This window comes from Rhinoraja longicauda, chromosome 7, assembly GCF_053455715.1.
Source record: "Rhinoraja longicauda isolate Sanriku21f chromosome 7, sRhiLon1.1, whole genome shotgun sequence".
In the NCBI taxonomy this organism is placed as follows: domain Eukaryota; kingdom Metazoa; phylum Chordata; class Chondrichthyes; order Rajiformes; family Arhynchobatidae; genus Rhinoraja; species Rhinoraja longicauda.
The window spans coordinates 15,444,582-15,516,670 of record NC_135959.1 but is presented as its reverse complement, the minus strand read 5'-3'; the positions used below and the strand labels follow the sequence as shown (position 1 = coordinate 15,516,670).

The window sequence follows — 72,089 nt, the reverse complement described above, 5'->3', positions numbered from 1 at the left end:
CTTTATGGGCAAAAGAGATTCACAAGGTCATCAGTGATAGGAGTAGAATTTGGCCATTCAGCCCATTAGATGTGTTCTTTGAATAAGAGTTTTCCCAAAAATGGAAGCAGAGTAGAAAAGTCTTTCCTGTTAGAGCAATCACAGCAGTGGGGAGGAGCAAATCGAACATGCTGAAGTGGGGATATACTGAAGATGGGGCAGACTGCGAGTGCAGATGGGGCTTCCAGGCTATGGAACATCTCCTGAGCTGTGACATGCTGCATGACACGTGCACTGTAAAGGATCTTGCAGAGGCCAACGACGTGGCACTAAAATTTGCTCGTTATTGGCAAACACTTGTGTGATGATGATGACACGAATAAATAAAAACCGCAGTGGCATGAGAGGTAAATGATTGCAGATGGTGTACGCTAACAAGGTTTTTTGTGTTTAACTTGGTGCTTTGATTGTATCTACAAGAAATGTATACAGTGAATAAATAAAAGCTACAACTTTAATTGCCTGATTTGCACCCTGGGTTTCTGAAAAGACCTGTTGCAACAGAAGGTGAACATTGTGGTTGCATGTTAGTTCAAGGACTTGATGACTGTGAGTTTAATCAATATTTTCCATCTTTAACTCCTCTCACGGCTCGCTCTGCACTGCCTGTTAGCTATGATTTAGCACATTTTTATGTATTTTCTCTCAAAGTTGTCTATAATCCTGCTGCACATTTTGTTTGAATTTGGATTAGGAGGTTCTACTTCCTAATTATGTCCATTCACATCCACGTAATACAATGTTAGTCTCTGTGAATAATGTTTTGAGCTGGGTGTCAGGCAAACGCCTCTGCCGTCATGCTGTGAAAACAAAGAGGATGAGACGGAGTTTCTTCCCACAAGCCATCAGGACTGTTAACTCTCATATCACCAGGGTCTAATTTAATTTACCGTATTAAAAAAAAATTTGTGTTAAATTTTTTTTTCTATTCTGTTTTGTAGTTTAGCACAATCCGCAGGTGTTGCCACTTTCATTTCACTGCACATCTTGTATATGTATGTGACAAATAAACTTGACTTGACTTAAACAAGTTTTCAATTTATCACATAAGAACCACACACAGTGAACGTGACAAAAGAGAGAGGAGTAAGAACGGGGAAAATGTGACGCTGAAAAAAACGTAAAATCTTTCCAATTACTTCAGCTGGGGATCGGATGAAAACGCTGAAGATGCCTAAAAATGACCATTAGAGGTGTCCTGTCAAATTGCAGAAGTCTGCTCAACAGACAGGACAACCACCGAGAACTAATGAGCACACTATTACAGCAACTGATAAATCATTCATAAAAACAATACATCATTGATGTGCACACAATACATCATTGATATAAATACAAATTTCAGTGAAACAGCAAACAATACCGTCACATATAAAATATAACAACAGGAAAGTTGTGGCAATGACAAAGCAGTAATTCTCCATCATGCAGCACGCAATGCAAAAGCCAGTGAGGCAAAACAGCAAAGATTATTTTGACTTACTTAAGTTGACTAATATTGATCACAGTCATGGATTCCTTAATGTTCTCAGAAAAGGCAGAACAGCTGATCATCTGTGCACCCACAGAGCAGATTTAAAATCTAAGTAGGAAGACTCCGTGGAGCACATTTATATCACCCAAAATGTTTGCACATTAAGTCAGTGGCAATGCCTCCCACATGCTTTTTCTTCTTCTTGTGTAATACAGTCACAGAAGCTTTATTGTTTTGAAATAAAGAGCAAATTTAATGCGTCTATGTGCCTGGCTCAGAAGCTTCCTCAAACAGACCCTGGATGAAAGAATAATATTGGTGTTCAAGTCAGTGTGCTTGGCAATGTGGCATTTCTAATTCTCCAAGAGTTAAAGTTATTGCTTGGAAAATCAACAGTGATATCAGAACTCGGTACCCAAAATTGAGGCTGACACATCATGCAGTACCAAGAGTCATGCTGTGTCAAAGGTCCCATCTTTGAATGCAATGTTAAATCAAAGCCCCATCCCTTCTCTACGGAATCTGCAGAAAAATACCGAGAACCATTTTGAGGAATGATAGAACTCACACTGTGCATTTGATGACATTTATCTTTCAACTTGAAACTGATGACCACGCTGCTGCTGTGAAGCATTGCTGTTTGCAAAATCCCTGCCAGGTTGTGAAAGATAATATATTGTCACATTTATAAAAATGCAAGTTCTTCCCAGTATCTTTTAGATCTCCAGTCTGAAGTCTAGTCAAATGGACCTTAAGTAATTTTGTCAAATTCACCCCATATCTCTTGCATGCACATGTTTAAATATCATCTGAGCAACCACTTGTGGACCATATATAACGGTCCGGGAGGAAACTCTGCGACTTGACATTTAGCATAGAGATAAAATAGAACATACAACAGTACTGTACGAGAACAGGCCATTTGGTCCACCATGTCTGTGCGGAACATTATGTCTTCATGATGGCTTCGAAAATCACTTCAGAATTTCGCTAAGCATTGTGCAAAATTAAAAATCAATTTTATAATTTACTGTCCCTTGCTTTAATTGTCATTCCCCACCTTCATAATATACAAAAATATTCTTAAAGTATTCTGGCTGTAATTTGTACATGGTATGATAGGGTTTTTTTTTAAATGGTTTAGTATTTCTTTTCACTTGCAAAAGTGTTTCTTAAATATCCAAAATCATCTCTATCATTAGTTTGGTCCTTGATTAGGGTCCTAGGGAAAATATTATTTTTTTCATAAATGCTATTCAGTCTTCTTAGTCAGCACTTAACATTAACCCAAACTCTCACAGATGAGTGACTGAGTCACACACCCAAGAAGGTCCAATGTTTCATTTCAGTTTTGTGTTGAATTAAGTAGTTTGTGCCACACAGAGTCAGTCTCGACAATTGTTCTCAGCAGCCCTGGGTCAAGAAGGTTAAAATCAGATAGAGAAACATGCAAGGAGAATGTTGGTGTGTGGCGTGATAGAATTGTGTGCTTGGAATAAGAAAGAGAGGCACGACAGAGTAGTTTCACGATTGTTTGGTGAAGGATGCAATTGAAGGGGAAGTGAAAATTGAGAGAGATTTTTAGTGGACAGCTGATTTTAATGTTGTACGTTTTACGATCAACTCAACAAAAATGGTCTTAATTCACTTTCTCATCTGACATCTGGCAAATAATTGATTACTGTTTATGATTAGATTAAAATCCAAGAAGTGTAGATGCTGGAAATCGAAAATAAAGCAGCAACATTGAAAACACTCAGCAGGGCAGGCAGTGGAAACTGTCCCAAGGTTCTTTGACCTGAAACATTACCTCTGTTTCTCTTTCCATAAATGCCGCCCGACCTGCTGAGTGTTTCCAAGATTTTTAAATTCTATTAGATTGTCATATGCAATTCTGGGGTAGATTTCAAAGATAGTTGGGTACAAACCGGAGTGCGAAATGCACCTTGTGTGAATACATTCACACTGAACACTGAACACCTATTCTGAAATTCTGCTCCATTCAAGTCAGCATTACTTAATTTATACATTACTTCATCACATTTTGAGTTTGAGTTTGAGTTTAATTTATCGTTCAGTGTACCGAGGTACAGTGATGAGCTTTTGTTGCTTGCTAACCAGTCAGCAGAAAGACAATCCATGATTACAATCAAGCCATCCACAGTGTACAGATGCACGCTAAAGGGAATAAGGTTTAGTGAAGAAATATTGCTGTCAGAGTAGAGATTTAAAAGGCTGGACCGATTGTAATTGTGATTGCAGATCCACTTATGTGACAAGCACACAAAGGTTCGTCTGGGTTGGACGCCATCTATAAACCAGAAGATACAATTCTATCCAAACTAATTTCACCATTATTGATCTATCATTTCCATACATATGTGTGGTCTTCTTCGTCCCTCGAGATCAAGGATGACTTACTTCTGCTCTGTTTTTGAAGTTACTGATGAAGCCAACATGTGAAGCACAGACTCTTCCATAGATGGGTAGGAGGTAGCTGATGGGGTGAGTGTGTGGATAGTTTTAGAGGAGATCTGCTTCTTCTACTTCTTACTCAAGACTTCTGTGTGTTCCTGATGTGTGGAGTCAAGGTTTTCAATGCCACCCTAACTCTTCCTGCTCCACTTGTGTGGCCATGGGTCAGAGATTCCCAAGAACATGTGAGCATGTTGCATTTCCTTCAGGAGACTTTGAAACATTTGGATTTTTTGCTCTGTCCACCTGAATATCTCTTCCCATGACAGAGCTCAGAGTACAGGTAAGTGCTTAGGAGTCTAGTCTGACGGGATGCACGCACTAACTTCAGTCAGATCTTCTCCATGCAACCAATTTTATTGCATCTTTAAAATTTAACTCAGGCATAACTCAAGCATAACATAAACCACAACCACACCTGGAGTATTGCGTACAGTTTTGGTCTCCTAATCTGAGGAAAGACATTCTTGCCATAGAGAGAGTACAGAGAAGGTTCACCAGATTGATTCCTGGGATTGCAGGACTTTCATATGAAGAAAGACTGGATAGACTCGGCTTGTACTCGCTGGAATTTAGAAGATTGAGGGGGGATCTTATAGAAACTTACAAAATTCTTAAGGGGTTGGACAGGCTAGATGCAGGAAGATTGTTCCCGATGTTGGGGAAGTCCAGAACAAGGGATCACAGTTTAAGGATAAGGGGGAAGTCTTTTAGGACCGAGATGAGAAAGTTTTTTTTCACACAGAGAGTGGTGAATCCGTGGAATTCTTTGCCACAGAGGGTAGTTGAGGCCAGTTCATTGGCTATATTTAAGAGGGAGTTAGATGTGGCCCTTGTGGCTAAAGGGATCAGGGGGTATGGAGAGAAGGCAGGTACAGGAGTTGGATGATCAGCCATGATCATATTGAATGGCGGTGCAGGCTCGAAGGGCCGAATGGCCTACTCCTGCACCTTTTTTCTATGTTTCTATGTCATTCATCACTAGATTAATATTCTTTCTCCATCAAATTTAGGAAGTTTAGTACAAGCCTGGAGGGGATTAGAAGGAAGCAAAAGTTACTTTGAGGACAAACATCAATAGCATTGATAGTTGAAATATTCCATTAGTAGAAAGTGAATCACAGAGTCAGAGCATGATTTCTTTCTGCACAGGTGCTGCCGACCTATTGAATATTTCCAACATTTCATGTCTTTATTTTGGATTTAGGGGCAGAATTGGGCTGTTGGGACCATTGATCATGGCTGATCTATTTTTTCCCTCTCAAACCCCATTCTCCTGCCTTCTCCCCATAACCGTTGATGCCAATCCATCCAGGATTTCACCGCATCTACTACGTTTTATTTTGAATCACAGAATGATAAGAATACCTTCAATCTGAGAGTCTGCGCTATCTCACTGCAAGATAAATGCAACTGATTCCACATTCATGCCGTTACCATTTGACCCTGAAATGCTTTTTTCTCCTTGCATATCCTGATCCAATTTCCTTTGGAGAGCCATGGTTGAAATCTGCTTCCACCACCCTGTCATGCAATGACTTTTATATTCCAATCATGCTTTGTAAAGACATGCCTTCAACTATTGATTAGTACAAGTGTCAGAGGTTATGGGGAGAAGGCAGGAGAATGGGGTTAGGAGGAAGAGATAGATCAGCCATGATTGAATGGTGGAATAGACGAGGGGTCAAACGGACTAATTCTGCTCCTATTCCTGATGATCTTACACCGATCAGCCAAAACATTATGACCACTGACAGGCGAAGTGAATAACATTGATTATCTTGTTACAATGGCACCTGTCAAGGGGGGGGGATATATTAGGCAGCAAGTGAATAGTCAGTTCTTGAAGTTGATGTGTTGTATGCAGGAGAAATGGGCAGAAGTAATGACCTGAGCGACTTTGACAAGGGCCAAATTGTTATGGCCAGACGACTGGGTCAGAGGATCTCAGAAAAGGCAAGGCTTGTGGGGTGCTCCCGGTCAGCAGTACCTACTGACAGTGGTCCAAGGAGGGACAAACCACAAACCGGCGACAGGGTGTTGGGTGCCCAAGGCTCATCGATGCGCGAGGGCAACGAAGGCTATCCCGTCTGGTCCGAACTGACAGAAGGTCTACTGTGGTACAAGTCACAGAATTTTTTTATGGTGGTCACGGGAGGAATGTGTCACAATACACAGTGCATCGCACCCTGCTGCGTATGGGGCTGCACACGGAGGACCAACAGCATATTAGGCAGGTGGTCATAATGTTTTGGCTCATCAGATCATAATGTTTTGGCTGATCGGTGTATGAACTTATGACAAGAATAGCCCCAAAGGAGGGCAGCCTACTTGCCAAGTATTTTTACTATTAGTTGAGTGATTTGTCATTGGTAGTTAAGCCTGTTGTACCTCTAGCATTTATAAAGCAAATGTCTCTTCTAACCACAGTTACAGGAGACAGCCTGATGTGCAGAGTCTCTCGATAAGGAGTCAACCATCCAGGATTAGGAGGAGGAAAAAATACTCAATGAAAAGCATGATACATCTTTGAAATTCCCTAGCTCAGGGGGCTGTAAAGATGCAGATTTTGAATATATATTAAAAGCTGGGGTATGAATTCCCAGGAGACGGTAAATGGAGGCAACAATACACTAGATCACCCATATTTTCACTAATAGACGAACAAGCTCAAGAAACAAAATGGTTTGCTGTGACTTCTAACTCTTATGTCTTACATCTAGTTCTTAAGACCTTATGTTCCTTTAAGAACACGGGTCTGAATCCTGATTTGCCTTATTTATTTCTGTGGCAGTGATTATCCCTGAAAGTGAAAAGTGCGATACCATTTACTATCTGGGATCTATCTCCAGCTCCTGCAGTGGGATGAATGAACACAATTATCTTTATCTGATATAACCCTCAGAGTAGAAATTGACAAAAGGTACGCTAAAATCAGTTTTCCAGCAAAGGTAAGTTATCTTATCCAATTCCATTTTTTGCTGCCACATATTTTTTCCGCAGTTGATCAATCCTTGCAGCATTAACCTTTTGATGACTAATTAATTCCCACACGGTTACCTGAAAATAACCAATCTCCAGCTAGCCAAATGGAATATGGGAAATATGAAGGCAAAGTTGGACAAGATTTTACCTGTTTCATTATTGGACCTAATTTATCATTTTAGAGCAGCTAAATTTCAAAAAGGTTATGTTCCCCCCTTCCCCCAAATCCACTCGCACCCTTTCAAAGGATCCCCTGATTTTAGCAAAATACTAAAGGGCCTGTCCACTTAGGCGATTTTTTAGGCGACTACAGGCGACTAGGCTGTTGCCACACGGTCGCCGGGGTGTCGCCTGTATGGTCGTGAGTAGTCTCTAAAGAGTCGTGGCATCTTTCTGGTCGCCTCTTACAAGTTATTTATCTGCAAAATTCTCACTTTTTGGACAAAAGAACATGCTTCCGAACAATATGAATAGAGGCTACGAATAGAGTGGATGTGGAGAAGCTATTTCCACTAGTGGGAGAGTCTCGGACCGGAAGGCACAGCCTCAGGATAAATGGACGTACCTTTAGAACGGAGATGATCAGGAATTTCTTTAGTCAAAGGGTAGTGAATCTGTGAAAGTCAATGGATAGTTTTAAGGCGGAGATTGATAGAGTCTTGATTAGTACAGGCGTCAGGGATTATGGGGAGAAGGCAGGAGAATGGGGTTGAGAGGGAAGGAGAGGGGCGGCACGGTGGCGCAGCGGTAGAGTTGCTGCCTTACAGCGAATGCAGCGCCGGAGACTCAGGTTCGATCCTGACTACGGGCGCCGTCTGTACGGAGTTTGTACGTTCTCCCCGTGACCTGCGTGGGTTTTCTCCGAGATCTTCGGTTTCCTCCCACACTCCAAAGACGTACAGGTATGTAGGTTAATTGACTGGGTAAATGTAAACATTGTCCCTAGTGTGAGCAGGATAATGTTAATGTGCGGGGATCGCTGGGCGGCGCGGACTCGGTGGGCCGAAGGGCCTGTTTCCGCGCCGTATCTCTAAATGATAAAAAAATGAAAAATGATCAGCCAGAATGGTGAACATTTTTCGGCGACAGTGGGTTTGATCCCTATGAGCATAGCTTGATGTCTCCTGACGTAGGTGCTATCGTAGTTGTCGCCAGGTGACATAGGTTGTCGCTGGTGCTGACCGGTGAATTCCATTGGCGACTACCTACGTCAACCTTCGTCAATCGGCGACAGGTACCGGCGTCAAGAGAAGTCAAGTTGCGACAGGCATTGGGAAAACCCAAATCCACAGAAGTCCACAGAAGTCAAGCTACAACAGCCAGTCACGATGCTGATGAATGAAGTCCATGTATGCCTATATTGGCGACAAACTACGACAATGTACGACCATACCGACGACAAGGTACGACCATACTGGCGACAAGCTACGACCATACTGGCGACAACTACGACAACCTACGGCAACCTACGACAGCTGGCTACCATCAGCGACAGTTGACGTGACTAGCTAGGCCAGGCTACATTAGTGGCGCCTACGTAGGTGAACGCCCGTCGTCATGGGACTAGGGCGTAAAGGAAATTCTTAACATATTGACGGAAAATTGATGTATGAAGTTATTGTATTTCAGAGTAGTTTCTCATGGCATCATTTTCAAATGGTCATGATGCAGAATGATTGGAAACCCTTTTTGGAGAAACTGGGTGATTCCATTGTTTTGGAGGCCAGAATGACTTGAATTGTCTCCAGTTGTCTTCAGTCTTCAAGGTCGTAACTTGTCGTAGCTTGTCGCGGGTGAACGTAGGTTGACTTCGGTTGTCGTAGGTTGTCGCCTGTGCGGTCGTGGGTTGTCATAGGTGTCGTCGTAGGTTGTCATAGGTGTAGTTGTAGGTGAACATCCTAGTCACGACGATTGTGTTGCCGGTTGTCGGTAGCTTGCCTTCGACAAGGTGGTAGGTTGTTGTAGCTTGTCGTAGACATTGTCGTAGTGGGGTCCAGTCGCTGGTTTTTCGGCGACCTGCTACGACTATTACAGTCGCCGGCAGTCGCCTAAAAAATTGCCTGTGGGACAGAGCCTTAAAGATAGACACAAAATGCTGGAGTAACAGCGGGGCAGGCAGCATCTCGATAAAAGGAATGGGTGACGTTTCGTGTCAAGACCCTTCTTCGGACAGCAAAATACTCCTCTATTTCTTAAATGAAAATAAGGAATGCAATCATCATCATCACATTTTTCAGTCACCATTGAAAGATTAAATAAAAGCACAACTTTTTCCATATTGTAGAGTGACAGGCAGAAAGGGAGATCCAGATCTCAGAAAATATGGTCACAGAGGGTGAAGCAACAGCATCAAAGTCTTGTTTCAAATCAGCTGCCCCCTTCAACAACTTGCCATGGTATATTCCAGTTGACACCATTCTAATTGCAACGTTTAGGTTCAGTTAGGTTAGGTTAGAGATACAGCGCGGAAACAGGCCCTTCGGCCCACCGAGTCCGCGCCAACCAGCGATCCCCACACATTAACACTATCCTACACACACTAGTGACAATTTACACATACACCAAGCCAATTAACCTACATACCTATACGTCTTAGGAGTGTGGGAGGAAACCGAAGACCTCGGAGAAAACCCACGCGGTCACGGGAAGAACATACAAACTCTGCACAGACAGCACCCATAGTCAGGATCGAACCTGGGTCTCTGGCGCTGCAAGCGCTGTAAGGCAGTAACTCTACTGCTGCGCCACTGTGCCGCCCAAAAGCCCTCTAATTTAAAGCACTCTAACTAAGATCCTCTATCCTCCTGTTTGGAATAAATGCATTTATACCTCTGCTAGAAATGCATGCAGATGAACATCCAGGAATCTTAAGCATAAATGTAGAAACAGCACCAGGTGCAAAAAATATACAGCTTGTAAAATTGTTCTGATGACAATATATTTCTCCAAAATTATGGCTGGACTTTCACTCAGTGAGTTTATCTGAATCCATACTGGCTGAAAGCACATTGTGTTATATTCAGTACGTTTAAAAGCTATTACTTATCCTGAAACTTTAAATGTGGAAACCAGGAAATTCCTATCTGAGTTAGCCTGCTCCTCTGGATGTCTTCTCATTCCAGTATCCTATTGAAGGTCTGCAATGAAACATTGGCACAGGATAAAGGTGATATAATTATCTGATATCTAACCATTAAACTCACCAGGATATTCAAAATCTAATATCTGCAGGTACTCAATTGCCCTTTCTTGCTGGAAGCCTTGATGCAGCAAAAAGTTAGCAAATATCTCTTGCATATTTAAAATTTTCACTGCGACTTAGCACTTTTCTTAATTACCATCCTCCTTTCAGAGTATTGGAAAATATTTTGGCATTTTGACATCCAATTTTGCATTGTTACCATAAGAAAATAACTGCAGATGCTGGTACAAATCGATTTATTCACAAAATGCTGGAGTAACTCAGCAGGTCAGGCAGCATCTCGGGAGAGAAGGAATGGGTGACGTTTCGGGTCGAGACCCTTCTTCAGACTGATGTCAGGGGGGCGGGACAAAGGAAGGATATAGGTGGAGACAGGAAGATAGAGGGAGATCTGGGAAGGAGGAGGGGAAGGGATGGACAGAGGAACTATCTAAAGTTGGAGAAGTCGATGTTCATACCACTGGGCTGCAAACTGCCCAGGCGAAATATGAGGTGCTGTTCCTCCAATTTCCGGTGGGCCTCACTATGGCACTGGAGGAGGCCCATGACAGAAAGGTCAGACTGGGAATGGGAGGGGGAGTTGAAGTGCTCGGCCACAGGGAGATCAGTTTGGTTATTGCATTGTTACCAATTCCCTTTCTATCTTGCTCTTAATATCGTAAGCAATCATCATATCATTTCATGCAGAATAGGATAAACATTACATATCAGTAGATTCATCATGTCTTCAGTGTAGCTTTGAAATTGAAACCACTTTTGAATGCATTTGTGTCGACTAGGGAATAGGACTTGTACAACTCATGGATTCATTTTCATCAATGTTCATTTATGCGTTAGAATTTTAAACTTTAAACCTAATTTAAAAGTTATTAACTGGGAACATTGGCTGTTTGGTGCCAATGGTGACAACTGGTTGCCAATTTTGTTTGTGCGTTGCAGACAGACGTTTGTGCCCAGTTTCCACTGCTTGGCAAAGTGGGTAGTACGGTTCCACTTGTGTACCGCATGAATAACAGAAGAACTGCTGACTAAACAGCTGCTGTTGGCAATCCTTGTGCAACAATAATTCAAACAGCAGGCCTGTGAACGAGTTACAATGATCTAGTTGACACCATGTGTTAATTGCACTTGGAGAAATTGAAAGAGGAGAGTTGAAGGTTCATAGAGTCATAGAGTCATACAGTTTGGAGACAGGCCATTCAGCCCAATTTGCCCCATCTGCACTAGTCTCACCAGCATTTGGCCCATATCCTTCTAAACCTATCCTATCGATGTACATGTCTAAATGTTTCTTAAATGTCGTGATAGTCCCTGCCTCAACTACCTCCTCCGGCAGCTCGTTCCATACATCCACCCCCCTCTGTGAGAAAAAGTTATCCCTCACATTCCTATTAAATCTTTTCTCCTTCAGCTTAAACCTATGTCCTCTGGTCCTTGATTCCCTTACTCAGGGCAAGAGGCTGTGTGCATCTACCCGATCTATTCCTCTCATGATTTTATACACCTCTATAAGGTCACTCCTCATCCTCCTGCGCTCCAAGGAATGGAGTCCCAGCATATGTCTGTACTGATTGAGAATGATCAGCCATGATCACATTGAATGGCGGTGCTGGCTCGAAGAGCCGAATGGCCTACTCCTGCACCTATTGTCTATTGTTAACCTCTCCCTATAGCTCAGACCCTCGAGTCCTGGCAACATCCTCATAAATCTTCTCTGAACCCTTTCCAGTATCACAACATCGCTCCTATAACACGGTGCCCAGAACTGACCACAATACTCTAAATGCGGCCTCACCAATGTCTTATATAACTGCAGCATGACCTCCCAACTTCTATACTCAATACTCTGACTGATGAAGGCCAATGTGCCAAAAGCCTTTTTGACCACCCGATCTACCTGCGACTCCAGCTTCAAGGAATTATCTACCAGCACTCCTAGATCCTAGAGGTGTTGTACTTTGGGAAGTCAAATGTAAGGGGAACGTATACAGTTAATTGCAAGACCCTTAATATGATCCCTTGAAGTACAGAAGGATCATGGTGTCCAAATCCATTGCTCACTGAAAGGTACAACGCAGCTAGATAGGGTGATAAAGAAGGAGTAAGGTAGGGTCTGAAAAAGGTTCCCAGCCTAAAACATCACCTATCCATGTTCTCCAGAGATGTTGCCTGACCCACTGAGTTACTCCAGCACTTTGTGGCCTTTTAGGAGTGTAGTATACTTGCCTTTATCAGTTAAGGCCTTGAGTATGAGAGTCAGGATGTCATGTTGCAGCTTTATAGGACTTTGGTTAGGCCACATTTGGAATATTCTGTGCAGTTCTGGTTGACCCGTTCAGGAAGGATGTCGTGGCTTTGGAGAGTATGCATAAAAGGTTTACCAGAATGCTGCATATATTAGGGGGTCTTAGTTACAAGGAAAAATTAGACAAAGAGGGGATCTTATCGAAACGTATAAGATTATTAAGGGGTTGGACACGTTAGAGGCAGGAAACATGTTCCCAATGTTGGGGGAGTCCAGAACAAGGGGCCACAGTTTAAGAATAAGGGGTAGGCCATTTAGAACGGAGATGAGGAAAAACTTTTTCAGTCAGAGAGTTGTGAATCTGTGGAATTCTCTGCCTCAGAAGGCAGTGGAGGCCAATTCTCTGAATGCATTCAAGAGAGAGCTGGATAGAGCTCTTAAGGATAGCGGAGTCAGGGGGTATGGGGAGAAGGCAGGAACGGGGTACTGATTGAGAATGATCAGCCATGATCACATTGAATGGCGGTGCTGGCTCGAAGGGCCGAATGGCCTACTCCTGCACCTATTGTCTATTGTCTATAAACTTGGATTGTTTTCTCTGGGCCATCGGAGGCTGAGGGGAGACCTGGTAGATCTGGTGAAAGTATATAATATTATGAGAGGCATAGAAATGGTAGACAATTAAAACCCTTTTCCCCAGAGTGGAAATGGCAAAGACTAGAGGGCATAGCTTTAAGGTTAAAGGAGATATGCTAATCGAGTTTTTCTTTACACGGAGTGGTGGGTGCCTGGAACATGCTGACAGGGTTGGTGGTGAAGGCATGTACGATAGTGTCATTTATGAGGCTTTTAGATAGGCACACAGATATACAGGAAATCGAGGATCATGTGCAGGCGGAAGTGATTAGTTTCCACTTGGCATCATGTTCTTCACAGACATTGTGGGCTGAAGAGACTGTTCTTGTGCTGCACTGTTCTATGTTCTATGTCTACATGCATCTGAAGGCTAGGGTGACCACTCTTTCCAGTATCCCGCCATGTTTCCACAGAATGCAATGAATGTCTTCTACCATCGGCTGGAAGCAATGAGAATCACCCTTTGAGAGGTAGAACGTCGCTTCAATCTGTGCAGACCCCACCTTCAATTGGTGATAGCCACAGATGAGATGGGATATTGTGAATATTTGCACAAGCCAATAAACAATAGCTTGCACCAGAAACCTGCATTGATCAGAACAAGGAGAAGCGAACATGAAAATTATGTGCGTTCCTGGTTAAATGGAAGCTTGTTCATCGCGTAACACACTTGCGGTTTTTCCAGCAAAGTCTAATTCAGCCACCTTAATATTTCCAAAATCTCTTTCCAACGGTGATATATAGCAGGGTTACATCTATAGTTGTTGTACTAGAAAACCCTTTATTGAAATCTATGCTTTAAAGCTTCAAGGAGACTGAGTCCTCGAAGCCACTGGGAAATTCGGGACATGTATCATCAATCAAAGCATTGACAATAGTGCCGAGTTTTCCCCTGGAATTTTTCAAAGTGGAACTTATGCATTCAATGTTCATGTTGCTAAGATACCAGAGCCTTAATACAATCAGTGCTTTGATCATGCTGCTAATGCTATTTAAAAGAATCATATTTTAATTCACGGTCTATTAACAACGTGCTGCAAGAAGAAGACACGGATTAATGTGGCATAGGTAACAACATCAATGTAATTTTTACTGTTTTGTTTAACACTTCTCTGAGTATGGCTGACAATGTCACCTTGAAATAGCAGCTCAGAGACTACATTCTGGCTAAGTCATTTGGGAAAGATTCTCGTGGCATTTTCTTTCTCAGCTCTCCTGTGCGAACAACCATTTGAAACGGATGATGCTCTTTACAACAAAAAACTGTGTGCTGGAAAGTGTACCTTTAGGAAAGGACCTGCAAGAGGCTTGGAGCTAAGAACTACTGACTGGAGTAAAAGCTTTCTGGAAAAGCATTTTATGTACCTGAGAGGACTGGGAATGGACTAAATGGAGAAATGCTCATGTCTTTAAAAATGCACTTTTAAAACATGCTTGTGAGAGATAAAACAGAAAAGTGTAAATTGTCCCTAGCATGTGTAGGCTTGTGTTAATGTACGGGAATCGCTGGTTGGTACAGACTCAGTGAGCCGAAGGGCCAGTTTCCACATTGTATCTCTAAACTAATCTAAACTAAACTAGACTAAACTAAAATAAGAAAACGATATGCAAATTCAAAGTTGAAAAAAATGCTGGAAAAGTCCAGCAAAATAGGTCGCAAGTGGAGAGGGAGAAATTGAGTTAGCTGTTCAAGTCGATGACCTTTCATCAAAACTCGTATGTTCACTTAGCTTAATTCCCACTGCTTCAGGGAATGGATGCCTGACATGATCTGACATCGGAAATGGGAAATCCATGCCACAGAGATCATTAGATCCTTACGGACACCCTTCTGTAAAGACCATCTCACAGATTGGAATGTCTAGGCCAATGTGTGACACACATGCAATATTCTGCAATCCATTCTTTTTTGTAAGGTGATGCTAATAATCAAAGTTAAATTTTGGGGCCAACTGCACAATTATAACAGCTTTCAAAAGATTTCCTAGTTTGATATATCACTATGAATAGTTTTTCTTCCTGTTCCACTTTCTTTAGTCTTTCACACAGAGACCTTTTGCCAGTTGTATATATTTCAGTCATTTATTATTGCTTACAAGTTCCGATGCTTTTGTCATCGCCAGCTCATTCCCATTAATGGAGCTATTGATAGATGAATCGGTTAGCATTTTAGTGACAAATAAATTGTTAGCTGTTACAGACCTACTTATGTCTTGAGGTTTGGATGTAAGCACATTAATAATGCAGTGGAAATTAATTACGTGTTTATCTAAATGTGCGAGACAGCTCAATGCTCCCAAGCTTCACCACCAACTAAATTCCACCTGACCTAAATTCATTGCCCATATCCTATCCTGAAAGCAATCTTGCTGACTTCCACATCAGATATTTCTCATATGCTCTTGTCATATTGTTTGTTGAAATCTCAAATAAAAAAGAAACACTGATCTTTGGTACACTCTCCCTTCCCATCCTTCAAGTCCTTGTTATACTTTTCCTCACACCATATCCTTGTAAAAAAACCTTTCTTCTGCAACTGGGTGTCACTCCCCTTGCGTGGTCCCCCTTTACCTGTAGAGCTGTTGGCACTCTTATAAAAGGATCAATTTCTGCCTTCACGCCCCTGATGTCTCCCAAGGATTTACCTTTGACCACCTTCTGCTTCTCATCCACATATCTGGTGAAATAATTTTAATATTATGAGGCTCAGAACTACCAGTATCGCCTTATCTAACAAATAGTAGTCCTGGAAAGACACAAAATGGTGGAGTAACTCAGCAGGTCAGGCAGCATCCCTGGAGAACATGGATAGGTGAATGTTTGGATCGTGACTCTTCCTTAGACTGAAGAAGGGTCCCAACCCAAAACGTCACCTATCCATGTTCTGATCCATGCTGCCTGACCTGCTGAGTTACTTTCCTTGGTAAACCTACATCTGCAGTTTCTTGTTTCTACTTCTTAATAATTGTCCTCCATATTTATTTTACTACAGTCTCAGATAAGCTTCAGTTTTCCATAAGCATCACCGTCATCCCCTGGCACATACTCCATCTCACTCTCCCACAGGTTGAACTGTACTGTTATCAAGATTAGTAATACCAATAGTCAATAAGATGCCAACATTCAATGCATCTGATCAATGGGTGATGCGGTTATCAAGCTTGGAGAAATCGTCAACCTATAATTTCCAGTTGGAGATCGTTTAACAATTTTAGATTTTCTTTCCACTCACTATCTGGTGCAGCACACATCAGTAAGGCCCCTTGCTGAGAGTTGTAGTTTTATGCCTGTGCTAATGTGTGATCATTCAAGAGAACTACATATGATGAGCATATGAAGGCACTGGGCCTGTACTCACTGGAGTTTAGAAGGATGAGGGGGGACCTCATTGAAACTTACCGAATAGCAAAATAGTGGTCAGAGTGAATGTGGAGAGGATGTTTCCACTCGTGGGAGAGTCTAGATTCAGAGGCCATAGCCTCAGAATAAAAGTATGTGCCTTTATAAAGGAGACGAGAAGGATGGTGGTGAATCTGTGGAGGCTGTCAATGGATATTTCTAAGGCTGAGATTGACAGATTTTTGATTAGTAAGGATGTTGTGGGACGAAGGCAGAAGAATGGGGTTGAGAGGGAAAGATAGACCAGCCGTGATTGAATAGAGTGGACTTGATGCGCCGAATGGCCTTATTCCGCCCCTAGAACTAATGAACTTATGAACTCCCAGCATGCGTCTCACAAGTATAATTAAGAGCACTTTCAACATATATCCAGCAAAAGAAGTTTGTGGAGTCCAGACACCCTCTGTCAAACTTATCAGCTTCTTTAGGTTTCAAAAATGTAACCCACCTAATAAAGAGTAAAATGTTCTATAACTCCATTTTACTCTGTGGTGATTACAATCGCACTTTGCATATTGTGGGATATTTTGCGTTAACATGCAATCATAACTGAAGTTGCATTAAACATCTTCAAGATATCAGGAATTGTAGATGTTGGTTTAGAAAAAAAAAAGACACAAAATGCTGGAGTAACATAGTAGGTCAGGCAGCATCTCTGGAAGAAGTGCCCGACCCGAAACGTCACCTATACACGTCCTCCAGAGATGCCGCCTGAGCTACTGAGTTACTGCAGCAATTTTTCTTTAAACAACATAAATAAATCTTTTAAACTGCCCACCTTTCTTACATATAAGAGTTGGGGCTTATCAGAAAGCGCCTGGTTGCAAAAGATGAACCTTTTGAAGTTAAAAGCCCATTCCAACCTAATTTCTAAATTAAATGACATAATAATTTACAATGCATAAATTATTAATTCATTGCTTATATTTGAGGCAACTTTGGGCATTAGCTCCTCTGAAAAACCTGCCAAGGAATAATACAAAATGCAAACTTGCTTTTGTTTTGGTAAGGGCGCCAGAAACAAATTAGAACTGATTTCTGTATAATATTGTGTGTGCGAATCTGCGAGGTAAAAAACATCCTCGACCTGCTTTCTAGAAGCTTCTTGCCTTCAGTAGTTGGATCAACCGGTGATGACAAATCCTAATCCGGTCATTAGGAATGGGATTAAGAGAAGAGGCCGCGTTTCCCTGACGCGTCGAAGGTAAATTGTTTCAGTGTGAGTGCGGGAAGGAAGACGAACGTGGCCTGAACCAGGCGAGTGCCTGAGGAACTGTCCTGGATCCCACTTGACTGGATGCCCGGCCCTTAGTGCCCGAAGATATTTGTTCCTTCATGGCTCTGGTGAAGAGTGGCTGGCTGTGGAGACGAAGTCAGTGCTTTTATTTCATCACTGCGTTTATGAAAGGGACACCTTAATTTTTTTTTTAGCTATATTCAAATGCCATCACGTATCTATAACAAGTATTTATTTCAATTTATTTTATTATTACTTTCTGAGGAAAACACTATATGATGTGAATCTCTTTGATTTTTAAAGGGCAGGAATCCCTTTATTTGTCTATTGATTAAAAATTGTTTTTAACAATGTTAAAGTCATAGGTAACTTCCTTAATTGTACATTAACACGGGTTGTCTATGAACATAAGTAATGTTGTGCATTGTAGGCTCAGTTCTTCGGCGATGGAAGAGGAACTGGTTTGATTTATGGCTGGACGGTAGCCTTTATTATTATCATGATGACAATCGCAATCAACTGGAAGACAGAATCCATCTAAAAATAAATTGCTTGAGCGTTAAAGCAGGATATGAATGCACAGGTAAATATTTTCTGTCACTTTGTAAGTTTAACATTATTTTGTTTTGGTGAACAAATTGCTGAACAGACTGGCTACTCTTTCTCTTGAGAAAAGGAAGGTTGCTGGTGACCTTACGGAGGATTTTTTAAAATTAAATATTTTGACAGAGTGGATAGAAAGAGAATGTTACCACTTGATGAAAAGCGTAATCAGAGGCCTTCCTTGTTAGGCCATCACCAAGAAAGTCAAATAGAGAATTCAGAAATGAGTTCTGCATTGAAAGAGTGGTGAAAATATACAAAAAGATTAGAAACAAGGAACTACAGTTCAGTTATAGACAATAGACAATAGACAATAGGTGCAGGAGTAGGCCATTCGGCCCTTCGAGCCAGCACACCCATTCAATGTGATCATGGCTGATCAGTACCCCGTTCCTGTCTTCTCCCCATACCCCCTGACTCCGCTATCCTTAAGATCTCTATCTAGCTCTCTCGTGAATGCATTCAGAGGTTTGGCCTCCACTGCCTTCTGAGGCAGTGAATTCCACAGATTTACAACTCTCTGACTGAAAAAGTTTAGTTTCGTTAATTGTCACGTGCACCGAGGTACAATGAAAACCTTTTGTTGCGTGCTAACCAGTCAGCAGAAAGGCTATACATGATTATAACCGATCCATTTACAGTGTATAGATACATGATAAGGGAATAACGTTTAGTGCAAAGTAAAGCCAGAAAAGACTAGTCAAGGATAGTCCAAGGGACATCAAAGAGGTAGATAGTAGTTCAGCATTGCTCTCTGGTTGTGGTAGGATGATTCAGTTGCCTGATAACAGCTGGGAAAAAATTGTTCCTGAATCAATGCCTATTGCCTTATGGGAGAGGGGAGAAGAAGGAGTGGCCAGGGTGTGACTCATCCTTGATTCTGCTGCTGGCCTTGCCAAGGCAGCGTGAGGTATAAGTGGAATCAATAGAAGGGAGGTTGGTTTGTGTGATGGACTGGGCTGCGTCCACAATTCGTTGCTATTTCTTACGGTCCTGATTGGTGCTGTTCCCAAACCAACCTGTGATGCATCCTGATAAAATGCTTTCTATGGTGCATCTAAAGAAGCTGGTGATAGTTGTAGGGGACATGACAAACGTCCTAAGCCTTCTAAGGAAGTGGAAGCGTTGATGTGTAAATGTTGGTGTAGAAAAAAAGACATGAAGTGCTGGAGTAACTCAGCTGGTCAGGCAGCATCTCTGGAGAACATGGATAGGTGACGTTTCAGCTTGGGACCCTTCTTCAGAATCTAACCATGTTCTCCAGAGATGCTGCCTGAACCATTAAGTTACTCCAGAACTTTTAGTCTTTTTTTGTGAAGAATATGTAAGGTGCCTCCACTGAGAATGGTTGAGATGAATGTGCAGTTATTTAACTGCAGGTTGGACAAGCGTATGATAGAGAAGGGAATAAAGCTTTACGCCAATAGAATTAGTTGGGGAAAAATCGAAGAAGGCTTGGATAGTGGATTAATAGATGGAGAGGCCAGTTTCCATACTGTCTGACCTATATAATCCTGTATAGTTGTGTAATGGTTTATGGATTTAGGACATTGATTTGAATTCATTCCATATTGTTGATGGAATGTCTCATTTATGAAGTTTGGGGCTAATAATGAATGTTGGGGGAGTACATAAGGAACCATATTTCAATGCAAATTGGTTCTCTTGTGTCATTAGAATCGGCGGCACGAGAAATGATGCAGTAATGGTGACTTGTAAAGATAAATACGAGTTAGACTTCTTGATGCACAGGTAGATAAGATTGTGATGAAGGCTTGCATTCATGGGTTGAAGCATTGAATATAGAAGTAGGATGTTATTATAGAAATTTCTCAAAACACTGATTAGCCCACAATTGGCATATTATGCACTATGGGAAGGATGTAGTCATGCTGGAGAGAGTGCAGAGGAAGTTCACCAAGATATTGCTTGGGTTGGAAGGCTTTAATCTTGAGAAGAGATTGGATAGGCAGGCGTTGTTTTTTTCTCGTAATGATGAAGACTGAAGGCTGAACTGACAGTTATATAAAATTATAAGTTGCATCGATAGAGTAGATGGTCAGAATCAAAAACACGAAAGCATAGGTTTACAATGATAGGAAGGAGTTTTAAAGGGGATTTACAGGGAAGAACATTTTACACAGAGGGTGATTGATATATGGATTGAGCTGCCAGAGAAGGTGGTGGAATCAGATACAATCACAATGTTACGACAAGATATGATACGATACGATAGAACTTTATTTATCCCAGGAGGGAAATTGATCTGCCAACAGTCATAAAACACAAGGTACATGAAACATTAAATTAAAGTGATGAGTGGAAAGGATTAGGGATGTGCAAAGATTGGGGGAGGGGAGTGGAGTCAGTCTACCCCACGACAGAAGGGGGTGGAGTTGTACAGTTTGATAGCCACAGGGAAAAAGGATCTCCTTTTACTGTACTGTACTGCATCTTGGTGGAACCAGTCTGGTGCTGAAGGTACTCCTTCAAAAACATTTAGACAGGCACTTATGTAGACAAGGTACATATATATAAAGATACAGACCTAATGCAGGCAATGGGATGACTCCAGATGGGAAAATAGGTTGAAACAGGCCTGATGAAGAGCCCATTTCCGTGCTGCGCGGTTCTACGACACTCAGGAAGGGAAGGGAACTATTGACCAATGGCTAGATAGTGGAAAGGGAGGGAATGGTGGAACATATTGTGAACAGGTCATTTTGAAAATCATTATAATTAGGCTGGTTAGTAGTTCTATTAATAAGAATAATGTTTGACAAATCTGTTAGTTTTTGTGCATATATTAAGTAGGGTAGAAACAGTCATTGTGGTATATTTTTGTAAAGCATCCTCAAAAATTTAGATTAGTGTAGTTTAGTTAGTTTAGAGATACAGCGCGGAAACAGGCCCTTCAGCCCACCGAGTCCACGCTGACCAGCGATCCCCATGCACTAGCACCATCCCACACACAAGGGACAATTTACAACTTTTACCGAAGTCAATTGACCTACAAACCTGTATGTCTTTGGAGTATGTGAGGAAACCGGTGATCCCGGAGAAAATCCACATGGTCACGGGGAGAACATACAAACTCCAAGCAGACAGCACCTTTAGTCAGAATTGAACTCGGCTCTCTGGGGCTGTAAGGCAGCAAATCTACCGCTGCACCACCGTGCCGCAAAAGTGCTATACAATAGGTTGTCCCACAATATTTTTGCATAGGAATAATATATTCACATAGATTGAAGATTGATTAATGGACAGAAGACAGAATGTAAATAAATCAGCCATTTTCTACAATGAAAATCAGCACGTGGCTCATGTCTATTTGCAACCGACGTTCTGACTTAGAAGTGAAATGAGAATGTAAATAGAGAAAAGAATGTTAGAAAGGCTGCAAAGGTAATCAAACTAGTTCAATAATGGACAAAACATACCAGATAGAGTATAATATGGGGAAGTGGGAAATCAACTCTTTGTGCGAAAAATAGAAAAACTGAATATTCTTTACCAGAAAAGAGGTTGGAAAAGGAGGAGCTTCAGAGTGATATGTGTATTCGGATCATAAGAAATTAACACATTGGTATAATCGCATAATTAAGAAGGGAAATGGTAAGTTCATCTTTATTCCAATTATCCAGGGTTATGGTGAAACTATACATGGAAGTCTGTACACAGTGCTTATCTCCCTAATGAAGCAAGGATGTGTTACGTTGAGGGGTGCAACAAATGTTTGCTAGGTTGACCTCTGCTTTGAAAGGTACTGCAATAGGAGGGATAGGATGGCGTGGGCATACATTCTCAGGATACAAGAGAAATGAAAGGTGATCTCATTAAAAAGTAATCGCCTTAAGCATTAAAGTTCTGTCAGTACAGGAACTGTATTAGCAATAAAACTACAACAAATATTAGTCCATTTGCAGAATGACATTGTATAGTAAATTGAAGCAAAATACCTTTGCTCGTGTGGTGAGCAATGAAATGATACATGGAATTTCCAGTGAAATTTTACTATTAGAAGTTTCTTCCATTTTCATTGTTCATTGTGACACAGGAAAAGTACAGCCAGAAATGAAAAACAAATACAAGTTGCAACAGGTAACATTGAATGTGTTGAAATGGCAAGTAAACCCAATAGAAATCAAATCATTGATTTGTGAATGTGAACTTATTTTAAGCAATTAATATCTCAGAACAATTTGCATTAAGAGCACTATCCACGATCACTTTGCAAAAGACTGTTGTGGATTATATATATATATATATATATATAAAAAATCAATTTTAATTACCTTGTCATTCTTTAACATAATGTTTCTTTCTCTTTCATTGTGTAATATGTTGCATTGAATCACTAATTTAGTTTAGTTTAGTTTAATTCAGAGATACAGCGCGGAAACAGGCCCTTCAGCCCACCGAGTCCGCACTGACCAGCGATCCCCACACATTAACACTATCCTACACACTCGAGGGACAATTTACACCAAGCCAATTAACCTACATACCTTTGGAGTGTGGGAGGAAACTGAAGATCTCAGAGAAAACCCACGTGGCCACGGGGAGAATGTACAAACTCCGTACAGACAGTACCCATAGTCGGGATCGAACCCGGGTCTCCGGCACTGCAAGCGCTGTAAGGCAGCAACTCTACCGCTGCGCCACAGTGGCCGCCCTTATTCTAGCAGGTGCATCCAGATTTGAGGCAATGTACTGTAATTCTTTAGTCTATTTGGTTGAACGCTTGCCTGTTCACAGTGGCCCCAGATCCCCGAATCCTGCACCAAATATGACTATCTGTAATTTTATGATCCAAAATAATGCCCAAGACAAGATCATGTATAAGGAATGGCCAGCACTGTTTGGTTACCTCTCTCTATAAAATCAGGGTTACTGTGGAAGTAGGATTTTCCACTGTTGATGGGGGAGTGGGGGAGGAGGGGGGTGGTGGGAGGGGAGTTTTGAAAGGTGGGGGTGGAAGTCAGTGGTCATTGCTGGTTCTAGATGCTTCTTCAGCTGTACAAGCTTAATGAAGAGCAATGGCTAGAGAGGAACTCTATGTTGCATGCTGACTGACGTAATGTTTAGCCTGTTCTACATAACTCCCAGAGTTAGTATCACCAAACTTGGGCCTTTCAAAATGATGACTAACTCAGCAAGTATTTCAGAGTGTGCCCTTTTGGAACTAATTCAATGTGTAGCACTAATAAAAGCCTGATGCCCTTAAGCTTTTAATTTGTGCATTCTCATTATATCTGTGTGATTTCATGAGAATATGAATAATTATAATTGTGAAATACTTATGAGACATCGATTATAGGTACAGTTTTCAAAGGTTTTGTTCCTACATTTCACTCTAGAAACACATTCAAATCTAAAGACTTTTCTTTCCCTCAGATGTTATCTCTGTTTTATAACACAGCTCAAGTCTGGGGGCAGCATCTCAGTGGTGAAATGACCGCTCAGCATTAGGGATGTTGCTGGAGGTTAACTGCATCAGTTGCACTTTGCCGACATGTTTATGTTACATCCAATTTCATGTTAAGCAAGGTGTGCATGGAACATAAAAAGAGTTTAAAACAGGATAATTGTCACCACAATATTGAAATAATGCAAGATCGGGATAATATTTTTGAAATATTTAGGGCGGCACAGTGGCACAACGGGTAGAGCTGCTGCCTCATGCCTCACAGTGCCACAGACCCAGGTTCGATCCCGACCTCGGGTGCTGTCTGTGTGGAGTTTGCACCTCCCTGTGACAGCGTGGGTGTCCTCTGGGTGCTCTGGTTTCCTCCCACATCTCATAGAGGTGCAGATTTATAGGTTAATTGGCCACTATACATTGTTTGTAGTGTGTGGGGAGTGGATGGGAAAGTGGGATAACATAGAACTAATGGGTGAAGAAGGGCCTTAACCCAAAGCGTCACCCATTCCTTCTCTCCAGAGACGCTGCCTGTCCCGCTGTTACTCTAGCATTTTGTGTCTATCTTCCGTGAATGGGTGATCGATGGTCGGCATGGATTCCCTGGGCCGAAGGGCCTGATTCCATGCTGCATCTCTAAACTAAAAACTAAAATGAAATGCCTATTTTTACATACAGTCCTCGATGGAAACACCTGAAGGCCGACAGAATCTCTCTCTTTAACCTATATATTTTTTCTAAATTAATTGAACTTTTTTTTTACTGCTGCAGGTGGATTGCCACCAGAAGAAACCGGCAGGGAATGTATGCTGATGCTTCACCTGAAAGATGGGTCAAAACTGACACTTAGTGCAGACAGTGCTGATGACGCCTTGTAAGTCTATCAGTCTTGTTCCCTTTCATGTGTATCTTATCTAATAAAATAATTTACCAGTGAGTGTGAAGCAGGAACAGGGTACTGATTTTGGATGATCAGCCATGATCATATTCATTGGCGGTGCTGGCTCGAAGCACCGAATGGCCTACTCCTGCACCTAGTTTCTATGTTTCTATGTTTCCATGTGTTGTGCAGAGTGCTATAAACAAGTAGCCAATCTATCGAGCAGAGACTGCAGGGAAACTGAGGAAAGAATGTTGATTTATACCTGTACAGATTAGACACTTGTTTTAGTTTTTGGAGATACAGCGCGGAAACAGGCCCTTCAGCTCACCGAGTCCGCGCCGACCAGCGATTCCTGCACATTCACACTAACCTATACTCTAGGGACAATTTACACTTTTACCAAGCAAATTAGCCTAAAAACCTGCACGTCCTTGGAGTCTGGGAGGAAACCGGAGCTCCAAGAGAAAACCCCCGCAGGTCACGGGGAGGGGGTACAAACGCCATACAGACAGTCAGGATTGAACCTGGGTCTCAGGCACTGTAAGGCAGCAACTCTACTGGTGCACAACTGTGCTGCCACGATATAGTCATCCAGTGCTGAAGCATGCCCATCATGTGCATGCCATCCATCGCAAACCTATGTACAGTCCTCCTCTGTTGAGTTCAAAATTTCTCCCAGTCCTCTGGTTTGCTGCTTCCTCTGGCCAATTTATATGCCTCGTCATTGGATGGATTTAACACTATCCTTGATTTCCCTCGTCAGCCACGGTTGAGCTGCCTTCCCCGTTTTATTTTTTCGCCAGACAGGGATGAACAATTTTTGGAGTTCATCCATGCGGTCTTTAAATCTTTGCCATTACATCTCCCCTGTCAACCCTTTAAGTATAATTTGCCAGTCTATCCTAGCCAGTTCCCGTCTCATACCTTCAAAGTCTCCTTTCTTTAAGTTCAGGACCCTAGTCTCTGAATTAACCGTGTCACTCTCCATCCTAATGTACAATTCCACCTTATTATGGTCACTGGTGCACAAGGGGCTTTGCACAACAAGATCGCTAACTAATCCTTCCTCATTACACAATACCCAGTCTAGGATGGCCTGCCCTCTAGTTGGTTCCTCCATACATTGGGTTAAAAAAACGTCCCATATACATTCCAGGAAATCCTCCTCCTCAGCGCTGTTACTATCCCAAGCCTCCCTACTGCTGTTTGGTGGTCTGTATACAATTCCAACAAATGTTTTCTGCCCGTGGCTATTTCCAGTTCTACCCATACCGATTCTACAGCATCCAAGCTAATGTCTCACCTTGCTATTGCATTAATCTCCTCTTTAACCAGCAATGCCACCCCACTTCCTCTTCCTTTCTGTCTATCCTTCCTGAATATTGAATACCCCTGCATGTTTAGCTCCCAGCCTTGGTCACCCTGGAGCCATGTCTCCGTAATTCCAACTATATCATATCCCTTAACCACCAACTGCACATTCAATGCTTCCACGTTACTACAAATGCTATGTCCTCTAGTCCTCGATTCACCTACTCCGGGCAAGAGACTCTGTGCATCTACCCGATCTATTCCTCCCATGATTTTATACACCTCTATAAAATCAAGCACTTTATGCTCTACACAGGATTCCAGCGACTCCAGTCCTTTGTGCCTCTGTGTCCATTCATGCTCTTTTTCCTCAATAGAGATTGCTCCTGTGTGGATGTTATGTGAATGCTGTATTGAACTTGGCCGGAATACTTAACGCAGCTAATACCCCCTTATAATCTATGTTCGTGCATGAAGATTGGGCACTTGGACAAGTCATTTGTAGGTACATGAACAGTGGTTCCGTCTTTAATTAATGATAAAGAAAATAAGCAAATGGATATCAAACAAATAAAAATAAACAAATGGAGACTAAGGGCCAATATGGGCTCCACCCTTCCTTGGTCATCTGGTGCCGGCCCTGATTTGTTCTGCCATTTTCCTACCTCCAGTCCCCCCTCCCCCCCCCCCCCCCCCCCCCCCCTCCCTTCCCCCCTCTATTTTCAGTCTGAAGAAGAGTTCCAACTCGAACCATCACATATTCCTTTCCTCCGGAGATGCTGCCTGACCCGCTCAGTTACTCCAGCATTTGGTGTCTATCTTTGGTATAAATCAGCACCTGCAGTCCCTTCCTACACAAATGGAGATTTTTGTTTTGGTTTATAAAAAAGCATAATTTTTTTGGAATGCTGCAAATTTATTTATTTCTCTTCCTTTATTGGCGTAAAGTCCTCTACCTTTCCTGAATGATTATAATTGTCAAATATGAGGCCATCGTCATGGCCTAATTCTACACAAAGCTGAAACATGTTGATGCACATTTCCAACAGCAGTCGTCGTTTAGATTTCAGCTGTAGCGCCATGCCTAAGGTTCTTTCCCTTACCCGACAGGCACTGATGTTACCTGCAGAATCCCTACTGATTAGAGTTCAGTTAACCCATCAAGCAAGGACTCACTGGTTTAAATTGCTGAGACATCAGAGCCCCTATTGTTTTATTTTCTGAACCTTTTGTTAGGAAATAAAGAGCAAAAATTAAGATCACATCAGTAGCAACTGAATATTTTAGCGGTTAATTCAGCAGCATTTGGGTGTTATGGTTTCTTAGATTTGTAAAGGCTTTAAAAATGTTGAGCCTAGAGGACACTTGCTGTTCAAGGCTTATCAAGGTTACAAATTTTGTCCATATCGGTGCTCTTGATTAATGTAGTTGGATTATCTGAAAATTGCCTCAATCACTCAATGCCTGTTCAAGTGAATGCTTCGAGTGAGGGTTGTAAAAATTATTTTATTTTCCCACCCCCCCCTTGCCCATTCTTCCTTTGCCTCCCCACCCCTACACCCCATTCAGTTGATGCCCCCATTGTAACAGCCCTGCCTGCCCTTCATTTGGCGATACAACCTTTCACTTGACTGCCAGAGGCTAACTGATCAATGAGGCTCTCCTGGCCTGAAGCATTTTTCTCTCTTTTAAAAAATATATTTCAATGTCAAGGGCAGCCAACAGCCCTTTGAAAGTTGCTGGTGCCTGATTCAACAATCCCAGTCCCCTTCCATTGATGCTTCCACCAAATCACTTTCAAAGCACAAGGGAGACTTTATATGCTGCAGTGTCACTGTTGCCTACATCCCAAGAACAATGGAAATAAAAGGCACAGAATCTTGTGGGATTCTGTGTCGATTTGCACAAATTAATTCCTGGTAGACACTATCAGCCTTGAACGCACTGTACCAGGAATCCAAATTCATTACATCTATCATGTTACTGCCTTCCCTGCAAATGTTACTACCTCGCAATTTAACTATTCAAATCAAATTTACAATGAGAATGCTAACTTTCTTTTATGTTCAGAGGGCTTCACTGAATAATAAACCCAACAAACAACAAGATTTGAGCTCTAGCATGCATTTGCAATGTTCACATTTAAATATCATTGTGCTATTAGGAAATCAGTATAATAGTCTGTTTAAACAAGGGCTGTTTGACATTTCAGCAGTCTTTGTCCCAGTGCAATCTCTCGACAAGTTGAAAACTGCATGCTTCAGAAAAATCTATAAGAGAACTGAGTATAATTGCAATGGATGGTGTAAATCAACTGATATTATCTTAATTGAAAGATAATCTTCTGTGCGGTGGAAGGATTAATAAAACGAGTCACGGCTTCAGCAATTTCACTGAATTTATTTACATTCCTAACAAGATTATTGAACCGAGAAATAAGGAACTGCAGATGCTGGGTTTACCAAAAAAGACACAAAGTGCTGGAGTAACTCAGCGGGTCAGGCGGCATCTATGGAGAACATGGATAGGTGATGTTTCGGGTCGGGTGTTTTCTTCAAATTCATTGTGGTGGGGGGAGAAAGCAGGATGAGAGGAGGGGAAGAACAGAGCCCACCAAGTCATAGGTAGGTACAGGTGAGGGGGGTTATGATAGGCAAATGATTGGACATAGGCCAGAAATGAAAAGACAAAAGGTGTGAGATCAGGATAGAAGTGCAGATTATGCAGCAAGAGGAAGGAATATAGGTGGGAGGGAAGGAGAAGGGTTATGTATTCAGGGAAGAGTGGGGAGGAGGGGGAGTTGGGGGAAGAGTTTGTAGGTTAGTTATTTAAAATTGGAGAATTAAATGTTCATACAGTTAGGAATAGGAAATGGAATAGTTCCAATTGCCAGCGCGCCATCAACCATCTTGACTTCTCCGCTCCTCTTACCCACTCCAATCTCACCCCCTCTGAATGCACAGCACCCTCTGCTCACTAAACAACAATCCCAAAATTGTTATTAAACCCGCTGACAGGAGAGGTGCTGTTGTAGTCTGGTAGGCTGACCTCTGCCATGCTGAGGCCAGGTGCCGCCTCTCGGATATCTCCTCATACCTAACATTGACCATGACCACACAGATGGACATCAGGCCATCATCTCCCAGACTGTTACCGATCTCCTCACCTCTGGCAATCCCTCTTCCACAGCCTCCAACCGTATACTTCCCCACCCCGCACTGCCCGCTTCAATCTCCATCCCAAACTCCACAAACAGGATTGCCCCAGCAGACCCATTGTTTCCGCCTGTTCCTGCCTCCCACAACTCATCTCCAAATATGGAGGCACGGTGGCATTGCGGTAGAGTTGTTGCCTTGCAGCGCTTGCATAAGTGTAAATTGTAAGTGTAAATTGTTATAAGTGTAAATTGTCCCAAGTGTGTAGGATGGTGTTAATATGTGGAGATCGCTGGTTGCTGTGGACTCAGTTGACCGAAGGGCCTGCTTCCGCGCTGGATCTCTAAAGGGCCTGTCCCACTTTAGGCGATTTTAAGGCAACTACCGGCGACTAGGCTGTCGCCGACAGTTCACCGGGGTGTCACGGGCATGATCGTGAGGAGTCTTCCAAGAATCGTAGTGGATCTCAGCGCGTCGCTGAGAAATCATCCGGAGTGAAATTTCTCGGCGACAGCTGGCTTGTCGCCAGGTATCGTTGCTTATTGCGGGCTCTGTCTCCTGCTGTCCCCAGGTTTGCTAGGTTCCCTTAGATGTATTTAGAAGCACATTATATTAAAATAAGTAAAGTCATTTAAAAATACCATAAAATGCTTGTGTTTAACCAATTTATTTACCGTCAGGACATTTGACAGGTAGATTGGAGGCGACAGTTTGACAGTCAGGTAAGCGTAGGAATTTTGCGATGTTTATGGCCATCAGCCATTACATTTAAAGTGGGCTCCCAACCCAGATATGCAACCCAGAAATCAGATATGCATCTCCCGTACATTTTCAAAGAATGCCCACACACTTTTCATAAAAATCCACTTAACCACTTTAAAAAATTTTTTTTTTTTAATACAGCTATTAGTAAACTGGAAGTAAACCCAGTTTATGCCTTGTCACCGTGAAGCTTAGTTTTTAAGTAGCCCATACAAGATGTTATATTTCAAAACTCTCAAGTACTTACTGACTTGTCAGTGATTTCAGCGAAAATTTGGACGCCGGAGAAGCATTGACAGCTTGGGAATTTCGCGATGTTTCCGAAGACGGTGTAATCTTGACCTTACTCGGCATTGTCGTGGTCATTGTCGTCGGGTAAAAGAAAAGTTCGGCGATCTGCTGCGACTTTGACAATCGCCGGCAGTCGCCTTAAAATCGCCTAAAGTGGGATAGGCCCTTAAACTAAATATCTTGATTCCATCCCATCCCCCCTTGTCCAGTCCCTTCCCACCTACATCTGAGACACCTCGCATGCCTTTCAACTCTTCAATAACTTTTAATTTCTAGGCTCCCGTTGCCTCATCTTTACCTTTGATGTCCAGTCCCTTTACATCTCCATACCCAAGGAAGGTCTCAAGGCCGTTCGGTTCTTCCTTGAACAGAGACCTAGTTTCCGTCAATTTCAATTTCTCCGTCCCCATTGTATCTACTCTCAAGGTGAGGCATTCCATTTTAGGACATCTTCCAGCTTTCTCCCTTCCCCACCCACCCCTCTCCCAAAACCACAATCTGTCTGAAGACGGGTCCCGACCCCATACATCACCTATCCATGTTCTCCTGACAGAGGTGCTGCCTGACCCGCTGAGTTACTCCAACAGATTGTGTCTTTCTTTAAGGTTATTGAATACCTGGTTAATGTCTGGTTACTTACCAGTCAATCATATCCATATAACCAGTCTGCAATACTGCTCCATCTTTGTATCTTTAAAGGGTACACTGGCTTCATTTACACAAAAGTATCTGTCTCCCAATATTTTATTCCATATTGAAGTATTCCTTTTATTATATTACAGTAATAGAAACCTTTTCCATGTATTATACTAGAAAGATCCGATTCTTGTTTCCAGACATGTGGTAAAACCGATAGCTTTGAAATTGACTTTCAACATACCTGGGAACTTGCCTTGTGAAAATTGCAACCTATTATTACTGCAGTATTTTAAAATGCTACCAGCTTGTGGAAGTGTTGAATTGCCCGCAGCTTAATGATTAAGTATGGTTCAGGATGGACACAAAAAAAAGAGAGATATAGACGGTGATGTGATAAAGAACAATGAATGAAAGACATGCAAAAAGGTAACAATGATGAGGGAAACAGGCTGTTTGTTGGGTGAAAACAAGAGGTTGGTGCGACTTGGGTGGGGGAGGGATAGAGAGAGAGGGAAGTTAGAGAAAACAATATTCATACCACTGGGCTGTAAGCTGCCCAAGCGAAATATGAGATGCTGTTCCTCCAATATGCGTTTATCCTCACTCTAACAATGGAGGAGACCGAGGACAGAAAGGTCAGTGTGGGAATGGGAAGGGGAATTAAAGTGCTTAGCAACCGGGAGATCAGGTAGGTTCAGGCGGACTGAGCGAAGGTGTTCAGCAAAACGATCACCCAGTCTATGTTTGATCTCGCCCCCACATCTTGAACAATGAACAGAATACAGTGGAGTTATTAAAATAAATTAACAGGCCACTGTCAAGGGAAAGGGGCCCAGAGCAGAAGGGAGGCAGATGAGAAGGTTGGGGCAAATGCTTTTGTCAAAAGAGAAAGATTAGCATCCAGCTCAGGCAGATGCACGGTAAAGCGAGAGAAAAGTCCGATGGTTTCAACTGTATTTATTTCAATGTTGGAGGCGTAACAGGTGAGGTGGATCAACTCAAGACATGCATTGACTAAGGTGACTGGGGAATTAGAGCCATAACAGAGCCATGGCTGAGAGAAGGGTGGGAATGACAGCTCAGTGTTCCAGGGTATAAATGCTACAGGTATGGTAGAGAGGCAGGTAAGAGAGGATGGGGAAGGTGGGTTGCCTTTTTGATTAGGCAGCACATATCTACAGTAGTCAGAGTTGAGTTGAGTTGAGTTTAGTTTAGTTGAGTGATACAGTGAGGAAGCAGGCGCCTCGGCCCATCAAGTCAGATCTGACCCGAAACGTCATCCTTTCCTTCTCTCCAGAGATGCTGCCTGCCCCGCTGAGTTACTCCAGTTTTTTGTGTCTATCTTTGGTTTAAAGCAGCATCTGCAATTCCTTCCTACCCATTCACACCAATTCTATCCTACATATTAGGGCCATATTTACAGAGACAAGTCAACCTACAAATTTGCACATCTTTGGAATGTGGGAGAAACCGGAGCACCCAGAGAAAACCAACAGGGAGAAAGTATAAACTCTGTAAAGACAGCACCCATAGTCAGGATTGAACCCGGGTCCCTGGTGCGGTAAGACAACAACTCTACCGCTGCGCCACCGTGCCGCCCACATTCTATAATCGCTCCATTATTATTTGGCAAGCTTCCAGTAAATGAACTTCCTCTTCTGGCAGGAGGCCGCTTGTCTTATTGATATTGAGGCAGCTTATCTAACTGGGCCCAGGAGCAAGTAACTCTGATGCGCACAATTTAGAAGATAATTATTGCAGTCATTCATCACAGTGCTACAGCATGTTATTTGCCGAGAAATCCACGGGCAATTTGATGACAATGTTCAGTGAGCTGGAAGATTAGAAAATTCAGAACACCTTTTTAAAAGTGTGCTGACAAGAGTTCAGCGCATGCATGATCCTGTTAGATTGAATGTCCAGGCAGGTGGGCGCAGGGAAACTTGGGTGTCGACAGAAATTGAGGCTCTGGTCAAGAACAAGAAAGAAGCTTATAGGTGTAGGCAGCTGGGATTAAGTGACTCCCTGGAGGAGTTTCGGGGAATTGAAAAGCAGGCTAAAGAACTTGGCTCTGTGTGAAGCCAAAGGAGATGGGTAATGTCCCCAATGAGTATTTCTCCTCTGTTTTTACCGTGGAGAAAGACATGATGAAAGACATGGGAGGCACGGCAGCACAGCAGTAGTTGCTGCCTTACAACGCAAGAGACCCAGGTTCAATCCTGACTACAGGTGTTGTCTGTACAGAGTTTGTACATTCTCCCCGTAACCTGCGTGGGTTTTCTCCGGGTGCTCCGGTTTCCTCCCACACTCCAAAGACATACAGGTTTGTAGGTTAATTGGTTTGGTAAAAATTGTAAATTGTCCCAAGTATGTGTAGGAGAGTGTTAGTGTTTGTGGGATCGCTGGTCATCGTGGACATGGTGAGCCGAAGGGCCCGTTTCCACTGTATCTCTAAACTAAACTAAACATGAGGATCAGGGAACTTGGGCAGTCAATGTAGGTGGCTTCATGGTCGAGGAGGTGCTGAACATCCTAAAGCCTACGAAGGCAGAAAAATCTCCCGGACCTGATCAGATATATCCAAGGACACTGTGAGAAGCTAGAGAAGAAATTGCTGATGTACTGGCTGAGATTTATGAGTCAACCTTAGATACAGTGAGGTGCTGGTAGACTGGAGGGTGGCAAATCCTGTGCTTCTATTTTAGAAGGGCTGCAAGGAAAAGCCTAGGAACAAAAGGCAAGTGAGTCTAACATCTGTGGTTAGAAAGTTACTAGAGAATATTCTGAGGAATAAGATCTATACCGATCAGCCAAAACATTATGACCACCTGCCTAATATGCTGTTGGTCCTCCATGTGCAGCCCCATAAGCAGCAGGGTGCGATGCACTGTGTATTGTGACACATTCCTCCTGTGACCACCATTAAAATTTGACTTTCTGTCGGTTAGGACCAGACGGGATAGCCTTCGTTGCCCTCGCATATCGACGAGCCTTGGGCACCCAACACCCAGTCGCCGGTTTGTGGTTTGTCCCTCCTCGGACCACTGTCAGTAGGTACTCACCACTTCTGACCGGGAGCACCCCACAAGCCTTGCCGTTTCAGAGATGCGCTGACCCAGTCATCTGGTCATAACAATTCGACCCTTGTCAAAGTCGCTCAGGCCTTTACTCCTGCCCATTTCTCCTGCATCCAACACATCAACTTCAAGAACTGTCCGTTCACTTGCTGCCTAATATATCCCACCCCTAGAGAGGTGCCATTGTAACAAGATAATCAATGTTATTCACTTCACCTGTCAGTGGTCATAATGTTTTGGCTGATCGGTGTATATGCATGTAGATGGACAAGGGCTGCTTAGTGATAGTAAGCATGATTTTGTATGTGGGTAAAGCACAAATCAGATTGAGTTTTTTGAATATGTAACCAAAAAGGTTGATGAGGGCAGTGCAGCAGGTGTGTATATGGATTTCAGCAAGGCATTTGACAAGATTCCAAATGGCAGGCTGCTCTGGAAGGTTAAATCCAAGGAGAGCTAGCCGACTTGATAAAAAATTGGCTTTATGGAAGGAAGCAGAGGGCGATGGTGAAATCGAAGGTAGACCCAAAATGCTGGAGTAACTCAGCGTCTCTGGAGGGAAGGAATGGATGACGTTTCAGACCCTTCTTCAGACTCACTCTAGTGATGGTGAAAGGCTGTTTATCGGACTGTGACTAGTGGTGGTGTGCCTCAGGGTTCGGTGCTGGATTCGTTGCTGTTTGTCATCTCATGTGGATAGGGTGGTGAAGAAGGCGTTTGGTATGCTTGCCTTTATAAATCAGAGCATCGAGTATAGAAGTTGGGATGTAATGTTGAAATTGTACAGGGCATTGGTGAGGCCAAATCTGGAGTATGGTGTGCAGTTCTGGTCGCCAAATTATAGGAAGGATGTCGACAAAATGGAGAGGGTACAGAGGAGATTTACTAGAATGTTGCCTGGGTTTCAGCACTTAGGCTACAGAGAGAGGTTGAATAGGTTGGGTCTTTATTCTTTGGAGCGTAGAAGGTTGAGGGGGGACATGATAGAGGTTTTTAAAATTTTGAGAGGGACGGACAGAGTTGACGTGGGTAGGCTTTTCCCTTTGGGGAAGATTCCAACAAGGGGACATAGCTTCAGAATTGAGGGACAAAGGTTTAGGGGTAACATGAGGGGGAACTTCTTTACTCAGAGGGTTGTGGCTGTATGGAATGGGCTTCCGGTGGAAGTGGTGGAGGCTGGCTCGATTTTATTATTTAAGAGTAAATTGGATAGGTATATGGATAGGAGGGGATTGGAGGGTTATGGTCTGAGTGCAGGTAGATGAGACTAGGTCAGGGAAAATGGTCGGCGTGGACTGGTGGGGCCGGACGGGCCTGTTTCCATGCTGTAGTTGTTATATGTTATATGTTATATGGATGATTTTGATGAGAATGTACAAGGCATGATTAGTAAGTTAGCAGATGACACTAAAGTGGGTGGTATTGTAGATAGCGAAGATGGTTATCAAAGGACATAGCAGGATCTTGATCAGTTGGGCAGGTGGGCAGTTAATGGAGTTTAATACAGATAAGTGCAATGTGTTGCATTTTGGGAAGTCTAATAAGGGCAGGAGGAAACCAGAGGAGCCAGAGAAAACCCACAGGGCCACAAGGAGAACGTGCAAACTCCGCACGGACAGCACCCATAGTCAGGATCAAACCCAGGTCTCTGGCGCTGTAAGACAACAACTCTACTGCTGCACCACTGTGATGTCTCTTTTTAAAAATGACCTTTTCTCTCCAGTAAAAAGACACAATTCAACTTTATCGTCTGAAATTTGGATAGGAATTTGATACATTAACCGGACTATCATTTATGCAAATTAACAATCTCAAATATCCTGCATTTTGGAAATGTAGCTTATTTTTGAATCAGGAGGTAGTTAGTATAGGTTTCGGTGCACTTTATGGACAGTACAGAAAAAATTATAAATCCAAATCAGTGAAACTATTTTCTAAAATTGTATTTGTTATTGTTTGTGGCAGGGCCTGGAAATTGACTTTCCTGGAAACAAAATCTAACATGGTAAGAGCATTTTTTGAAACAGTTTCAAATTTATAACGAAGTTGTTTTTCGAGATTTTTCCAAGCATTATTTAATACCCAATTAGATATGAATGAATACGTACAATGTTTGAATAAATCCAAATTTAAGGGTAGATTAAAATTTCATGAATTCCAGCTCCATGAGATGGCGAGACTTCGGCTTCAATTAACGTTTTGTTACATGGCTGTTGACCCTGAGATATTGCAAAAAAGATCTCATTAATATGAATTGAAGTTATAAATAAAATGAACCTGATTATGTGCTCCTTGCTTTGTTCTACAGTCGGTAAGCTCTCATTGCTTTGCTCTAAGATTCAAATCTATTATTCTGACTCTGTTTAAATGCAGACCTTGCGCGTTTTGCAGCATCTGGAGTGGTGGACTGAAATGAGGGTTGAATTGTCCACTTTTGTGTCAAATGCGTATTTTTCCAAAATGTCATAGATAATGGTCAAGATGAGCACAATTTTTTTAATGGGGATAAGACATTCCCCACACAGACACAATACTTCAAGAAGATAGGTCTATAGTACCTTTTGCTTGGGGATTAAGGTTGGGTAATAAATGATGGCCTGCTGGCAATACCCACATCCTGTAAATACAATAAAAAGCAATATATTGCAGATGCTGAAGACTAGAAATATAACATAAAACAGGAGCAGCACGGTGGGGCAGCGGTAGAGTTGCTGCCTTACAGTGCCAGAGACCCGGATTCCATCCTATCCGCACGGAGTTTGTACGTCCCCCCCCCTGTGACCGCGTGGATTTCCTCCGGGTGCTCCGGTTTCCTACCACACTCCAAAGACATACAGGCGTGTAGGTTAATTGGCTTTGGGGAAAGTTGTAAATTGTCCCAAGAGTGTAGGATAGTGCTAATGTACAGGGGTGATCGCTGGTCAGCACGGACTAGGTGGGCCAAAGGGCCTGTTTCCATTGTGCATCCTTAAAAGTAAGTCCTTGGAAAGAACTCAGAGGGCTGCCTCAAGTTAGGCAGCACCCACACAGAGCTGATGTTTCAGGGCAATTATAATTCATTGTGGGAAGGAGGTGGCGAGAGAGGGAGGAAATTAAATCACTCTACAATTTCAGAATGTGTAAGTCTTTTGATTGTATTTGCTTCTATGAGTCAGCTTGAACTAAAAAGGTGATGATCATTTTAGTTTGGGTTATGGATTGCCCAATTTCTGCAACTGAGTGGATAAAAACAAATGGCTGAAATATCAACATTCATTACTCTCCAAATGCAAAAAAGTGAAAACTCTCCTAATTTGAAGAAGGACATCCTTGTAATTGAGGCAGTGCAGCGTAGGTTCACGAGATTGATCCCTGGGATGGCGGGACTGTCATATGAGGAAAGAATGAAAAGACTAGTCTTGTATTCACTGGAGTTTAGAAGGATGAGAGGGGATCTTATAGAAACATATAAAATTATAAAAGGACTGGACAAGCTCGATGCAGGAAACATGTTCCCAATGTTGGGCGAGTCCAGAACCAGGGGCCACAGTCTTAGAATAAAGGGGAGGCCATTTAAAACTGAGGTGAGAAAAAACTTTTTCACGCAGAGAGTTGTGAATTTGTGGAATTCTCTGCCACAGAGGGCAGTGGAAGCCAAATCACTGGATGGATTTAAGAGATAGTTAGATAGAGCTCTAGTGGAATCAAGGGATATGGGGAGAAGGCAGGCACGGGTTATTGATTGGGGACGATTAGCCATGATCACAATGAATGGTGGTGCTGGCTCGAAGGGCCGAATGGCCTCCTCCTGCAACTACTTTCAATGTTTCTATGTTTCTATGTTTCACTGCCTGAGCTGTTCAGTTACCTGTATAAAGTTTGGCCTTCATACAACATTGGGTTTCTGGTACATTAAATTTTAAGTATTAAATAGGAGGAATTATTCTCTTTTTGCCACAAACTTCAAAGAGAACTAACCTTCTCATTATATGTGTTCGGAAAGCCCAATTACTGTCCTGGCCAAGCCTCCGATGCTGTAACACTGCTGATTTGTGATCAAACACGGTTTTACCACAGCAGGAAGGATTCTTGCTGCAGTAAAGCAAAGTTTTCCATTAAACCCGTCCTGTTCTTGGCATAGATACAATGTTAGGATTCATATCATTCTTTGTTGTTTCTTCATGTTGGGATGTTGTGGGTAAGACAGTAATTCTCAGAGGTAAACAGGGCGGGGAGAGAGGGAAGGGGGAGCTTTTAATTGTCAGTCTACATGACAGGAAACCTGTTGATTATTCGAAACATATGCTACTGTTAAATTTGTCAAAACACTGCAGGAAACCCCTACTCCCGGGTTTTTCACTCATGCATCCTTCCTGCTGGTTCTGAGCATTTTATGGCCTCACAGGTCTCAGGAATTAATTGTGACAATTTTCTAACCATTACACAATCAAGAAAAGTTTCTTTGTTTTTATTGAAGGAGCCAATGTAGATTCAGTATTGTCCATTGTAGATTATAACTCTTGCTGAATCACCTATGATTGTCTCTCAGTTTAAGGTGGAGGGGAAAAGATTTAATAGGAATCTGAGGGGTAACTTTTTCACACAAAAGGTGGTGGGTGTATGGAACAAGCTGCCAGACTATCCCAACACTTAAGAAGCAGTTAGACAGGTACATGGATAGGACAGGTTTGGAGGGATATGGACCAAATGCTGGCAGGTGGGACTAGTGTAGCTGGGACATGTTGGCCGGTGTGGGCAAGTTGGGCCGAAGGACCTGTTTCAACATTGTATGACTCTAAGGACTCAAATATGATGCTTACAGTAAGTGGGAGATGGTCACAGCAGAAGTAACTTTAGGGGCATCAGTCAGGGTATTGAGTATAGAAGTTAGGATGTTATGTTACAGTTATACAAAACATTGGTGAGGATGCCTTTGGAGTATTATGTTCAGTTTTGGTCAACCTGTTATAGAAATGTTGTCATTAAGCTGCAGAGAGTGCAGAGAAGATTCACAAGGGTGTTGCCAGGGCTTGAGGGTCTGAATTATAGGGAAAGTTTGGGCAAGTTCGGGCCTTATATCTTGAAGTTAGAGAAATCAATATTCATACCATTAATCAATTCACTTTTAGTCACTGTTCTTCCCCCTCTGGAATTTATGTGAATGGGAAATCTATTGTCAGGTTTTTACTGTTGAACTATGAATAGTTACTAGAACTTGTTAAGGAAGAGGAGAAAAACTTGGGCCTCTCTTATTCCCTTAATGTCAACAGGGAATTACCTGTCCTGAACTCACTGCCTCTACACTAGTGTCCTGTTTCCCACCTACTTGTCATATGCTAGCATATTGCCTCACGTCCAGAAGCATAAAATCTGTCTTCTGCAACTATTTTAAAATTCATAAATAATTTTCCTCAATAAGAATAATTCACATAACAGGGATAAGGTGAGGAAGTTGTTTCTGATACTGAAATTCAGAGGTCTATATATTTGAAACTTGACAAGACAGTGGATGACCCAAGCCCATTGTAACTGTGAGACATCAACATATCTGGATCAGCTGCCGAAGAACATGAAAAGAAACAAACTCAGTTTAAAGAAGGGTCCCAACCCTAAACGGCACCTATCCTTGTTCTCCAGAGATGCTGCCTGACCTGCTAAGTTACTCCAGCATTTTGTGTCTTTTTCAGTAAATCATCATCTGCAGCTCCTTGTATCTCAACAATACTTATGTTTGGTCGATGATTGAAAACACAGTAATGTGAAATGCCGCCTTTGACTAGTACATAGAATTTAGATGTTGACAAATAACCTCTCTCTTCTCTGCATGCTGATCCACAATAATAATTATAATGGTTTAAGTGTATAATGCAAACTGACAAATTACTTAACGACAAGTTAGTTGTTGAAATTAATTATAAGCAATTAGCTGAAGCAAGATAAAGGAAATATATACATACTGTACTTTTTCAGTGATTCCATTCAAATGAATAGACCCATCCAGAGGGGCAGAAAGCAAGGAACATCTGCATGCTTGGCCCAACATGCCTGAGCTCTATTCCTGGATTAAACGCTGAGTCAAACTTTAGGGTAGGATGTCAGCTACACCAATTTCTGTTCTGTTCTGTTCTCCAGTACATTCCAGGGTTTAATATAGAAAATGAGAAATTTGCCAATCTGCACAGTACAGATTAGCCAAGTTAGAGTCATAGTCAAACAGCACGGAAACAGGCCTTTTGGCCTCACTTGCTAATGCCAAGCAAAATGCCCCATCTACACTCGTCTCACCTGCCCACGTTTGGCCCTTATCCCTCTAAATCTTTCCTACCCACGTACCTATCCAAATGACCATATTCCCAAGAAAGCAATCCAAATTTGTCCAACCTCTCCTTCTGATCCAGGCAGCTTTCTGGTACACTTGGAATGTTTTTCTCTGAAGCGTTTAGGCTGAGGGGCGAATTGACATAGAAAATTATGAGAGGCATTGATAGGGCAGACAGTCAGAACATTTTTCCCAGACTGAAACGTCTAAAACTGGAGGGCATAGGTGAGAGGAAGAAAGTTTAAAGGAGACGTGCAGCACAAGTATTTTACACGAGGGTAGTAGGTGCCTGGAACGTGCTGCCAGAGTTGGAAGTGGAAGCAGATACAACAGTGGTATTTAAGAAGCTTTTAGATAGATATATGAATATGCAGAGAATGGAGGGGTATGGACCATGATCAGGCAGGAGGGATTAGTTTAACTTGACCTTATGTTCAGCACAGACATTGTGGGCCAAAGTAATGTACTGTTCTGTGTTCTGTAGAATTACTGTTTAGCAGTTGGTCATTGGCCCAATATCTGCACAAACACTAGTAAAAACTCATGTGGTGAACAGATCCCACGATTACCTCCTATGGTCTACTATATATAGTCATTTCCCTGGGAACTCAGAAATGGGCTGTGATGGTGTGACTGCTTTCAGCAGCAATAAATATGCTGCTTTATGCAATGTAAATAGGCTTGGTTTCTTCAGCAATACCACTAATTTGTAGAACAATCTGGTAGCTAACTCAAAATCAGATAAACGCTGTGACCTGGAGAGTCTCAAGCAAAGCAGCGGCTTACAGAAACCTGGATCAGCAATCAGCTTAATGCAGCGCAATGGTTAATGCATCTGAATGGTGATACTTCTCAATAAATATCTGCCCGATAATCATGTAAACCCAAATTCACAATTTGTGTGATAAAACCAAATTGTTCATTCCATGCTTATGAGGGTTACGTACTGCCTGCTGCTGGATGCCTGAGTGCCTATATGCACTACTATTTCCCTCCTGAAAGGAGGGTGGCACGGTGGCACAGCGGTAGAGTTGCTGCCTTACAGCGTTTGCAGCGCCATAGACCCGGGTTCAATCCCGACTAAGGGTGCTGTCTGTACGGAGTTTGTATGTTCTCCCCGTGACCGCGTGGGTTTTCCCCGAGATCTTCAATTTCCTCCCACACTCCAAAGACATACAGGTTTGTAGGTTAATTGGCTTGGTATAAGCCTACAAACCTACAACCTAGTATTAACCTATAAACCTGTACATCTTTGGTGTGTGAGAGGAAACCGAAGATCTTGGAGAAAACCCACGTGGTCACGGGGAGAACATACAAACTCAATAGACAATAGACAATAGGTGCAGGAGGAGGCCATTCGGCCCTTCGAGCCAGCACCGCCATTCAATGTGATCATGGCTGATCATTCTCAATCAGTACCCCGTTCCTGCCTTCTCCCCATACCCCCTGACTCCGCTATCCTTAAGAGCTCTATCTAGCTCTCTCTTGAATGCATTCCGAGAATTGGCCTCCACTGCCTTCTGAGGCAGAGAATTCCACAGATTCACAACTCACTGACTGAAAAGGTTTTTCCTCATCTCAGTTCTAAATGGCCTACCCCTTATTCTTAAACTGTGGCCCCTTGTTCTGGACTCCCCCAACATTGAGAACATGTTTCCCAACTCCGTAGACAGCACCCGTAGTTGGGATCAAACCCGGGTCTTCGGTGCTGCAAGCGCTGCAAGGCAGCAACTCTACCGCTGCACCACCGTGGCCACCTAATTTGTGGGAACATTTTTCTTAAATTTAGGCGCAAGTGCCCAGACATTAATGAGAAAATCTTTGTCGAGTCGAATGTCTGAACACTGTCCCCAGATCGATTCCAATTCTTGGTCTTCATTCATTTTAATCCTTTTTTTGTTCATCGTGTTTTTGATGCAGTTGAGTGACTTACTAAATTATGTCGGTGTTATGGAGTCACAATAAGCAGATTTATTTCCCTAGTGCATCACATGCATTTATTTTTGGATAATCCAGCAATTTTGTCATTACTAATGGAATAATTTAAATTCCAATTCTTTAAAGTTTAATTTAAATTCCCCAAGTGCCCTGGTGGGATTTGATCTCAGGTCCCGAGATCATTAGTGTGGCCCTCGGGAAAACCTGTCCCATAACAACCCAATTGTTATTGTATCAATTGTAGTACATCTTTTTAAAAAAGGACATGAAGAATTACTTGTATTAATTGAACCTGCCCTTGAATATGTGGGGAAATCAGTCCTTTAACATTTTGAATCATTTACTGCTGTATTAAACCTATGTCCAATTCTATGAAGTGACATTAAGAACATATAAAGGACTCCCTAATACATGGTGATAATTAGAAGATAAAATTACTGATGTTATAATATCTGTCTATAATATTTTGCCGATAGTAAAATGCCCTGTGTTAAGATTTAATTTATTTTCTTAGCACACATATAATTTTATCGAACGATGTAACCATATAATTCGGAATAACTAATCTTGATTCACCTTCAGTAAAACACTAAGAATATGCAGTGTTATCAGAGGGACCAGCATTCACATTCATCTGAGTCATCTCATTCCAAAAGATCCCATTGTCTCTCATGTTTTCCTGAGCATGCTCATAAATATAGAGTCATAGAGTCTTACAGAGTGGAAACAGGCCCATCGATCCAACTTGCCCATCTACACTAGTCCCACCTACCTGCGTTTGGTCCATATCCCTCTAAACCTGTCCTATCCATGTACCCGTCTAAATGTTTCTTAAACATTGCGATTGTACCTGTCTCAATTACCTCCTCTGGCAGCTCGTTCCATACATGCAGAATACATGTGTGAGAATACATTACCACTCAGATTCCTATTAAATTTTTCACCCCTCACCTTAAGGAACAAGGAACTGAGATGCGAGAATCTTGCCTAGAACACAAAGTGCTAGAGTAACTCAAAGTGTCAGACAGCATCTCTGGAAAGTAACCAGCATAACCAAGGACCAGTCACACCCCAGTCATTCTCTCTTCTCTTCACACCCTCCCAGTCATTCTCTCTTGGGCAGAAAATACAAAAGCTTGAAAGGACTTACCATTAGATTCAAGAACTGTTCCTTTCCTGCTGTCAAACTCTTGAATAGATTTTTCACATACCAGAGATGGATTTCCAATCTTCCAATCTGCCCTTGCATTTTTCTAAACTGCATTTTCTCTGTAGTTAGAACACTATATTCTGCACTCTGTTTACGTTCTCTTTTGCACTACCTGATGTACTCAGGTCTGATTTGGTTTGTCTGGAAAGCATGCAAAGCAACATTTTTAACTCTATCTCAGTGCATGTAACAGTAATGAACCAATACCAACTAGAAAATACTGAGCAGGTATTGATTAGGTAAACCAAAATCTGTTTATATGTGATTGGTTCTAGTTGTTTTATTGGGATTAACTTCCAATTAAATAAATTGCCTTCTGCGGAAGATAGACACAAAAAAGCTGGAGTAACTCAGCAGGACAGGCAGCATCTCTGGAAAGAAGGAATGGGCGACGTTTCGGGTCGAGACCCATCTGACGAAGGGTCTCAACCTGAAACGTCACGCATTCCTTCTCTCCAGAGATGCTGCCTGCCCCGCTGAGTTACTCCAGCTTTTTGTGTCTATCTTCGGTTTAAACCAGCCTCCGCAGTTCCTTCCTACACATGTCTTCTGGCGAAGGTTTTGAATGAAATTCAGAAATTCTATGATAGCTCACCTTGTCGCACCTGTTTCCACTTTCTGTTCTTCTCTTTCTGTCCTACTTCATCTCCTCTCTTTTCCGTAATAAGGTCTTCCTCCATCACAGCTTTGTGCTCTGCCTGGGTGTTCCAAACTCTCCACCTTGCAGCATCTCTACTCATCTCACAATACTCCACAAAAATAATCTTCCTCACCATCAGTATTATAACCAGTCTGAAGAAGAGCCCAATCCAAAGTGTCGCCTGTCCGTGTCCTCCAGAGAGGCTGCCTGACTTGCTGAGTTACTCCAGTACTTGCACTCCATGCAAGATTCCAGCATTCGCTGTTCTTTGTGTCTCCAGTCTTATAATTCACCTCATTTAGCTCTCTACCACCAATTGAAGGATGGACCGCGAGAAATAAAGAGACAGTGGAGCAGCTGGAATCTGAATCTGAAACTGGAGGAATATCACCTCTTATTACGCCTGGGTATCTTACAACCCAATGGTATGAACATTGGGATTCTCCAATTTGAAGTAACCTTTAACTAACAACCCCCAACCCTTCTCCCCCACAGCTCTGGTTTCTCAATCCACAGCTCTTTAAACATGTCTCACATCTTCTCCCTTTATTTCTGGCCTTTGCTTCATCCATCAGCCTACCAGAACTCCACGCCCCCTCCCCCCCCCCCCCCCAACTCCACCCGATTACCTGCCACGCATTGTCCTGCCTCTTCCCTTTTCCAGCTTTCTTCTCCCATTACAATCTATCTGAAGAAAAGTCCTGACCCGAAACATCAGCAATCCATGTTCTCCAGAGATGCTGCCTGTCTTGCTGAGGTACTCCAGCAGTTTGTGTCCTTTTGAATAAAGGGACAGGATTGGTATTAATTGGTGCAAAAATATTTGATATTGTTCCGCTGACAATAAATTTGTTTTTTTAACATCCTTTTAATGAAAGTGTGCCCTCATGCAATGTGTGCTCCCGCACACACACACACTCACACACACTCACACACACACACACACACACACACACACACACACACACTCACAGACAAAACAAACCTCTTGTTCTACCTTTGACCTATACGAATTTAGACGGTGAAATCAAAAAAATTAGTGAGTTTTTGTTATAAAAACTTAGCAGCACAACATCATATGATTGTGTTATACATTTACAAATACAGCTAACAATTTAAAACTATAACTTTAAAAAGACTGCATTCGTACACAGATTAAAATGGACGGCCATAATGAGGCAGTGAAAGTGCTAAATTAGAAATCAGTAATCACAGCAATTTGATAAATCTTGTAATTAGTGGATTGAAATTATAATAATGATCACAACGGCTGCCGTATTAGTCTAAAAAACCTAATTATTCTCCACTGTGTTATGAACTCAGAAAATTTGAGCTTTTTAAAATGTTGTTATTAAAAAAGCACTCGTTTGACAAAAAAAATCTTAGTGATAGGTAACAATGTAAAGTTTCCAGTCCTATGCGCTATAAATTAGTTGTCACATGTATCATATTAAAACCATTTTACTCCTCGAAGAGACATGTAATTAATCCTGCATATAAATCACATTGTAAGTGTCTGTTTCAGAATCTTATCCTTTTCCTGTATTTTCTAATAAATCTCTAGACCCACATTTTCAGTCAATTGAAATATATGCATGGCTAAACTTCAATGGCAGTGATAAATTAGAAGAGATAATGTCCTAAATCACAGCTCATAGAATACAGAATGAGATAACTTCAAACTATCTCACATTTTCACTGTTTAATGGACACCCTTTCTAACTTATCAAATGGAAATCAAATTAAATCTCCAACATGAACGTTGATGAAATGAGTAATTTCAATATGCCAATCAATCAGCAAAGAACTGGTGATTGCTTTGAAAAGGATTTCCTTCCATATCCGAGAGCTGTGGTTGGGAATATTTAATGTTCCTTGTGGCGTGCTGTTCTCATTAAGAGATGTTTACTTAATAAGGTGGCACAGTAACACAGCTGAGAGCGCTGCTGCCTCACAATGCTGGAGACCCACGTTTGATTTTGACCTCAGGTGGTGTCTGTGTGGTGTGGGGTGTGCACATTCTCCCAGCGACCGCATGGGTTTTCCCCAAGTGTTCTAGTTTCCTTCCACACCCCAAAGACAAGTGGGTTTGTAGGTTAATTGACCTACTAGTTTAGTTTAGTTTAATTTAGTTTAGTTTAGTTTAGATTCGAGATACAGCATGGAAACAGGCCAATGTAGTGGGGGCGATCGGTTCAGCCCGAAATAAGGCTAGATGCCAGGTTAGTCCAGTTGGGATGCTTTATTAACACTACAAGCTGCCAGCGCACATGTTCACTCTCCTCTCTCTCTCTCCACAAAACCCCTGCTGGGAAACCCCCGTGGACTGGCAGTCCCAGACCCTGTCAATCTCAGTGCCGAGGGTTCGGCCAAGGAGTGGCCTAACTCTCAGGAGTCGCCACACCGTACACCAGTTCTATCCTGCACATAGGGAACTTTTTACAAAAGCCAATTAACCTACAAACCTGCACGTCTTCAGAATGTGGGATGAAACCGGAGCACTCAGAGGAAAACCACAGGGAAGACATGCAAGCTCCACACAGGCAGCATCCGTAGTCAGGATCGAACCCGGGTCTCTGGCGCTACAGGGCAGCAACTCCTGCGCTGTGCCACTGTGCTGCCGATTGGGCCTATCGACCCCTGTAAATTGCCCCTAGTGTGTAAGGAGTGGATGAGAAAGTAGGATAACGTAGAACTAGTGTGAACAGGTGACCATTGGTCAGCATGGACTTGGTGGGCTAAGCAGCCTATTTCTATGCTGAATTTCTAAAAAAAAGTGAACAGATTCATGAGATCAAATCCTCGCTCTGTGAGTGAGCTGCATAGGAAACACAGTAACAGGCCAGTCATCCCAAAAAATGCAGCCTAACACTGAGACCCCTGTCTCATTCTATCAGGGTAGCCCTCGAATGCCTTAAACCTCATAAACTCATTTGCATTTATGCTGTTTTGACTCAATCACTCCCAGCAGCACCAAATTATACTGTCACTACTGTTTGGTTGTAAAGGTTTCCTCTATATTTCCTAATTTACAGAATCATAGAGTCATAGAGTCTTATAGCGTGGAAACAGGCCCTTCGGCCTAACTTGCTCACACTGGCCAACATGTCCTATTTACTCTAGTCCCACCTGCCTGCGATTGCACAATACCCCTCTAAACCTGTCCTATTTGTTCCATATCACCCTCTATATCTCTTGTTTCCCTTTCCCCAGATTATGTCTGCAGAAGGGGCTCGATCCAAAACGTCACCTATTCCTTTTCTCCAGAGATGCTGACCCGCTGAGTTACTCCAGCTTTTTGTGCCTATCTTCGGTTTAAACCAGCACCTGCAGTTCATTCCTACACACTATCCATGTACCTGTCTAAATGTCTCTCAAACTTTGCGATGGTACTTGTCTCGACTACCCCCTCCGGCAGCTCGTTCGATAAACCCACCACCCTTTGTGTGAAAAAGTTACCCCTCAGGTTCCTATTAAATCTTTCCCCCCTCACCTCAGACCCATGTCCTCTGGTCCTCGATTCCCCGTATTCTGGGCAAGAGAATCTGTGCATCTACCCAATCTATTCCCCTCATGATTTTGTACACCTCTATAAGTTCTTCTGGGGTGAATATCTTATAGTCTCTTGGTAGCCTCGAGCCCTGCCCTTTGCCACAAATGTAAATACTCCCTATGTCTTCATTTCAAATCCTTTTGTAGTTCAAAGGCTACCCATCACCCTTCTTTTCCAAAGCAACTCAACCTTTAACTTCCTTCCTCTTCGGTATAGCCTTCTATTCTAGTACCGACCTTGTTTATTCTCCCCGTTGCATCTCCCATCCACTTTATAATTCGCTGTTGAGAGGTTTGCATGGTATTCTATACATGGTTTGATCAAGATAAGTTTTAATATAATTTTTCCAGCCACTTTAATCAAAGGCATAATTTTGTATTTTATTTATTAATTTACAGAATGGAGGCATTGGAAAGGCCAAATTTTAATGTCCATACTTAGTTGCCCATGAGAAATTTGTGGGCAGTCACCTTCTTGAACTGCCACAGTCACCTCTGTGCACGGTTAAAGCAAATTGTAAACAACAGCGGTAGTACTGTTCAGATCGTCAACAGTATTTCTCCATCACAAAACAAGCTATTCTCCACCATCAGGATGGTGTTATCTGAAATGTAAGAACATTTGAATTTATCAGGATAAATGTGAAGTTAAGTCTTTTGCCAGTAAGTCTGTGCATGCTGTTGGCAGGCCAGGGACTCATAAGGTGAATAGTAAAAGTACAGAAGCTTGTGTTTAATGAAGGAGTGTTGCAAATATAGTCATGGGGTCATACTGCATGGAAACTGGCCCCTTGGCCCAACATGCCTACACCGACTCAGATACCCCATCTACAGTGGATCCATCGGCCTGTGTTTGGCCCATATCCTTCCAAGAAGACTGAGGAAGAGTCTTGACCCTGAAGCGTCACCGATTCCTTTTCTCCAGAGATGCTGTCTGACCCATTGCGTTACTCCAGCTTTTGGTATCTTCCTTCTAAACCTTTCCTATCTATTTCCCTGTCCAAATGTCTTTTAAATGTTGTGATAGTACCTGCCTCAACTACCTCCTCTGGCAGCACATTCCACAAACCCACCACCCTTTGTGTGAAAAATTTGCCCCTGAGATACCTTTTAAATCCTTCCCTCTCACCTTAAACCTATGTCCTCTGGCTGTTGGTTCCCCAACTCTGGGTAAAAGTGTGCATTTACCCAATCTATTCCCCTCACGATCTTATACACCTCTATAAGATCACTTCTCATCATCCTGCGCTCCAAGAAATAAAGTCCTCGCCTGATCAATTTCATCCCAGAGCTCAGGCCCTTGAGTCTCGGTGCTCTGTGTATTCTGATTGATTAGTAGGACTAGATGTTACAGTCCCTAAGGTTTGCACTACAATTGACTGGTGTTGTTCTTGGGGGTGACCACTAGGTAATGTTGCTACCATTCAGACACATCTTCAGTTGTGTACCTCAACGTCACTGGGTGTTTCGGCCTTTTAACACAAGACACCCTAAGTCGAGGCAGGCCCACCGCAGGGTGATCAGACCTGGGTGTGTGTCTTACGGTTAGCCTCTAGATGGTCACGTGGCAGCCCAGACAGCATCTTTTCTTTTCAGCCACAGCCAGTGACTGCTCCGTTTGGCGGCATTTGCAAGTTCTTTGATTGCCCTCCTTTGGGCCTGCCCTCTGACTCCTACTTCCCTCAGGAGCCTTGCAGTGGAACTGGCTACAAAGCCCCTGCACCCCACCTCCACTGGACGCACTCTTACACTCCAACCTCCCTCCTCTGCCTCTACTGCAAGGTTGGAATATCTCAGCCTTTTCCTTTCATATGCCTCGTCCACAGCCTCCTCCCAGGGCACCGTCAGCTCAATGATGAAAACACGCCGACAGGAGTTGGACCAGAGGACAAGGTCTGGTCGCAGGTTGGTAGCTGCGATTTCAACTGGGAAGGAAAGCCTCTGGCCTAGATCAACCCGCATTTCCCAGTCTCTGGCTGCGCTCAGTGAGCATGAGTTGAGAGGCGAGGGGGTAGTCTTCCGTTTCTCTCCTTCCTGGATGAACGATGGGATTTGCGGGAATGTTAACTGGGCATCGATAGGCATGGCGTTTGTGGTAACTCTCTTGCACTCGAGTGCAGCTGCCAAGCACCTCAGCACCTGGTTGTGTCGCCAGGTGTATCTGCCTTGTGTGAGCCTGGTCTTACAACCGACCAGGATGTGCTTGAGGTTTGCTGGAACTGCACACAGGGGGCAGGCTGGATCCTCTCCCAGCCAAAGATTTAAGTTTGTGGGAGAGGGAAGGACTCTGATAATAAAGCTCAACATACTTGACTCCATGCTCCACAGCTCACTCCATGTGATCTTCCTCCTCTCAATGCCATCCCACCTCATCCAGCGGCCTTGCTTGGCTTGAGATATAGCTTTGGCTCACCTGCCTGCTTCTTCTTGGCGGCGCACCTCCTCCACCACCAGGTGCCGACGTTCAGCTGGAGTAGCCAGGTAGGTTTCATTGCTCCCAGGCCGAAGCCTGTTTATATTTATTTCTTTTTGAGGACGCCACAGGAAGGTAGTTGTGAGCTGCCTTCTAAAACCACTGCAGGTTATATTCCATATAGCCACAGGGTGTTTTCCCCTGGAAAAATAGGTATGTATTTACAAAAATATAAATACATTTTGTCTGTTCCGATGTCACGATATTTTATCATCCATTTGCAAGTGTGGTGGAGCTGGAAATCTCCATTAATGTAGCCAGATGCATGAACCAAGGTATTAACAGGTGAATGCTTTGTCACATCAGTTGAGTTAATGCTCCCACACTGCAGTTGTAGCGCGTTACAAACATGGGGAACTTAGATGCTGACCACAAAGTATGCATGACAATGCCAATCCTTCTGCTTCCGTCAATTTTAAGTATGATTATTGCAGGCACATTTCTTCATGAGATGATAAGCTATAAAATGGTTAGCCCTCAAGGCACACACAGGGATTATGATGTAGAATTCATCCGTTGGGTGGAATTTGGGAACAGGCCAATTTTATGCTGCTTTCTGATTATTATGATTTTTTTAGAGCAGCCGGTAGTTCTCGCACTATTCTTTGGCAGCGTGCACAATAAGAATGCTTCAACATTGTTGGTTGTTTGCACTACTTATAGCCAGCCTGCACTTTTCCCTTGGAAGGTACATTGTGAGCAGAGGCATGTTCAGATAGTTCGGAAACTGTATTCGCCCTGGAAAATGGATTTAATGATTGACCAAGGCAGGGAGTAGGTCCCAGATTTCGGAGACTGCACTGGAAGTCTAAGTGAAGGATGTGCAAAAGAAGATTGTTGCTCTGTAAGCCTGATGTGGCGACAGAGGGGAATAGATGGTTGGAGCGATCAGTGCCAGCAGTATTCTCCAAGGGCGTATAAAATCATGAGTGGAATAGATCGGGTAGACGCACAGAGTCTCTTGCCCAGAGTAGGGGAATCAAGAACCAGAGGACATAGGTTTTAGGTGAAGGGGAAAAGATTTAATTGGAATCTGAGGAGTAACTTTTTCACACAAAGGGTGATGGGTGTATGGAACGAGCTGCCAGAGGATGCAGTTGAGGCAGGGACTATTGCAACGTTTAAGAAACAATTGGACTGGTACAAGGATAGGTCAGGTTTGGAGGGATATGGGCCAAACGCAAGTAGGTGTGACTAGTGTAATTGGGACGTTGGTCGGTGTGGGCAATTTGGGCCGAAGGGCCTGTTTCCATGCTTTATTCCTCTATGACTTGGATGGAATTGTGGATGAAGCCCAATGGGCGCACATGAGTGGTCAAAATGAATAAAGAAATCTTCAACGGTTTTTCTCCTGATTCAGATACTGCACAATTCCCCACATACCAATCCCTCGCTTGCCAACAAGCTCAATCTATCAGCACTCATTTATATGCTTCACATATAATCCTCTCTGCTTAGAACTGCAGCCAGCATCAAAGTCACAGCTAGCAACCTGCAGAGTGGCAACTGTTCATCTAACAGGCGCATCAGCCAAACATATTGCAGCACAACTAATGGCAGAACTTGCAGGAACACAGAACACTCAAACCAAGTCAACGGGGACTCACTGAAGATAGACACAAAGTGCTAGTAGAGTAAATCACTGGGGCGGGCACCATCTCTGGTGAGAAAAGGATGGGTGACGTTCAGACGTCCTGAGGAAGAACTTGTTCAGTCAGAGAGTGGTGAAGGTGTGGAATTCTCTGCCTCAGAAGGCAGTGGAGGCCAGTTCGTTGGATGCTTCCAAGAGAGAGCTGGATAGAGCTCTTAAGGATAGCGGAGTGAGGGGGTATGGGGAGAAGGCAGGAACGGGGTACTGATTGAGAGTGATCAGCCATGATCGCATTGAATGGCGGTGCTGGCTCGAAGGGCTGAATGGCCTACTCCTGCACCTATTGTCTATTGACCCAAAACGTCACAATTTTCCCCAGAGATGCTGCCTGACCTGCTGAGTCCATCTTCAGTATAAACCAGCATCTGCAGTTCCTTCCTACACAGGGACCAACGGGAATAATGCTAATGCCATGATCTAATCCCCATTAAGGAGATGGTACCAGGGTCATGACTGAGTCCATGGTCATTGACAGGACTGAATTTACTGAAAATGGGAGTATTTGTCTATCGTTTCCCTGTCCCACCTCTCCACAATCCTGCAGTGCCTTTAGAATGCAAATGTGCTGATGGTCTAAGCAGATACTTCCACTTACCTGGGATTCCCTAAAACCCAATGAAGTCTGAGAATCCCTAAAACCCAGGTAGTCAACCTGCCAGGAAGATGGGAGGGAGCCAGTGCACACAAATCACCAGATGACTGCACTGCCATGTCACCTTTAGCCACTGAGTGTAACCTAAAGGATTGTGTGGAGAGTATCATGGTTTGTACATCGAGTACAGTATTTGCACTGCAGTAGTCGTCCAAAGAGTGTGACTGCAGACTGTTTCTGCTGTAGAAGACTTGAAAGCTGAGTTTGATCGGCGATATCACAGGAGAAGGGAACATTGGAAACTCTGCCATCGAGCTCGCGTTCATTATCATGGAGATTGGGGCGAGCGTGTATCTACATATGGTACATCTGATCTGTTTGGATAGTTTGCAAAATAAAGCATCTCACTGTACCTTGGCACATGTGACAATAATAAACCTAAATCTAAGCCTAAACCTTAAAAATTAGTTTTTGGGCTTATCCTTCCCTTTGGGGAACAGGTATCCATCCATCTCAGCTCTGGAAATAACTACAACATCGAGTCAAATAGTCAATGTCTCTGCTTCCTCTACAGTACAGTGGGCAGCACAGTGATGCAGTGGTGGAGTAGCTGCCTTACAGCGCTGGACACCTGGGTTCGATCCTGACCTCGGGTGCTGACTATACGGAGTTTGTACGTTCTCCCTGTGACCACGTGGGTTTTATAGACAATAGACAATAGGTGCAGGAGTAGGCCATTCGGCCCTTCGAGCCAGCACCGCCATTCAATGTGATCATGGCTGATCATTCTCAATCAGTACCCCGTTCCTGCCTTCTCCCCATACCCCCTGACTCCGCTATCCTTAAGAGCTCTATCTATGCATTCAGAGAATTGGCCTCCACTGCCTTCTGAGGCAGAGAATTCCACAGATTCACAACTCTCTGACTGAAAAAGTTTTTCCTCATCTCTGTTCTAAATGGCCTACCCCTTATTCTTAAACTGTGGCCCCTGGTTCTGGACTCCCCCAACATTGGGAACATGTTTCCTGCCTCTAATGTGTCCAACCCCTTAATAATCTTATACGTTTCGATAAGATCCCCTCTCATCCTTCTAAATTCCAGTGTATACAAGCCTAGTCGCTCCAGTCTTTCAACATATGACAGTCCCGCCATTCCGGGAATTAACCCAGTAAACCTACGCTGCACGCCCTCAATAGCAAGAATATCCTTCCTCAAATTTGGAGAGCAAAACTGCACACAGTACTCCAGGTGCGGTCTCACTAGGGCCCTGTACAACTGCAGAAGGACCTCTTTGCTCCTATACTCAACTCCTCTTGTTCTCCGGGTACTCCAGTTTCCTCCCAAATTCCAAAGACGTGCAGGTTTGTCGGTTAATTGGTTTCGGTAAAAATTGTAAATTGTCCCCAGTGTGTAGGATAGTGCTGGTTTACGGGGTGATTGCTGGTCGGCGTGGACTCGCTGGGCCGAAGAGCCTATTTCCGCGCTGTATCTTTAAAGTCTAAAGACACAAGGTAAAGTCTGAAGGAGCTGGAAGCCATATCTCTGGCTCCGGGCGCCACTGTGCCAAGAAGTTTCCAAGGCACTCCAGCATTTCTACAAACCGACCTCGAACAGATTGTCAGTGTGTAAATATGGTATCATGCTGACAGCCCTCCTCCTCCTCCTTCTCTTCCTGGCAACTTGATCTACTCTGTTTGGCCTGAGCTCATGTCTGCTGGGCTTCCCATGTTTGTCACAGGGCGGTCACAGGGAGAACGTACAAACTCCTTGCGGACAGCACCCGAGGTCAGGATCGAACCTGGGTGTCTGATGCTGTAACGCTGCAAGTCCACCGCTGCGCCACTGTGCTGCCCACTGTGCTGTAAAGGAAGCAAAGACATTGACTATTTGACCCAGTGTGTGGAGTAGCCAGCAAGCAATTAAAAAAGTGCTTCACTACCGACTAGCTCACTCCCTGTAGATTATTGACACATTAACCACGACTCGGTTACAGCCACAGCCTCTGGAAATAATCCAGGGAATGATTGATGTCAGAATTCGTGTAATTTCTCTACTCACATGTGACATCAGGTGGATAAGCTAACTCCTTTATACATGTAGGATCTTGTACATTCAGAAAGTGTGTGGAGACAGTAGGTGTGAATTTAAAAGCTTAAGGACATTGACATTGCCTTCTTTGCACCCAACAGCAATAAACTCCTGGACCAAATTCTCTGCAGACATTGTCAATGAGCAGCAGGATTGTGGCTGTCATTCAACTACAAGACTAATATCCCCTACTCCACTCCACCCCCCATCTCCCCCGCACCCCCCATCTCCCCCGCCCCCCCCCCCTCCACCACCCCCCCCTCCCCTACTCGTGTCTGAGTTGACTCCTCTTCTGAATCACAGAATCGATGATGATGAACTGACAATTGTAAATAGATTGCCAAGTTTCTAATGTGCTCGAGTTGCAAAATAGGGCATGTTTGAAAATTGCATTTGTATCGGCTAGAAATCATCTTTCGTCTGATGCTCGCTATTGTTAAAGAAGCAACTCTTGCATATATGTAATGTCCCATCCAAAAACTGAACATGTGACTATGCATCTCCCCCACGATACACTATCAACGTAGACAATGTCAAAGGGCATAATGAGCAGTTCAACTGTATATTCATCCAGATCCTATCATGGCCACTTTCATAAAGAGCAGCAATATTTGCAGCAAAGCCTTGGAACAACCTGTATCTGAACATTTCCATTTTCGTTGGAGAAATGTGGCAACAAATATGGTCAGAGTGCAGAATTCTCCAGTGCTCACAATGCAGTTTCCAATGAAAGGTCATCTGAGATAATATTGAGGACATCAGAGGACAACCTGCCCATTCCAGGCATCAGCCTAGTGAACCTTTTTTGAACAGCTTCCAATGTATTGAGTGGGAAGGAACTGTGGATGCTGATTTACACCGAAGTTAGACACAAAATGCTGGAGTAACTTAGCGGGTCGGGCAGCATCTCTAGAGAAAAGGAATAGGTGAGATTTCGAGTCGAAACCCTTCCTTAGACTGAGAGTCGAGGGAGGGGGGGGGGAACTAAAGGAATGAAAAGGTTCAGAACAAATCAGAGCTGGCACCGATGATGAAGGAAAGCTGGAGCCCACAATGGTCCATTGTTGGCTGCGGAAGAGGTGATACGAAGCGATATCTGGATGAAAACAGTGGAACTGGCAGGATGACTAAGATGGGGGAGGGGCGGAGAAAGAGGGAATGCCGGGGCTACTTGAAATTGAGAAATCAACATTCATGCTGCTAGGTTGTAAGCTGCCCAAGTGAAATATGAGGCGCTGTTCCTCCAATCTGCATGTGGCCTCACTCTTACAATGTATTGTTATCATTTTTTAAATAAGGAAACCAATACAGTTCTCTGGGTGCTCGGCGATCGCTTCGCTCCACACCTGCGCTCGGTCCGCATTGACCAAACTGATCTCCCGGTGGCCGAGCACTTCAACTCCCCCTCCCATTCCCAGTCTGACCTTTCTGTCATGGGCCTCCTCCAGTGCCATAGCGAGGCCCACCAGAAATTGGAGGAACAGCACCTCAGTTTGCAGCCCAGTGGTATGAACATCGACTTCTCCAACTTTAGATAGTCCCTCTGTCCCTCTCTTCTCCTCCTCCTTCCCAGATCTCCCTCTATCTTCCTGTCTCCACCTATATCCTTCCTTTGTCCCGCCCCCCTGACATCAGTCTGAAGAAGGGTCTCGACCCGAAACGTCACCAATTCCTTCTCTCCCGAGATGCTGCCTGACCTGCTGAGTTACTCCAGCATTTTGTGAATAAATACCTTCGATTTGTACCAGCATCTGCAGTTATTTTCTTATACCAGATCTCTGGGTGTGATCTCATCAATAACCCTTGCAATTAAAGCATAACCTCCCTATTTTTGTACTTAATTCCCAAAGTAATAAATGAGAACATTTTGTTAGCTTATTTAATTACTTGCTCTACATGCATTATTGCCTCTTGTGATTCATGTACTAGGACGCCAGGAACACCATAACTCTGCAATCTCTCACCATTCAGATTACATGCTTCTTTTTTTTTTGCTAAAGTGGACAACTTCACAAATTCCTACATCAAACTTCATTTGCCAAATCTTTGCCCACTCATTTAACCTGTCTATATCCTCCTGTAATTTCCTTATTTTTTGTTTAGTTTAGTGACGCAGCACGGAAACAGGCCCTTCGGCCCACCGAGTCCATGCCAACCAGCGATTCCCGCACACTAGCACTATCCTACACACTAGGAACTATTTACAATTTTTACCGAAGCCAAATTAACCAACAAATCTGTATGTCTTTGGAGTGTGGGAGGAAACTAGAGAATCTGGGGAAAACCCACACTGGCACGGGGAGAACGTACAAACTCCATAAAGACAGCACCTGTAGTCATGATTGAATCCAGGTCTCTTGCGTTGAAAGGCAACAACTCTACCTCTGCTCTGCCGGGCCGCCCTCTCATGCCTTCTTCACAAAATATTTTAAGTCAATTCAAGTCACAACAAATTTATTGCCATATGCACCTATGATGAAGTATAGATACAGTGAAAATCTTGCTTACAACTGCATCTCAGGCTCATAGGCTCAGACAACACACAAACACTAATTATACATACATTCCATATAAGTTCCACAAGATATTGAAAAGAAAAAGACTGTGCAAAAACAAGACATTAATGTAAAGGACAGTTAGAAAACTAGTCCGTGGTAGTACAAGAGGTGCTCCATGGTGCTCTGTTGCTGAGATAGGATTAGGGTTGTACAGGTCGATTCAAGAAAGTGATGGTTGTACTAAAGTAGCCGTTTCAGAGCCCAGTGATGTGAAACTTCAGACATCTGTTCCTTCATAAGTTCATAAGTGATAGGAGCAGAATTAGGCCATTTGGCCCATCATGCTTTCTCTGCCAATCAATCATGGCTGATCCATCTTTCCCTCTTAACCCCATTCTCCTGCCTTCTCCCCATAACCCCTGACACCCTTACTAATCAAGAATCTATCTATCTCTGCCTTAAAAATATCCATTTGACTTGGCCTCCAAACCCTTCTGTGACAATGATTTCCACAGACTCACCACCCTCTGACTAAAGAAATTCCTCGTCATCTTCCTAAAGGAACGTCCATTAATTCTGAAGCTGTGACCTCTAGTCCTAGACTCTTCCACTTCCACACATCCTCTCCACATCCACTCTATCCAGATCTTTCACTATTCAGCAAGTTTCAGAGGTCCCCCCTCATCCTTTTAAACTCCAGCGAGTAGAAGCCCACTGCCGACAAACGCTCATCGTATGTTATGATATGTTATGATACCTCCTGCCTGATGAGCACAATAAGCACTTTTCGGCAAATACAGTCACTAAACCTTAGGTACCTTCAACCTAGTCATAAATATAAATAGTGAAAAGCTGAACCCCCACCACAGTCAACCATGAAAAAGATAATTTTTTCCCTACATCCCTGTCCACCAGCCAATCTTCTACCAGTGCCAACGTGTTACCTCCAAACCCAAGAGCTTTTACTTTCTAGAAATGCATGATTGGGCATTTATGATCAACCCAATTAATTTATCACCAAAGTTCTGGGTACATTTTCAAACTCTTCTTGAACCAAAATTATTTTTATCAAACTATTAAATTATTAAATGATTATTTTTGCACTTATTCTGATTTTTTTTAAGATTCAGATGAAAAATTAATTCAGTTAGTCATGGTAATAAACAAAGTTCTGTAAAAGAGTCATGGAAGTTGTAATTTACCCATCTTATTTGACTCCAGCAGGGTCTGTAATTAAATCATGCGAATGAATAATTTATAAATCCGTGCTTTTGCTGTGCTATGATTCCAAAAGGTAATAAAGAAATATGAATCGTTCCTTTTCTCACAGTTTCAATATGATGATGATTTTATTGATTTCTCCCCATATCTACATAATTTAAACACTATCTGACATGAACTTGCCATTCAAATTGCTGAACCCTGACAGTTCACATAATAATTGTGTCAGAATTATTTTCAGTAGTCAGCCACATTAAATCGTGATGATAACCATGCTGAAATAGTGGAATCTAATGCAGTGAACCAGGTTCCATCATGAAGAATATAATTCATTAAAAAATCTTGTGTCAGTGTACATCTCCTGTCAACTTCTTTCACGGAGAATTTATGCATCCACCTTTATAATGATACAGCACACTCAAACCTGCCACATGTAATTATGTCCTCACCACGTGAAGAGATGTACAAATGTGGACAAGGGAATTTATAATAAAATTATAATAAGAAGAGAATCAACTGGATTGTGTCAGCATGCTTTGACCCAAGCATACATACCCCATTGCACAATCCCCAGTTCAATCCTAAGAGCTAACATCCCAGTGTGCATAGCCATGCAAAGTCAAAGTTCTGGAAACCACGCAAAGGCGACACAATGGCGCAGCAGTAGAGCTGCTGCCTTTCAGCGCTTGCAGCGCCAGAGACCCGAGTTCAATCTCAACTATGGGTGCTGTCTGTACAGAGTGTGTACATTCTCCCCGTGACCATGTAGGTTTCCCCCGAGATCTTTGGTTTCCTCCCACACTCCAAAGACGTACAGGTTTGTAGGTTAATTGGCTTGGAATAGTTGTAAATTGTCCCTAGTGTGTGTCTCTTAGGCTCCCTCAGTCATGGCTGACCATGGGTGATGCATCCTAGTTGGCTACTTGCTCCACACCTCGGCTAGAGCAGCGTCGCTTGTGGCTGAAGAGACAAATGCGGGAGTGACAGTCTCTGTCGCAAAGGTCACATTTGTGTGTGGACTCTGGTCTGTTGACGTTGCTGCGCTCCTTTCTGCGTGCACGCTTTTCTGCTCTTGCGTTCATCAGTTTCTCTTCCCCCGTTTTGAGATGTTGGTTCAGGGTACCTCTCCACCTCGTACGGTCAGCTGCAAGGCTCTCCCAGGACCACATCGATGTCGAGCACCTTCAAATCTCTCTTGCAGACATCCTTGTAGCGTAGCGGGGGACGGCCGATGGTTCTCCTCCCAGATGTTAACTCTCCATAGAGGTTGTCTTTCAGAATACGGCAATCCTCCATGCGGTGGACATGGCCCAGCCACCTGAGTAGAGTGTACATACTCGGAAGGCCAGCGCGAGACAGAATCTCGGCATTGGACACTCTGTCTTGCCAGGATATACCCAGGATACGGCGGATGCTTCTAAGGTGGAAGGTGTTGAGTCTTCTCTCCAGTCTGGCATATGGGGGAAGGAGAAGCGATCGGGTGGGCGAGCGTAATGTTTGCTCCTGAGAAGGGCGCAAGTAGCCTGTGACGGGGGAGGGGAAGGATGGGGTTTAGTTTTACAGGAGTGGGGCAGGCGGGCTGTCAGGATGAGCAGGGGTTGCTGAGGGAAGGCAGGCGGTGGGCAGACAGTGCTCGGGGCAGTAGACTGGGACAGTGGGCTAGTCCTAAGTGGGACTTGTACGGGAGTTGGACGACCCCGCCCCCACGATGTCTCCACTGCCTTGTGTGCATGCCACATGTACAGTCGGCAAGTCGTTGGTGCTCGTCTACCTTGAATGTGAAGCCTGGGGTCGGCGGATTGCACAGAGGAAACCACCAGAAGGTTCAACGGGCAGAAAGACGATCCCAGCAAAGCGCCGTGGAGCGCAAACAGGGCAGAGTGAGATACGTCGGACACTTCTGACCATCCACTGCATCCTGACCTGTCCCCAGCCGTCCCGACTATGTCTTGCTGCTGGAACCTGATAGGCCAGGACGAGAGAGTGAGGCCGACAATCTGCGCAACTCCCCCTCACTTAACTCCAAGTCATGACTTCAACCCCATACCGTGCAACCTCAAGTCCTGTGGCGATGGGTGAGTGGCGAAGCAGCAGGTGTGGATACACTGGAAGCTGTAGTCACGAACTTGCACACAGGCGGTCCAGGGCATAGGGTCGCTCTCTACTGGACCGAAGCAGCAGTGGAGTTCGGCAGCCCCCCGGGTGTCTGAGCAGCCCTCTTTCGGATTCGCTCTGCTCACCTCCATGGAGGAAGGGGCTAGAAAAGATGCCTCAAACATAGCCTGCTTCACTTCACCTTGGCCAGCATACCGCGGCGGGCGGGGATCCCAATCAGTGGTCTAAATAATAAGAAAAACAAGTTGAAGGTGCTGAACCTCGGCACGTGGAACGTGTGAACCCTGCTGGATAACATCAAGGCAGATAGACCAGAAAGAAGAACTGCACTGGTCGCCAAAGAACTAGCTCGCTACAACGTGGACATAGCAGCACTCAGTGAAACTCACCTTGCAGACAAGGGTCAGCTCTCAGAACTTGGTGGTGGGTACACCTTCTTTTGGAGTGGTCGCAGCAGCGCTGAACGGCGAGAGGCAGGCGTTGGATTCGCCATCAGATCCCACCTTGCCCGAAAACTTGCCAAGCTTCCAGAGGGCATCAATGATCGCCTGATGACACTTCAACTCCCACTTGGAAACAAGAAGACTGCAACGTTGATCAGAGCATATGCCCCAACAATGACCAACCCGGATGATATCAAAGATAAGTTCTATGAAGAACTTGACGCCCCCATTGCAGCAGTCCCACAGTCAGAGAAGCTTATTGTCCTCGGGGACTTCAACGCCAGAGTGGGGACAGATCACCAGACTTGGGAAGGAATCATTGGAAGACACGGCACCGGCAAGTGCAACAGCGTTCTACTCCTGAAGATGTGTGCCTCACATGACCTAGTCATCACCAACACACTCTTCCGCCTCCCCACCCGTAAAAAGACATCTTGGACCTGTGAAAATTATCCAGCTTTTTGGCATCCTATCAACCATCCAAAGCCAGGCCCTCGAGTCCTGGCAACATCCTCATAAATCTCCTCTGCACTTTCTTCAGTTTAATGACATCTTTCCTTTAGCAGAGTGACCAAAACTGAACACAATACTCCAAATATAGCCTCAACTTGTCTTGCACAACTGTAACATAATGTCCCTACTTCTATACTCAATTCCCTGACTGATAAAGGCCAGCATGCCTAAAGCCCTTGTCACCACCTTATCTATCTGTGAAGCCATTTGGGAATTATGTTTCTTACATTCCGAGATCCCTCTGCTCCACAGCTTTCTCTGGGGCCTGACCATTCATTGTGCTCTCCGTAACTTTCCTCCCACATGTGTATTTTTAAATTTATTCTGTGGAACTGTTTGAAAACTCCTTTCAGGGAACATTAACTATGGAAATGCAGCAGTTATCACAACTGTCTCACAGTTCCAGAGACCCAAGTTTAATTCTGTCCTCCTGAAAATCTGCGTGGAGTTTACAAGTTCTTCCTGTGACTGGGTGCAATAGTTTCCTCCCATTTTCCAAAGTAGCTTCTCTTGACCACTGCAAATTGCCTCAAGCATAGCTGATTGATAAAAGAATCAAAAGGAGAAGCTGGTGGGTTCTGGGTAGACTGATGGGACTGAAGGCTGATAAATCCCCAGGGCCTGATGGTCTGCATCCCAGGGTACTTAAGGAGGTGGCTCTAGAAATAGTGGAAGCATTGGAGATCATTTTTCAATGTTCTATAGATTCAGGATCAGTTCCTGTGGATTGGAGGATAGCAAATGTTATCCCACTTTTTAAGAAAGGAGGGAGAGAGAAAACGGGTAATTATAGACCAGTTAGTCTGACATCAGTGGTGGGGAAGATGCTGGAGTCAATTATAAAAGACGAAATTGCTGAGCATTTGGATAGCAGTAACAGGATCATTCCGAGTCAGCATGGATTTACGAAGGGGAAATCATGCTTGACAAATCTACTGGAATTTTTTGAGGATGTAACTAGGAAAATTGACAGGGGAGAGTCAGTGGATGTGGTGTACCTCGACTTTCAGAAAGCCTTCGACAAGGTCCCACATAGGAGATTAGTGGGCAAAATTAGAGCACATGGTATTGGGGGTAGGGTACTGACATGGATAGAAAATTGGTTGACAGACAGAAAGCAAAGAGTGGGGATAAATGGGTCTCTTTCGGAATGGCAGGCAGTGACCAGTGGGGTACCGCAAGGTTCGGTGCTGGGACCCCAGCTATTTACGATATACATTAATGACTTAGATGAAGTGATTAAAAGTACCATTAGCAAATTTGCAGATGATACTAAGCTGGGGGGTAGTGTGAATTGTGAGGAAGATTCAATAAGGCTGCAGGGTGACTTGGACAGGTTGTGTGAGTGGGCGGATACATGGCAGATGCAGTTTAATGTAGATAAGTGTGAGGTTATTCACTTTGGAAGTAAGAATAGAAAGGCAGATTATTATCTGAATGGTGTCAAGTTAGGAAGAGGGGATGTTCAACGAGATCTGGGTGTCCTAGTGCATCAGTCACTGAAAAGAAGCATGCAGGTACAGCAGGCAGTGAAGAAAGCCAATGGAATGTTGGCCTTCATAACAAGAGGAGTTGAGTATAGGAGCAAAGAGGTCCTTCTACAGTTGTACCGGGCCCTGGTGAGACCGCACCTGGAGTACTGTGTGCAGTTTTGGTCCCCAAATTTGAGGAAGGATATTCTTGCTATTGAGGGCGTGCAGCGTAGGTTCACTAGGTTAATTCCCAGAATGGCGGGACTGTCGTATGTTGAAAGGCTGGAGCAATTAGGCTTGTATACACTGGAATTTAGAAGGATGAGGGGGGATCTTATTGAAACATATAAGATAATTAGGGGATTGGACACATTAGAGGCAGGAAACATGTTCCCAATGTTGGGGGAGTCCAGAACAAGGGGCCACAGTTTAAGAATAAGGGGTAGGCCATTTAGAACGGAGATGAGGAAGAACTTTTTCAGTCAGAGAGTGGTGAAGGTGTGGAATTTCCTGCCTCAGAAGGCAGTGGAGGCCAGTTCGTTGGATGCTTTCAAGAGAGAGCTGGATAGAGCTCTTAAGGATAGCGGAGTGAGGGGGTATGGGGAGAAGGCAGGAACGGGGTACTGATTGAGAGTGATCAGCCATGATCGCATTGAATGGCGGTGCTGGCTCGAAGGGCTGAATGGCCTACTCCTGCACCTATTGTCTATTGTCTATTGTCTATTGGCATGCAAGAGAGAATAGAGAATTTCACAGCACTGGGCCTATACTCGCTGGAGTTTAGAAGAATGAGGGGGGACATCATTGAAACATATAGAATACTGAAAGGCTTGGATAGATTGGATGTGGAGAGGATGTTTCCACTAGTGGGAGAGTCTAGGACTAGAGATCATAGCCCCAGAATTAAAGGACGTTCTTTTAGGAAGGAGATGAGGAGGAATTTCTTTAGTCAGAGGGCGGTGAATCTGTGGAATTATTTGTCACAGAAGGCTGTGGAGGTCAGTGAATATTTTTAAGGCAGAGATAGATAGATTCTTGATTAGTACGGGTGTCAGAGGTTATAGGGAGCAGTCAGGAGAATGGGGTTAGGAGGGAGCGATAGATCAACCATGATTGAATAGTGGAGTAGACTAGATGGGCCAAATGGCCTAATTCTGCTCCTATCACTTATGACCTTATAGGTTGCAGGGCCACATGGGAGATTGATTGATGAAGCAGCTCTGCTGGGACTGGCAAGGACTGAAGGCCTGGGTAGAATGGATGTGGGGAGAATGTTTCCAGTAGTGGGAGAGCCCAGGACAGGAGGGCACAGCCTCAGAATAAAAGGATGTGCCTTTTGAAAGGAGATGAGGAGGAATTTCCTTAGCCAGAGGGTGGTGAATCTGTGGAATTCATTGCCACAGACGGCTGTAGAGGTCAAGACTATTTCTAAAGCAGAGATTGACGGGTTCTTGCATAATAAAGGTATACAAGATTTCAGGTAGGAGGCAGGAAGGAGAATGGGATTGAGAGGGAAAGATAGGTCAGCCATGATTGAATGGCAGCGTAGACTGGATGGGCCGAATGGCCTAATCCTGTGACTTATGACGAGCTGAATCTCCTGTCTGTCAAAATAAGTGGTTTTCTGTGCAGTGCAATGACTTTATATTGAGGCATAAAAAAGGTGTTTTGATGCAAACACCTGCATTGTACCCAAGCTTGGGGAAAACAAAGCTTTTCAGAGAGATTTTCCATGAAGACTCAGCCTTTGTGCGTGGGTGTCTCTTGTCTGTAATCTTGACACCACTGCTTAACACCTGAATAGGAAAGCAGGTTCATGATAACAGATACAATTTTAATTTATCACAATATCCAAGAAAATTCCCAAATTGGAATAATATCATACTGTCTACAAAATTTAATTTAGCAGCTATCTCTCTGCACTAATTTGGCACACTGCCCAAAAGCAGCATGCAGCTGTCACCATGGTAACCGGTCTTTCAGAAGATCTGCCCGCTACTCTATTTGTGCTGACTGCACTGTGTACATGTGTGCACAGGCTGGGTACAAAAACGCCAATTTTATTTCTTTACCTTAACATAATGGGAAGATAACTTATTTTTTAAAGCAAATTAACTATAAAAATTCTGTGGGTATGCTGTCTGAGGGTATTTACAGCTCCTTGATATGGTCGTGAACACAACAGTTCCACACTGCTGAGTGTGGCCTTCTTAGCCAGTAGGTGCTTGACAATGAACCATATTTGTAAGAGGCAATCACATAATAGGCCTCTTCACTAAATGAAAGCAGCTTCCCTTCTCAAAACGCTGCAGCCTTAAAGGGAGTACTGGACTTCACATACATGTGTCTTTGAAGGCGTCTGCCAAACTGAGCACGCAGTTAATAAAGTATGTTCATAAGTTCATTAGTTATAGGAGCAGAATTAGGTCATTCGGCCCATCAAGTCCACTCTGCCTCTCAATTATGGCTGATCTATCTTTCCCTCTCAACCCCCTTCTCCTGACTTTGCCACATAACCCCTGACACCCGTATTAATCAAGAATGTCAATCTCCCCCTAAAGAATATCAATTGACGGCCTCCACAGTCTCCTGTGCCAATGAATTCCACAGATTCACAACCCTCTGACTAAAGAAATTCCTCCTTATCTCCTTTCTAAAGATACGTCCTTTTACTCTGAGGCAATGGCCTCTGGTCCTAGGCTCTCCTACTAGTGGAAACATCAGTGGGAGAGACAGCAACACAAAGTATACGAATATTGGCTTTGCAGCCACAATCCTGGGGGAATTTTAACGTTTGTCAGTATATCGGATCAGATGCAGATGGAAAATAGTGGAGATGAAAGTGTTAAATGGGGGTGGAGGGACGCTTAGTGTTTCATGAAGCCAGGTGCATCTCATTGACCGCCCAATCATATGGAGGTGGGATAAGAGTTGAGCACTGTTATTGGGTGGGTTGCCACAGCTCACCCACTCAAAAGAAATGGGTCAGAATAACGAGGTCCGATTTAATGTGTTACTGCAGATGGTCAGGTAACCCCAGGCCTCTGGAATCTGGGGACTAAAGTAGGGCAGCTTCATCTTCAGGTAGAAAGTAGAGCACCTTGTCTAACCGGGCAGAATAAGAGAGCTTCACACTGCACCAAAGTGTTCCAGCAATCCACACTCTGCTATCGACAGAATGATGGAAGAGATCCCCTCTCGTAATTGAATTAGGGTTGGAGAATGGAATCAGCACAAATTTGAGACCTGCAGCTCCTTCCCATCCCTTGAACATGTGAATTGGACAAGCCAGCACTGAAGTGGTTGCCTGGAAGCTAAAACTCTAAGTTAGACCATCAGGCCATACGGGCAGCACAGAGGTAGAGTTGCTGCCTTACAGCGAATGCAGCGCCGGAGACTCAGGTTCGATCCTGACTATGAGCGCCGTCTGTACGGAGTTTGTACGTTCTCCCCGTGACCTGCGTGGGTTTTCTCCGAGATCTTCGGTTTCCTCCCACACTCCAAAGGTGTACAGGTATGTAGGTTAATTGGCTGGGCAAATGTAAAAATTGTCCCTAGTGGGTGTAGGATAATGTTAGTGTGCGGGGATCGCTGGGCGGCACGGACCCGGTGGGCCGAAGGGCCTGTTTCTGCACTGTATCTCTAAATCTAAAAAAAATTCTAAAAATCCTCTGCACAGTCTAAAATCCCAGGACATGCAGGCTACCCATTTCCGTTCTGAAACGTTTCGCACCCATCATATACCTCTACCCATTGTTAATCCAGGTGATATAGTACATAAACATAGGAGCCAGTGACAGCAACAGCTGTTCTAAAACACCAGTTTTTGCAGCATGCCTATCATCAGGATTTTAGCTGCAGCATTGCGGCCATTTCTAAGCACCACAGTGCAGGAGGAATGGTGCCGATAGACTGAGTGTAGAGAAGATTCACTAGAATGGAAACGTCTGAAAGATTTATATAGAAACAGGGGGGAAGCTAGAAATATTCTCGGTCAAACTGAGGTGTTTTTTGTAATACAAGAAATCTAGGGGCAGAATGAGGCAGAGTATAACCTGAAATTAAGTGACTGTAAGATTGGTAGAAGTATAATCAATCATAAGTACCTTTAATTTGACTTTACTGGACTTTATCTTGCACTAAATGTTATTCCCTTTATCCTGTATCTGTAAACTGTGAACATAGAAACATAGAAAATAGGTGCAGGAGGAGGCCATTCAGCCCTTCGAGCCAGCACCGCCATTCATTGTGATCATGACTGATCATCCACAATCAGTAACCTGTGCCCAGTAACAGTTTGATTGTAATCAAGTATAGACTTTCCACTGAATGGTTAGCACGCAACATAAAGTTTTTCACTGTACCTCGCGACAATAAACTAAAGTAAACTAAACTAAAGGAGAAAATTTTTTTCAAACTTTGACTCATCTTTTCACTGAAACACATTTTCAGAGAGGGAAACCGTGGGTCAACAGGTTCTACCTTAGTGTTCCAAGAGATGGAGAGCACACTTAAGCAAAACGCACAATGTTGGAGGAACTCAATGTGTCACGCAGCATCTGTGGACTAAATGGATGGGCGATACTTCAAGTTGGGACTCTTCTTCAGGAAATACGTGCACATTCTGCTGTACCTACAGTTAACTAGATCTCTTATATCTCTGCATCAGAAATCTTCACAATCCTGGTATTTATACTAGAAACAGGTAAGTTATGACGAGAACAATTCTGACCTTCCATTTCAGGCTCCATAAATCAATAAATGCTTTGCGCCAATGCCCCGTTTTCACCAGGAAATCAGTTTGAGCCTGGTGTAATAACTATGTGTGGTCCCAGAATATAAAACTTCCCTTGCTCCTTTAATATTGAAAGTTTCAATAATATTTAATCTGTTGTTCTGTTTCATGAGGTATCCGTGTATGATCCAGCTGACGATCATTACCAGACCATTGCTCCAGATGCATTTAACACCATCTACATCAGTCCAAGGAACTGCGGCCATCCAGGTAAAGTACTTAAAGTCCAGTCACGCAACATGACTATAATTTTATGTCAAAGGTCAATTAATTGGTTTGTTTCAAACTAGATATCATTTTTAGCATCTTGATGTTATCAAGCTCTTTGCCTCGACCATGCATAACCTTGTGGTGTTAGAATCATTCAGCAGAGAAACAGGCCCTTCAGCCCAACTTGCCCATGCCAACCAAGATGCCCCATGTCGAATCAGCCTGTATTTGGCCCATCCTAACCATGTAGCTGTCCAAAGGCCTTTTTGAGGCATCGACCCCTGTGTTTCCTCCCTTCGAAAGGCATCTCTTTATACCGGAAGATCAGCAGGTTCTGGGCAGTCCAAAATGCGTCTTTCACCCAGTTGATGATCTTCCAGCAGCACTTGATGTTTGTCCAGTGATGCAGCCCTGGGAACAGTCCTTAGTTCAGGGAGCTCTCTGTTATGCAGCAGTTCAGTGTGAACCTCGACAAGGATGGCACGGTGGCGCAGCGGTAGAGTTGCTGCCATACAGCGCCAGAGACCCGAGTTCGATCCTGACTACGGGTGCACTCTGTACGGAGTTTGTACATTCTCCCTGTGACCACGAGGGTTTTCGCAGAGTCCTCGGGTTTCCTCCCACACTCCAAATATGCAGAGGTTTGTACGTCAATTGGCTTTGGTAAAGATTGTAAATTGTCCCTAGTGTGTAGGATAGTGCTAGAAGATGGAGATCTACAACTGATTACATCTTGGCTAATGAATCTTTTGGCGGAACCTTTGGCTGAACATCTGTCAGCACCTTCTCGGCTTACCCTGCCAGCGTGTCCCAAACTCCCGGAACTCTAGCTCCGCCCAGCCCATACGTAAGCATTGCATTAACTCTATAGTGTCCAAACTGCAGCAGGATACAAGGTAATAATAATAAAAAACAAAAATAACTAATAAATGCAAAATAGCTCCTACAGACTCTATGACTCTATATCATGGAGGGTAATGCTGGTGGTGTGTTCTATGCGGTTGACATTGCTGATATTCTGGACCATAACTCTATCAGAAAGGAGGAAGTGCTGGAAACATTGGACCATATTAGGATGGGTAAATCCTCAGGGCTGGACAGGATCTATCCAAAGATGCTAAGGAAAATAAGGGAGGAGATTGCAGAAGAGATTCGCCAGGATGTTGCCTGGAATGGAGGGCAGTACTTGTAAGGAGAGAATGGATAGTGTGTGTTTATTCTCACTGGAACGTAGGAGGCTGAGCAGTGACCTTACAAAAGCTCTTAAATTTATGAGGGATATAGATAGGATAGATATAATCTTTTTTTTTTAAACCAAATCAGGGGATCCTAGAACTGGAGGGCACAGGTTGAAAGTGAGAGGGGAGAAATATAAGGGAGACCTGAGTGGTAGGTTTTTCATATAGAGAATGGTGAATATTGGAAGTATTGCCAGAGGAAGTGGTAGAAGCAGGTACAATTATGGCATTTAAAAGGCATTTGGCCAGCAACTTGGATAGGAAAGGCAAATGGGATTATTGTACATTGGCACCATGGTTGGCATGGACTAGGTGGGCCATTTCTGTGCTGGACAAAATTATGAATCACAGATTGGGACTAGAGAAAATGAGGGCGCTCAAATGAATATTCAAACTTAACCGGGAAAGGCCAATCCAAAGCTGCATATCTTATTTATTGGAAAATGGTGGGGTGCAAAGGCGACGCATGCAGTTCAAAAGAAGAAATCTTCATACTCAACTACCTCCTACAGAGTGAATATTTCTTTAGGAAATTCTGGGCTTACAGCTATATCAGGATGTACAACTGGTGGCAGAGACAGTGGCGCAGCGGTAAAGTTGTTGCCTTACAGCGCCAGAGGTCGGGTTCGATCCTGACTACGGGTACTGTCTGTACAGTGTTTGATCGTTCTCCCTGTGACTGCATGGGTCTTCTCCACGTGCTCCTGTTTCCTCCCACATTCCAAAGATGTGTAAATCTGTATGTAGGTTGACAAAAAATGCTGGAGTAACTCAGCGGGACAGGTAGCATCTCTGGAGAGAAGAAATGGATGACGTTTCGGGTCGCGAACCTTCTTCAGACATCATCATCCATTCCTTCTCTCCAGAGATGCTGCCTGTCCCGCTGAGTTCCTCCAGCATTTTGTCTCTATCTTCAGTGTAAACTAGCATCTGCAGTTCCTTCCCACACATTAAGTTTGTGGGTCAATTAACTTCTGTAAATTGCCCCCGAGTTTGTAGAATAGAACTAGCGTGAGGGATCTTCGCTGGTCAGCGTGGACTTGGTGGGCCAAAGGACCGGTTTCTACATTATATCCCTAAACTGAACTAAATGAGATGAATTGTAAGCAATGTATGCGTTATAATTATACATCTATAAACTACGTGCCCTCTTTTTCAGGATCGAGGATAACCCGTTTGTGGATCCATCAGGATCCCAGTTGCAGCACAGGAGGACAAATTGCCCTGGGGATGCTTGCTGGGGCTGTCACGGGCTCTTTGCTGAGATCACTCATGTGGGCACCATGCTTGCTCTAAAACAATGTTACTGTCAAGGCAAGAAACCGTGCATTGCTGCACAAACATAGGGTACTTTAGTTATACGAACACTCTGCTGTTGGCATGATTAGAAATGAAATAATTAGGCAGCACATTGGTTTCAAACCTAAACAACAACTAAATTTGTGATCCACAATAGGAAACGTATTTTTTACAGATTAGAACAGAACATGCTACTAGTAATTTTTTTTTTACACTCAAAATCAACTTCATTCCCTTCTGCTAACCCAAGAAATTTTTCTTGAGATACGGTCATTAAACCAATTTCACTTTGTGTCACGTTATGTGATATTGTTTTACCAATGTATTTCAAACCTTCTTAGTTTGTGAAGGCTGTGGCCTAACTCTGACCAAGAAAGTTAATGGTTTCTTCTAGCATTTGAGCCTGACACTAAGAGGAGCTTGGGAATTTTCACTTGGATGCCCCTGTTACTAACCCTGTGATCTCTGCCTAGCAAATCTCCATACTGGGATGGCTGAGTTTGGTAATTCAGCATTGTGAGTGTCCACAGATATAAATGTATGACTCTCATCCAAAATTACATTTTTACTTACTGAGCTCCCATTGGAAAGCGTCCAGCTCCGTGTTTGAACGTACACCACTCAGGCTTTGTTTTGTTAATTCCACACAAGAGCTGAATTGCAATGGTTTGGACATAAACCAGATGTCCACCACTACAAATGTAAAAACCCAGCAAGACAAGTTGGGTCATTCAAACTTAGGGAATTACTTCAATTTGTCCCCATACAACCTTTGTTTTAGTTTATGTTCATAAGTTATAGGAGCAGAATTAGGCCATTCGGCCTATCACTTCTTCTCCGCCTCTCAATCATGGCTGATCTATCTTTCCCTCTCAACCCCATTCTCCTGTCTTGATGTAGGAGGGATGGGTTTTAAGTCTGCAATATCTCTGGCCTGCTTCCTGATTGCCACCCTCCAACCTTCAGAGTTCATCTTGCACCAGTCGGCACTAGATTTCAAGAACTGCACCTTCTAAGGGTGCCCAAGTCATTGACAGAAAAACCTGAAGATAGAAAGTATGATTTTTTTTTCTAGTTCATTGAAATGCTTCTGCATCTTTAGTTTAGAGAGACGGTGCGGAAACAGGCCCATCAGCCTACCGAAACCATGTCGACCAGTGATCCCAGCACACTAACACGATCCTACACGCACTAAGGACAATTTTACATTTATACCAACCCAATTAGCCTACAAACTTGTCTGTCTTTGGAGTGTGGATGGAAACCGGAGCAGGTTTCTGAGAAAAACCACGCAGGTCACGGGAAGAATGTGCAGACTCCATACAGACAGCACCTGTAGTCGGAATTTAACCCGGGTCTCTGGCGCTGTAAGGTAGCAACTTTACCGCTGCGCCACCATGCTGCCCAAGGAAAGGTCACAGAATTCGGAATGAATTTCTCCTTCCCTGTACCCTGGAAATCTTTCAGGCAAAATCAAGGAAAATATTTCCTAATTATTCCAGAACAAGATAGTGACACCTTCCATAATGGAACAGTAAAGAATTTTGTTTTCCTTTGATGATCTATAAACAAAGGAATAGTTGAAAATCTCTTTAGAAATATTTATGCAGAATGCGAATCAGTTTAGTGTCAATGTCACATGTTGCAAGGGCTGGTCTTTAACATTCATGTTGGCAAAAATCTATTTCCAGGTTCTTGAAAATTACCCTAGTAATGCTAAACAATTATTTTTGGTAGCCACAAAAAGCTTAAATTTGCAATGAATCCATCATAAGAAGAGAACAACTTTCAGTAGTCAAAGGAATACGATTTAAAAATCAGGTATGATATAAATTAAAGCACAATGTTATTATTACCTTCCAAAGTGTATATCGGAGAAAGCTTAAATGCCATTGATCAATTCATGCTCTTCAGTATTAGAATTGTCCAGACAAGTTATTGTGAAGTGAGATCTTCTGTGGAAAGTACATATACTTTCATTACTATTTCTATGACATTGATTGGATAT

The 72,089-nt window shown here is 43.4% G+C and overlaps 1 protein-coding gene across 1 annotated transcript; it reads left to right on the top strand.

Moving 5' to 3' along the window:
* The first annotated feature begins 17,709 nt into the window (after positions 1-17,709).
* plekhb1 (pleckstrin homology domain containing B1) lies at positions 17,710-70,078 on the top strand. The gene is made up of 6 exons (XM_078402932.1): positions 17,710-17,827; positions 18,123-18,275; positions 24,489-24,591; positions 35,801-35,840; positions 67,448-67,544; positions 69,942-70,078. Exons 1-6 carry the CDS (start codon positions 17,791-17,793, stop codon positions 70,076-70,078), a joined length of 567 nt encoding a protein of 188 aa, XP_078259058.1. The 5' UTR covers positions 17,710-17,790.
* Positions 70,079-72,089: the final 2,011 nt, after the last annotated feature.

Bases quoted from the DNA above. Each gene is read 5' to 3' on its own strand.
- plekhb1 (XM_078402932.1), top strand. From the start codon at position 17,791: ATGGCTCTGGTGAAGAGTGGCTGGCTGTGGAGACGAA. The intron at 24,592-35,800 runs GTAAGTCTATCA...TGTTTGTGGCAG, and splicing joins GACAGTGCTGATGACGCCTT to GGCCTGGAAATTGACTTTCC. The intron at 35,841-67,447 runs GTAAGAGCATTT...CTGTTTCATGAG, and splicing joins TGGAAACAAAATCTAACATG to GTATCCGTGTATGATCCAGC.